Source organism: Streptopelia decaocto (genome assembly GCF_964273445.1).
Source record: "Streptopelia decaocto genome assembly, chromosome: 4".
Lineage (NCBI taxonomy): Eukaryota > Metazoa > Chordata > Aves > Columbiformes > Columbidae > Streptopelia > Streptopelia decaocto.
Window position 1 is genome coordinate 1,005,230 of NC_138658.1, and position 60,693 is coordinate 1,065,922.

The window sequence follows — 60,693 nt, forward strand, 5'->3', positions numbered from 1 at the left end:
TGGGTCCGAACGAAAGGGTTGAGAAGGGGCTTTCCAGGGGGTGGGAGGGCTCCTCACCTCTCCATGAGACATTCGTATTGCAGCCATGTGGTTCCTTCTCGGTGGAGAGCTGGATTTCCCCTCCGTGCCATGTGCTACACGCTGCTAGAGAACAGTCGCTCTTGGCATGGCTTTTTTAATATAATTACTCTTATGGTGGCTTGTGGGTGAAACGTGGGGAAAATGTGTTTGCTGCGGGAGAAGAGACGGGGAGACACATGGCAGAAAGAGGATAAGATGTTGAAACATTAAGTGGATGTTAATGAAAAAACGGCTCTGGGTGTAAGCCCAAGTCTGGTGGTCAAGTTTGGGTCTGTTCCTGGTATGTTGGGGTACAAAGAGCCTTGTGTTGTGCTGCACTGGGGTTGGGACCCCAGCCAGAACATCATCCCCCAGTAGCTGGGTGCGATGTGGTGCGGGAAAGCCTGTGTGCCACTGCCAGCCTGGCCAGCATGGTCAATGGGGCTGGCACGCAGTGACCGAGATGTCGCAGGCATGGGACGTTCCCACTCATGAGGGTTCTGGGCATGTCCTTCTCCATCGAACACGTCACTTAATCAATAGCAGCCCTTTAGAGCAGATCTTGGTGTGGGCAGCTGTGCATCGCAAGGTCTGATGCCCTGGTGGCATCTCTGCACCTCTTCACCTCGTCGGGTGGTCATTCAGCTGGTCATCCCGCTTTGCTGGCCCCGTCCCAGAGGTGAATGCACCAGGTCACGGTCCGTGTGTGCAAACCCCACCTAGACAAGTGGGTCCTGTGGCAATGGGGATTTCCAAACCCTTCAACTCACTTCTGTCACCCTGGGGTTACTTATTTAGGCCGGACCTCATCAGAGAGACCTTGCTTTGAGCGGGGATCAGACCTGGTGCGTGACTGGTGAACTTTTCAAGTAGGGTGGATTAACAGGATTAACATCACTCGGTCAGGCTGGAAATGTCAAGCTACTGCGGGCACAATATTTGTAAATACCACTGTGGACAGGTGGGAAACAGCGGAGACACAAGTCGTGTGCGCTGTGGCAATCAAACGCAGATAGGCTGGGAAGGGGCGACATTTGTTGGGACATGAGTCAGTAACACGCGTGTGATGCAGAGATGAGCCGCTAGACATTGGGGAGGCTGTGTTTCTGTGGGTGGGGAAGCTTGTGTCAAGCTACAAAGCAAGAGATGCTACTTTTCTAAAGCTGCGCTACCGTGTTCTGACTTAACCAAGACAAAATAGGACAAGCCCATGTTTAGCTCTGCCAGAAATAATAGTCATGCGATTTTCTGCAAGCCAAATAGCGTGCAGGCAGCTTAATTACATACTCAACTAAACTGGAAACCGCTAATATTTGGGGAAGAAAAACCCCAAAATACCACTTTAAACCTCTAGCTGTGTTTATTGGGATGTCAGACTCTGAGGAGGAGAGGGCACCTTGCTGTAAAGCTCCTTGGGAGTTTGGTGGTCGTGTTTGCCTAACTAAGTTACCCGAATTGGGAGTAATTCAGCTCAGGCAGTTAGAACGTGCCTTCAGGAGGCTGCCCCCTCGGCACGGAGGGCAGATGTGCTCGCACATTGGTATCTTTGTTGTATTTCTGGACTTCGCGGCATTTTTGGCACCTTTTTTCTCCTTGGGTACAAGCATTCAAGCTCATGTGAGCCCTTCCATACCTCAGCACTCCTCTGGGTCCGATTCCTTTTCCAGTGGCCCAGCTTGCGGTGCAATGCTGACCCCCGAGCTGCCGCCCCACGCTCCATCCCGGCCTCTCGCCGCCCCGCGGTGCTGCAGGACGAGCGAGGGATGCCATCCCACCGCTCAGATTTACACCTTCTCTTCCACACCATTGCCTAAGTCTCATTAAGCGCTGGAGCATCCTGACCGGCGTTGCAACATCCTCTTTCTGTTGTGGGGATGCAACGAGAGCATCAAGGCCATGTTGATGGGCACATCTTGCTTATAACGCCCCGGCTTGCAATTTATTGCCTCGTTCCCTGTCGCAGCCTGACTTCGTTTTAACTCATGGTGGACTTGCTCCTGTGCCGGGGCAGGTTTAGCCCTCGCCATGGCGTGAATTTCCTATGCAAATGGCTAACGGTGATGCTCGCCCGGCGGCACCTGCAGCGTCTAGACCGGTTCCTTCGCTTGCACCCACATGCAAATTTGTGGAGAAGGAGCTGGGACCCGCAGCCGAGTTGCCGACACCGCCGCTTTCTGGTAAAGCCCTTGGGTTTCGTTCCTGCTTTAACGGATTCCTTTTGTTTTCGGTTTGCCACCGAAACTTTGAGGAATAACGCTGCTTCTCTGCTTCACGTTAGGTAAATTCCAGATTAACTCTTATTTGAAGAAAACTGAGAGCTCCAGGCAAAGAAGCGTGGGGTGCCGGGGTATTTCTCCCCGTGCTTTTCTAGCAGCGAGTGCAAATGAGCGCAGCAGCCCGGGGATTTTTATCCTGCCCTTGCTTGGGGCCATTTGCATGTCCGGGGTGGACGGGGTGTCCCAGAAACTGTCCCCGCTCCGGGCGACGTGCTCTGACCTGCTGCTGAACGTGCACGACGCGTTCCCCTCGGCAGAACGCGCCCGCTCACTGCACGACTATTGAATTTGTATTTCTTACGGGTTTCCCTTCATTTCTCTTACCCTGATTGAGCTTTTCGTCTTGCTCCAAGCCTTTCTCCTTCTTCCTTACCCGTTCTCCTACATACCTCCCTCTTACCATCTGTATCCCCATTTTTAGCCCTCAAGCAGACCAAAAGCCTTGCTTTTAAAGACGCCCATAGCAGGTTTTTCACGTGGTGCAGGTATGCAGAGCACAGGTGTGATCGCACCTCTCTGCCCCCCACAAAAATGAGCAAAACAAGGACATCTCGTCCTCATGCCACGCCACCAGCAAGTCCCTGAGCCTTGTCTCAAAGACGGCGATGGATGGCGAGCTTGATAGGTGGTTTGAACGACCTAATTTTGGACCGGTTTCGTTAGGCTTTGGCTATTTCTGGTGCTCTCATGCCGAAATGTCACTTGTATACCTGGTGCCTGCCGCAGCAAGCGCTGTCTGGTTTGCACCTGAGTGCAAATAAGGCTCCACCAAGCTGTGTCTGAGCTGATAACCACCAGCTCACGGCCTTGGAGACCCACACGTCCCAGTCGGTTGTTCCCTTCCCCTCGGCTGTACCCTTGTGTCGGTGTCACTTTATGCAAGTTTGGGCTAGTGTTTGCTTCAGTTTGTTGTGCTTTAGGCACCCAATCAAACCAGATTTCAAACTGAAATAGGCACCAGTTGAAGAGGCATCTTTGAGACATGCAAGGGCTGCAGGAGCTGTGGACAGGGTTCATGGATGACCTTGCACTTGTTCGTTTCTTGGGGTATCCAGCTTACTGTGGTTCTTGAAAACCCACCAGAAGGTGCTTCCGTCACCCCTGGGAGCCAAGGGGGTGCAAATTCACGTGGGCGGCCACTGCAGCGGCTCCTGCCGTGGTGGCCAAGCGCATGGGGAAGCTGGGTTTATCTCCCAAAACCATGATGTGAAAGCCTGTGGATGATGGTGATGTGAATGGTCTGAGTCTTCTGCAATATCTGTAGTATTTTTTTTTGAGGGGCGCATTGAGAATCATGTGAAAAGGTGTTAGCTGAAGCCCTTAAGATTTCCACGGGGCGCAGCGCAGCAGGGTAAGTAGGGTTTACTGTGTCACTTGGAGAAGCTCAAGTCCAAAACAGGAGGCCTGGAGGAAAGGAAGGCCAGCTGTATACATGAAATATTCTCATTAAAATGCAACCGGGAGAAGGGACGTCAGGAGAAACAAGGGCTAAAGAAGGCTTTTTTCATATGTCTGTAAATGAACACAGGCTTTTGGGAACGTGTTGGAGAGCTGTTGGAGGCACAAGGGGCTGGAGGACATGGAAGGAGCTCTGGCCTGGAAATCGGGTGCCATATGAAATGGCTGAGATGCGCTTTTGTATGATCCGAGGGAGTCAATGCAGTACTGGGGTCCTGGGCGCCTCTGCCTGCGTTCTCACCCCAGCTGAGCTGGCTGGGCTGGGACAGGTGTGGCTGCAGCTCCCTCAGGTGTCCGCAGGAGGCACCTTCATCCTTGGTGCTGGACCGCAAACCGCAGCGCCGTGACGGTTCGCTGCACTTGGGCTTTCTTTGAGGGGTAATTGTCTTTTTTTATTTTTCTTTTCTTTTGGTAAAAAACAGTTTTGATGTCTCCCGCCAGGAGCGCAGGGTGAGCGTGGGGGGAGGAAAGCTGTGCTCAAAGTTGGCGTTCTCGTGAAATAAACCGAGCAGTTTGGGCACGGCTGAGAGGCTCCGTGTTCAGCATCGCTTTGCTTGCCACGGGCGCCTCCGACGTTCAGGCTGGACATGAGGAAGAAATTGTTGCCCTGAGGGTGGTGAGAGCCTGGCCCAGGTACCCAGAGAGGGGGTGGCTGAACCATCCCTGAGACATCCCAGGCCAGGCTGGACGGGCTCTGAGCACCCTGAGCTGGTGACGATGTCCCTGTCATGGCAGGGGGGGCACTGGGGAGCTGGGAACGTCCCTCCAACACGAACCATCCTGTGTTTCTATGATGTAGCCTCTTGTCCATCCTCATGCGTTGGCTTGCAGAGCAGGTGGGTGCTCACCGATGGGCAGGAGAGCCGGCGTCTCCATGGCATTTACATCAGGACTGGGCTTCTGCCCACCTCAGTGAACTCGTTGTTACAGACCAAGGGCTCCATGTGTCTGGAGATGCTGTGACGGGTTGTCCATCCTCATCTTTCAGAGGGGGCTCAGATGTGTAAAACCTCCAGTTTCCCTCTGCTGAAAAGCACGAGCTCTCTTCTCCGTTCCACACACGGCTTGCCTACCTCCCTTCCCCTTTCCCATCACCTGTTTTTCAGTGTCTTCAAGGGAATCTTGAACGTTGCTGAGCTAGCCTGAGGCTTTCTGTGGCTCCATGACACTAAATTACATGTTTTAAGCGTTTCAAGGGCCACAGGAGCGCAGCAATGATACACAGCACAGCACTTATATCCTGCAGCAGTTGTGGCCTTTGGGAGGTATTTGCACCACATTTGTGTGGAGCTATGATTTAGATGCCATAGGAAGAATGTCTGGAGGATCCAGTGAGTATTTTAAAAAAAAGCCAATAAAAAAATAACAGAAGCTAAAAATGACTCAAATCAAACTGTTGCCTGCGAAGGTCCAAGTGCTGCAGAAAACACAGAAGCTGTTAGGACAGTAGTTTTGGTTGTTGCTGGCGCAGATAAGCCCACAGATCAATGCGAGGGCCACTTTTCTGAATTACTGGCATCCGGAAAGCGGTCGGTTTAAATGTAGTCACAGTCTAGATCCTCTCCAACCTTCCCCCTTTTCAGAATTACCACTCGGCACAAATATGAGCTGCTGCAATGACCACGAGCTTTTCCCTCCCGAGAAAGCACCCCGGTGTTTATCAATGTACACGTTAGTCAGACCCCCAAACCACCGTGACTGCTATTGAGACAGTTTCTGAACCCTGGGATTACAGTATCTCTGAGTTCTCCTTTCTCGCTGTGTCCACATCTCTTTCGCATTTCCTACCCGAAGCAGAAACTCATAGCGGCTCGAGGGCCAGCGCGGTGTTTTGGGGGAAACCCAAGAGCATCACTTGGGAGATGAAGCCGGGGCTGGGCTTGCTGTGAAAATCTGTGTCTCGGTGTGACTCGAGAGGGCACGTCTGAAGGGGAACGGCCGCTGTGCTCCGTTCATCGGCTGCTGTGGACCCGCCGCCCGCAGCAGCGGAGCCCAGCCCGTTCTGGGCAGTCTGTCCAGAGCCAGCCCTGGGCCAGGCAGGGACCCGGTCAGCACGGGCTGCCCAAGGGATGCGCTCACCACACAGTCACAGAATGGCGTGGGGTGGAAGGGTTCTTCAGAGCTCCTCTAGTCCAGTGTTTTACCCTTACAATCAAGTGCTAAGTTTGAAGGGTCTGAATTTAATTTAATGAAATATAACAAGGGCAAGTGTAGAGTCTTGTATCTGGGCAGGAACAATATAAGTTGGGGAATGACCTATTAGAGAGCAGCATAGGGGAAAGGGACCTGGGGGTCCTGGGGACAGCAGGGTGACCATGAGCCAGCACTGGGCCCTTGTGGCCAGGAAGCCAATGGTACCTGGGGTGGGTTAGAAGGGGGTGGTCAGTAGGTCAGAGAGGTTCTCCTGCCCCTCTGCTCTGCCCTGGGGAGACCACACCTGGAATATTGTGTCCAGTTGTGGCCCCTCAGTTCCAGCAGGACAGGGAACTGCTGCAGAGAGTCCAGCGCAGCCACCAAGATGCTGCAGGGAGTGGAGCATCTCCCGTGTGAGGAAAGGCTGAGGGAGCTGGGGCTCTGGAGCTGGACAAGAGGACACTGAGGGGGGACTCATTCATGGGGATCAATATGGAAAGGGGGAGTGTCAGGAGGATGGAGCCAGGCTCTTCTGGTGACAACCAGTGACAGGACAAGGGGTAATGGGTGCAAACTGGAACACAGGAGGTTCCACTTAAATATGAGAAGAAACTTGTTTGGGGTGAGGGTGGCAGAGCCTGGCCCAGGCTGCCCAGGGGGGTTGTGGAGTCTCCTTCTGTGCAGACATTCCAACCCGCCTGGACACCTTCCTGTGTAACCTCAGCTGGGTGTTCCTGCTCCATGGGGGGATTGCACTGGATGAGCTTTCCAGGGCCCTCCAACCCCTGACATTCGATGATGCTGTGATTCTGTAATGGAAATGCAAAGCAGAGTTCTGTATTATTTTTCCGTGGTACAGTGATAGGCATTTTTGATGATGTAAGAGAGAGCAAAAATAGCGTGGGGGAATTATAGCACTAAGAAAGAAATATGTAAATATCTGAGTGTATTTAAAAAGCCCCTGCTTACCTGGGGTTTGTGCTCTGACTTGATTCTGGGCTCTTTTGGTGGTTGAGGGGTAAATGCTAAAGGAAGCCGAGGGTGATATTTGTGCAGAGCCAGCTAATCAGGAACAGGGTGTGTGGAATCCAGGTCTGCCCCTCACCCCAGTGCCTGGCTTTAATCAATAATGGTGTAAACTCGGCTTCTGATTCGGGCGCGGGTAGCATCCGAGAAATGTCATCACCGCTGTTCACGCTCCGCTGGCCAGACGTGACGGCTGAAGTTTGAACCTCGCTGCTCGCGTCGGAGCGTGACCCTCCCCAATAAATAGGGGTGTTTGCTCACCCGCTCCCCAGTCCGTCTCGGGGCCGAGCCTGCCGCCAGGATGCGAGTGCTGGTGGGGCTGGGGACAGGAGTCCCCGTGCTCCCGGGGCTGTTGCTGCTGCTGCTGCTGTCCCACGCAGCCCACGCAGGTGAGCTTCGGGCATCTGTGCAGAGGTGATGTGGATGGCAGGTCCCAGCCTGCGTCCCGTGGTCCTGGCCACGGGACGGCGTCACCTGCGTCCCGTGGTCCTGGCCACGGGACGGCATCGCCTGCGTCCCGTGGTCCTGGCCACGGGACGGCATCGCCTGCGTCCCGTGGTCCTGGCCGTGGGACGGCATCGCCTGCGTCCCGTGGTCCTGGCCATGGGACGGCGTCGCCTGCGTCCCGTGGTCCTGGCCATGGGATGGCATCGCCTGCACCCCACGCCCAAATGCAGCGGAGGAGCCAGGGACTGGATGCTTAGCTCGAGGTTTCTCTTGTAGCCGAGGAAAAGCCGCGATCTTCCTCCTTTGGTAGGAGCTGGTTCAGCTTTCAGGACCTGTGTAAGAGTAGGGTATCCAGGCACAGGTGCAGATAATGAGGTGTTGTCACCAAAAGTATGGAAAGGGACAATTTCTTTGGCTCGCTAAGGGAGATTTGGAGCTGCTGCATCTCTAAATGACGCCGTTTGTCTCTGTAAGTTGCCACATTCTCTCTTTCTCAGCCATCCTGGAGGTGAACGGAAACCTGAGCTGTAGGTGTGTCAAGACGACTTCGGACTACATCAGTCCGAAGAGATACGAAAGCATCGAGATAAGGCCCGTGGGGAGCACCTGCAGACGGCCGGAGATCATGTAGGTGGCCTGAGCGGCTCAGGGGCTGAAAGCTGCTGTCTGCTCCGGCTCCGGGGCTGCACCTGCTGCTGCCGCGCTTCTCTGCTCCCCTTCCGAAAAGCAAAGCTTTACAAAAACGCCAACAGGCTTGCTCGTGCCTTGGGGCTGGGAAACATCAGCTTGCCTCTGGGGGAGGAGATGCGCTAGAGTTCATGTGCTGGGGTCCCCAGGACCCAAACAACCCTTTTGAGCAGGGGAAAGAGCGATTTCCAATAGGGGAGCGTGCTGGGAGGGGTGTCTGCAGTTTGGAGGAATCAAGCTCTCAGACACCAAGGCAGGGTGAGCTGGAACCACTTTTTCCACTATTGATACCGAGAGCAAACAGCATGTTGGGTCAAGCCCTTATCTTGTGACTCCTGCCCGGACTAAGTTAAGCTGAAGTGTGAGACACTGATGCGTTTGTGTCTTCTGGTACAATATTTGCACAGCCCTATCAATCCTGCTGTTGATGCATTGCCCTTAATCCAGCCTTGTCACCAACAGCTCCTGTCCGTGTAAATCTACAGGGGAAAATTAGCTTTGCCCAGCAGCCCCTGGGCCCCCGGAGCCATGTTTGCTCTGCATGGGAACACGCTGCCGCTCGCTTTCTGCTGACCGTCCGCGGGTTGTCCCCATCGCAAGCAGCTCAGCGCGCTCCGTGGGCCACACCGGGAGCCAAGCCTGGTGGATCAGCCGAGCCTGGCGGATCAGCCGAGCCTGGCGATCAGCTAAGCCTGGCAGATCAGCCGAGCCTGGCGATCAGCTAAGCCTAGCGGATCAGCCGAGCCTGGCGATCAGCTAAGCCTAGCGGATCAGCCGAGCCTGGCGATCAGCTAAGCCTGGCAGATCAGCCGAGCCTGGCGATCAGCTAAGCCTAGCGGATCAGCCGAGCCTAGCGGATCAGCTCCGCCTGCCCGGGCTCTGCCTCCCGAGGGGAGCGCTCAGGGACTCTCCTCTGCCTTGCAGAATTAAGTTAAGGCCCTCGGGGAAGGTGTGTGTGAACCCCGACGCCCCTTGGGTGAAGAAGCTGCTGAAGCGCATCGCCAGCACGTAAGTGGAGCTGGGGACATCCCCGTGGACAGTGTCCCCTCACGTCTGTGGCCCTGGGGGTGCTCTCAGGGGGTGCTGGGGGATCACGGGACCCCCTCCCAAGATGAAGCGGGGTGAGAATTGCCGTGCAAAGTGGCGGTGGGGCGATGCTGCCCCTGCGGGCGGTGCTCCCCTCCGCTGGAGCACAGCGCTGCGCCTCCAAAAACGCTTTGGCAAAAATCATTGTGGTGGGAGCAGCATGTGGCCATCGCGAGTGCATTGGTGTGTTGATGCTCGGCTGAGAAAGCCACTTCGTTTGGGACAGCCGGCACAGCACAGGGGTGGTCGGGAGATGTCCCCACGGGTGACACTTGCGGCGGGGAAGCAGCCGTGACTTCCTTCAGCTGCACCGGAGCTTCCTCCCCCGGGGCCGCTTTCTGCCAGCATTCACACTTTTCTGCTCCTTCTGCTTTTCGCAGGAAGAAAAGATAAGTTTCCCGCGAAGGAAGTCGTGTCCAGGAGCCCCGCGCTGGGGGGGGCAGCCCGGCTGTCACACCTGCCCCGCGGCCCCCCGGAGCCCCGGCGGGTTCCTGGGGGTGTCCCCGGATCAGCGTGATCGTGAACGTTGATTTCCTCACCTCTAGATTTCACGGTGTTTTTCCGTGGGGGCTGCTGCCGTCCCTGCTGGAATGACATTGTGACTGGTTTTGGCATGAAACGCTCATCAACAGAGCGCGTGTCCGGGCTTTTCATTACACCGCGTGGCGTGGTCTGTCCTGAGAGCTCAAGTCAAATAAAACCTGGGTTTTTTGCTGTTGTATTTTACCTGGATTTCCTAGTTTCGAAGAAACTTGGCAGAGCTTTGATAAACCCCAGTGTTGCAGTTGAATTTACTGTCGTTTGCATTCGTCGCTCTTGTACTGTTGCGCTTTCACAGATACACCAGGGCATTAAAACGTGCGTTTGAATGTGTGTCAGGTGAGGTATTTCTACCATGGGTAGGAGGATGAGGGCAGTGCCGGTGTGCTGGGGGATGAAAACCCCTTTTAGATGGAGGAATGAGACAAGGGCCGGGAAAGGACCTTCTAAGGTCCCTTCCAATCCAAACCGTGCTGTGATTCTATGAACGGATGGGTGTCCCAGCCCTCACTTCCAGCAGACCCAGTGGCTGGCGGGGAGCAAAGCTCCTTCCCAACACAACCTCATTGTGGCCGCTTTGCTCTGTCTGTGCCCATTTTAGGGCCCGATATTTGTGAGCAAGCAGCCAAGTGATTGAGCCGGTGAACCCCACACCAAACACCGCCGTTTGCGATGGGTCTGCAGGCAGCTGAAAGGCTTTTCTAAAGCAGCGCCGGCTCATAAGGAAATAGAGAGGGTGGGTGCGAGGTCACTCTGCAGAGCTTTGGGGTGATTTGCCACAGGGGGAATGCGCCAAAAGCAAAGAGCGAGCAGAGCTGTGGCTGCGATGCGCCTTGCAAGGGGAATTCTGGAGTTAGGAGCAATGAGTAATATCTGGTCATGAAAAGAAAAAGAAGAAAAACAGCCCAAGAAAACCTGCAGGCAGGCAAAAAGGAGCGTGGGGGGAATTGACCATATCTTTGCAAGACCTGGCTTTGTAGGAAGGGGAAAACAGAGCCACTTTCAGGAAGCCGAGCCCGGAGCTGCTCTTTGTCGTCAGCGTTGCAAGCGCAGGCAGCAGCGTCAGCAGGGAACAGCGCGGGCAGAACCCACCGAGCCCCGGCCCTCCCGCCGCTCACTTCTCCTCCGTGCGGCTCAAATAGGGGCCGCGCGTGGGGCGGATGGGCCGGCATGGCGGCGCGGGCGGCCCTGCTGCTGGGGGTGCTGCTGGCCACGCACCCCCCCGGGGACGCAGGTGGGGGTCCCCGCGCCCAGGCTGGGGCTGCAGGGTGCTGGGGAAGGGAGGGGGAGCTATTTCAGAGCTGGCATCTTGGGGGGTTAAACGTCACCGAGGCTCTTTGGTCCCAGCAGGAGTTGCGGTGCCTGGGGAGGTTTTGGGGATGGTGGGGGGGTTTTGGGTGGTGCGTGAGCCGCGGCCGTGTGCCCCCCCTCCCAACAGCTCTCCTGGAAGCCAACGGCAACCTGAGCTGCCGCTGCGCCAAGGTGACCCGGAGCTTCATCCCCCCGCGCAGATACAGCAGCGTGGAGGTGCGGCCCGCGGGGAGCAGCTGCCGGCGCCCCGAGGTCCTGTAAGTGCCTGCTGGGGGGCGACAAACCCTCCGCCCCCCCACCCTCCCCACGTTATTAACTATTGCAGCTTTGTGCTCTTCGTGGGAAGAGCGGGGGGCTCGGGTGCTGGAGCCCCTGCGCTGGAGGAGCGGCTGTGTGGCTGTGCTCAAACCCCACATGTGTTTTCAGGATTAAGCTAAAAAGCCTCGAGAAGGTCTGCGTGGATCCTGACGCCCCCTGGGTGAGAAAACTCCTGCAGGACCTCCCGAACCTGTAAGCCCTGTTCCACCTGCAGCAAACGGGGGGGCGTGGGGCATCCCCTGGGGACCAGGCTTCACACGTTTCTCCTCCTTCTGCTTTTGGCAGGAGGAAGAGAGCGGCTCCGCGCTGAGGAAGCTGCTGCCCGCGGGACGGCCAGATGTGGCGGGCGCACAGCTGGGCTCCGCGCCCGCTGTCCCCTGCCCTGGCGCGGAGGGCAGCGTGCTGCTGCGCGGTGCCCTGCGCCCCTTTGCTCTTCATGTTTTGTGCACCTAAGCAGTTGTGAACGCTGCTCCCCCCGTCCCTTTCCTCCCACCATGCGCCCCGTGGTCCCTGTGCCACCAGCAAGGAGCCGGGTGTCCCCCAGGGCACAACCACAGCTCCAATAAAGGCCACGGCTCTCGGTCCCTGTCACTCATGTCCCTTCTTGTGCCGTGCTGGGGGTTTTGGGGATGCTCAGGGGACGCGGTCCCTTGGGGTGGGGAGCAGAGCAGGGGTCACCGGCATTTCTCCTCCAAAAACCGGGGGCGAGCAGGAAGTCACCTCTACTTTGGTTGCTCCTGGGTCTTGCCTGGGCGAGGCGGGGGCCAAGAGCCCCTCCTGTTTTCTCATTTGGCTTGGGAGGCACCTGTGCTGGTTTCTGCTTTCTTGTCCTTGGGGGTGGGGTGGGCCACGTGCGACGGGGGAAGCGCGGGGGGGAAGTGGAGGTGATGGCAGCTCCTGTCCCCCGGTTTCCCAGCCTGTGAAATCCCCGTGGGGTCGGCTATAAAGCGTCGGCGCGGCGCTGGCTCGGGGCGGGCGGTGAGGATGCGGCTGCCGGCGGCGCTGGCGCTGGCCCTGCTCCTCAGCAGCGCGGTGCCAGGGCGCGGTGAGTGACCTCGGGGGGTCCGTCTGTCCCCCCCCAAATCCCCAGGCAGAAGCACTGGGTGCTCTGGATGGGGCCAAGCGTGGGCTTCTCTAAGCATTCGGATTTTCCTCTCGCCTGTCTGTGAGCTGAGTTGATCTCCGGGGGGTGGATGAACTGAGCTGGGCTGTTCAGCTGGAGAAGAGAAGCTCCGGGGACAGCTTAGTGTGGCCTTTTTGTACTTAAAAGTGGGCGATAAGAAAGATGGGGACAGACTTTTGAACAGGGCCTGTTAAGATAGGACAAGGGGTGATGGTTTTAAACTAAAGGAGAGAGATTCGGGTTAGAAATGAAGGAATTGTTGCCCTGAGGGTGGTGAGAGCCTGGCCCAGGTACCCAGAGAGGTGGTGGATGAACCATCCCTGAGACATCCCAGGCCAGGCTGGACGGGGCTCTGAGCACCCTGAGCTGGTGACGATGGCCCTGTCATGGCAGGGGGGGCACTGGGGAGCTGGGAACGTCCCTCCAACCCAAACCCTCCTGTGCTTCTATGATTTCAAATGGGGTGGCGAAGCTGGATGGGGTTCCCTGGGAGCGGGGGGATCTGCCTGATGGGTTTAAGCTGCTTCGCTCCGAGCTGTGTGTGAAAGCGGGGCGCTCGGCGGGCGATGGGTGTGCGTTGTAAAGGGTCGGAGGCTGACGGAGCCGCGGTGCGGGCGCAGGGCTGTCCCTGGAGAGCCTGCTGACCAACATGAGGTGCAAGTGCGTCAAATCCACCGCGCGCGTCGTCAGCCTGGGGCTGATCCTCGCCATCGACGTGACGCCGCCGGGCATCCACTGCCGCAGGAAGGAGATCGTGTAAGTGGGGCAGCCGGCGAGCCGGCCCTCGCCATTGCTTGTTCGCGTTTCAGTGCTAACATACAGAGGTGTTTGTGTACCCCACATCTCCCAAACCTTGCGGTGGCTCTGGCCGGGCCCAGGCTCTTGTACAGGATCCCACTGCTTCTTTTAATAAGAATTATTATTATATATATAAAAATATAGGTATGTTATATTATTATAAGTATTATTTAATATGAATTATCCCCAATGGCTGAGGTTGAGGCACTAAAACCCCCTTGTGAGGGTGTCGGGGAGCACGAGGGGTTTCTGGGCGGCCGGAAGGGCCATGTGGTCGAGGTTACAGGGGGCTCAGGGGTCCCGTCTCTTCGCAGCCTGACCCTGAAGAGAAACAGGAAGGTGTGCGTGGCCCCCGAGGCCGCCTGGATCCAGCTGCTGCTGCACAAGCTGCTGCAGAGGTGAGCGGTGCCCTCAAAACAAGCGGCGTCACCCGGTCCCCTCAGCCCCACCACTTTATTTTATGTCTTTTCTCCTTCAAAACCTGCAGGAATGGCACCAAAAAGGGGGCGGCGGGGCGGGCGGCGGAGCGGTGCTGCCCCCATCCCGCCCCGGCTCTCCCCCCGTCCGCACACAGCAATCAATAACCGCCGCGGTGACTCGTTCCCAGCCTGACGGGATTGCTCCGTGCCGAGATACCGTGCTCGCTCTGCTCCCAGCCCTGGGTGTTTTTGGCGGGGGGCAGGAGCTTTCCCAAGCTCCCCCCTCCAAAAACAAGGCTTTCCCCTCGTGCGCCCGGCATTGCCCCCCGATTCGGGCACCTGTGCTGTCCCTGCGCCGTTAATAAAAGCGTGAACGTGCTTTCCCATCGCCTGCGGGAGCTCTGTCTGTGCGGATCTGCGGGAAAAACTTGGGGTTTTGGGGCGGGGGGAGATGGACCGACGTGGCACCGCTGGAACAGGGGAGGAAACGTCAGCTCGGGGTTCTGGGGACACCCCTTCCCGAGCTGCTCCACGGTTCACAAAGGGCGGAGCTGCTGATGGGAATCGTGTTCAGGTCCCCACCGATGCGACTTTGCTTTCTCGGTGAGTTTTTAATTGCCAAGTATAATTACAGGATGGAGGGCGGATTGCACCGGGGTCTGGGGCTTTCTCCAAAACACGACTTCTTTCTGAGAGAGACAAAAGGATCCTTTTGGGAAAGCAGAGGGGAGAGGGGTTCGTGCTGTTTGTGCTCACGGGGATGGAAACGGGGGCAGGAGGGGGAGCCCGGGCCCCGCTCCAGCCACTGCGTTATCATGGGGGGCATTGCTAACCTGGCACATGCGAACGTTTGAATTGCTCAGGAAGGAAACCGACAACATGATGATTCAACATGGAAAACAAAGCCGGAGTCGTATAACATCTCGCTTGTAAAGAAAGACACCGTGGGCTGGGTTTAGGTTTTTGGTGTTGTGTGATTTTTTTTCTTTGCAACAAATGCAAAAACAGACAAATGCAAACTCGATAAATGCTGAAACGGTAGGAACTGATAACAAAGAGGACGAGACCACGTACCGGGATCGCTCCAACCCTCACCGCTAAACCTGTGTGAGATAAAGACGCTGTGCGGCTGCCGGGACAGGGGAGGAAGACCGGAGTCACGTCACTTGGTGAGCTTTGCCATCAGTGCTCTCTAGATACCCCCAGATACCCCCACATTTATCAGCCTCCACGCTTCTTTTCAGACATACTCCAAGGAACCGCACTCCTGAAATCTGTCATCCCCAGATACAGCAAACTGTGCTCTCTTCATACCCTTTGTGGAGTCAACCCCCTTTTCCTAGCACAAAGGAATTCTTTGGAGGCATGAACACTGTCGTTTTCCTGGCTGTGGGTGCTGTTTTCTGCTGTGTTGCTGGGTTTAAATCCGGTCTTTTGGTAGCAAAGCCCAGCAGCCCCTCTGCGTTCTGCTCACGGCCTGGGAGCCCTGTGAGTGTTTCCCCAAAAACCAACAGAGAAACTCGGAATTTCAACAAGCCCTTCGGGCTCCCAGGACCAACCTCAGCCCCCAGAGAAACCAGCGATACGAACCTTCGAGGTCTCCAACCCTTCCCGGCGATTCGGACCCAGCATCCCGTGGGCTGGGTGCTGAGAGCCGGGCTCCAAAGCCCCAAATTGGGGATTATGCGGCAGCTGCAGACGCTCAGCACCGTTGTAAACCCGCCCTCGGGAGCTGGAGAGCGCGAGTGTGGTTTGGGAGTCCCGCAGCGGGACCCAGCGCCCAGAGCACGGAACGGTTCTGAACGCCACGACGGGTCACGGGCAAGCGCTTCGGAAAAGGTGCGGATTTAAAGATTCTTGCCTCTGTGGTCTATAGAACACAGAATGGTGAGGACTTGTGACTAACTAGACCTTTCTGAGTTCTTCTGCAGATGCAGGAAGCTTTGCCCATGCAATGGAACCTTTTCTCAACGGAGGAGCAAACGAGGCGGGTGTGAAGGGAGGTTGGTCTCGGCCGCGCTGTGCCGCACCCGCACATGCTTCGTACGTCCAAATAAGGAAACAAAAATATCAGCTAAATTGTACAAAATTATCTTTATATATATATTTACACACAGAAAAGCCCCAATTGAACAGCTTTACCATACTGAATTATCAAACGTTGCGCGCCGCCGGAGCAGCAAACGCCTGCAGCCTTTGCGCTTGGTTTGCTCGCCCTATTTTTCAGGCATCATTTAAAAACCCCAACGGCTTCTCATCCACCTCTGCTCACCATTAGGGATATTTCGCTTCACATTCCTCCGTCTCCCCTTGCAAACATCGTCCCGCTGGCCTTCATCTGGCCAAGAGAACAGCAGCGCTGCCGATGGCTGGGGCAGGGATCCCAACCCGCGCACGAGGAACCCAAAAACACGGGAGGACACCGGGAGCCACGCGAGAGGTGGGTGAGCGCGGCCCTGGTGTGGGAATCCGCCCAGACGCAAACACGGCTCTTTCCATTTCTTAAATCCAAAGGTTTTGTGCAGCGGCTGTTAAAATAACTTGTTTTTTTTCAGAAACGGGCGCAGTGTGACGGGCGCTCAGGAGCGTGTTTCGCAGCACAGAAAATGCAGCGAAACACCTTCCCGCAAAGAACGCTTCAACTGCACACACCAACGGCAGGCAGAACAAAGCGCTTCACGATATTCGCCAGGTTTGGTGGTGCTTTTTTATTCTCATCCCCATCCTCTCCCACCCCGATATTACAAAAGCTTGTAGTTGGGGTTTATTTTTATTAACAAACGGGCTCCTCTGCGGTTCAGATACAATTGTATGTCAACTTGAAATTCCGTTTTATACAAACATCTCAAAAATATACCGGGAGTGAAGTATGGAGGGGAGGTATTGCTCAGGTTGCAAAGGTACCGTGGGGGGAACAGGAGGAGCGGGCTGGTCGGGGCTGGTGGGAGCAGGTCAGGGCTGGTCAGGGCTGGTCATCGCTGGTCAGGGCTAGTAGGGCTGGTCATTGCTGGTCATTGCTGGTCGGGGCTGGTCGGGGCTGGTCGGGGCTGGTCAGGGCTGGTCATCACTGGTCATCGCTGGTCAGGGCTGGTCAGGGCTGGTCATTGCTGGTCATCGCTGGTCGGGGCTGGTCATGGCTCGGCGATTTGCCGCGGGCTGGGTGTCAGGGCTGAGGGACGTTGGACACAGACACCCACACCCACGGGAAAACCCGCCTTGGAAAAAGGGCTTTTTTTGTGCTGCTCAAAGCAATTGGCTTCCAGTGTCTCGGACACAGCAGCCGACGCCTCCGGCTTCAGGCACTTGTTTTAAACGGGAGTTTGCGTTTCGCTGAACTGGTTCCTGTGTCCTGTCCCGCAGCCCCGGCCCCCAGCGACACCCAGGGAGCACTTTCTACTCTAACTCCAATTCATGGGTTTTTGCCCCCTGTGGATAATTTCCTATGCATAAAACGACAAAGGAAATGCTTAATTAAATTTAATTGAAGAGTAGAGCAACAGCCTGGCTGAGCAGTTTTGCACGACAGAAGATGGCTCCTCAGTATTTAAAACTGATTTCATAATCTAAATTTGATTTTTTTTTTTTTAAGTATACGAATGAGACAGAAATATAGGCTATTGATCTCTTTAAAAATTTCATTCACATAATGGAAAGTTTTTTTCGTTTATTAAAAATATCACATTTTTGAGACTAGAAACAGTAAAGTGCATGAAAAGTTTAAAATATAAATTCAAGAAAAATCTTATAGCAGCAAAAAAGCAGAATAAAGAAAAACTGAAAAACACAGACACAACCTTTTCCTATCACTGTGGATCACTGTGCCGCCTTCTTTTCTAACATTAAGCAGCCACCCACTTTCAGAACATGGCGCGATGTGTAATGCCCCCCGAGGCACGAGGCTGGAACTGGCCACCTAGAGCGCCAAGAGACAAAGCATTTCCAGCGCATCCAAGAGCGTAGGCAGTTGGGAACGAACCAGCAGCTGCTCGATCCAACCCTGACCGACAACAGAGAAACGGGATTAAAAGACGTGCGGTGGCTGCTTGGCAACCAGGGCCTGGAGGAACAACCCGGGGAACGGAGCCAGCCGCCGCTCTCTGCCCCGGACAGACGCGCGGGACAGACAGACGGGGACGTCTCCTGGACCCTACGCTGCATCCCCATTTCCCACCTTTGCGACCGAACTTTGCAGAAGGGAACGCGGGATGGATCTGCACCCTCTGGATTCACGGGAACACTTGCAGCGGGCTCACAGCCGGTGAATTTCCTCCCGTTTTAAAGGCTGCTCCCGGGCTCCCTGCAGATCTCACCCAAAAAGCACCGAGTTCTTCCAAGCTCTGGCCAAAACAGCAGCACACGGCGCTACCGGGAAACGGCCCCGGACACACCTGCCACCGCAGAACTCAGACCTCGCCTTCTCCTGCAGATCTCAAGCCGTCTTTGGTTTTCGAACGTCATTTGGGCCACACTGCTCCCCATTCACGGGCAGGTATTAAGTGCTTCGCTAATGTGCAAAATTTATTTTGGATGCAGAGTTCGGCCTCCGTTTTTGGGTTCAAACAGTGTTTCTAATATTCCTCCTACAAAACAAGCATTTCTCTTTTTGTTTTGGTTTTTTTCCCTCTCCTAACAGGCTGGCTCGTTTTGCCACGCTCCGGAACAAAAGCATTACCTTTCAATACGGTAACAGACAAGTTTTTAATCTCATTTGTCCATTCAGAAGTGCAGCTTCCTACCGAAAAAAAAAAAAACCAAAGAGCTTGCCAGATAAAAAAACAATTAAATTAAAAACCTGGAAAAGGAATAATATTTTGGTTCCAGCCCTAGTGCCAAATGATACCGATCTGCACCAAAATGTGCAAAAATCTCCTATCAAACACAGAAGGAAAGGAGCCTGAAGAAGCAGCTGCAGGTTGGCCATACTTCACTCCGCTAGATCTGATTTACAATGTACAGGTCCATCCGCACAGGTCCGTGCCCTCCCCGGGGCCGGGGGCTCCACTACCTCCTGCCGGGCAAGTGGACGCCGTTGACAAGAGGCAGGAGCGGAGGGTGCAGTTCGAGCTGTGTTAACAGTGAGAAGTGGTCGGAGGGGATGTGGGGGTGCGGACACCCCGTGATGTTGTTGTCAACCAGCCACTGAGGGTCCAAAGGCCCCAGGACACCGAGCACGTTCATGTGGGTGTTGGAATAGAAAATGTAGTCAATCACACCCTGGGGAGAAAGAGAAACAAGGAGCGTCAGAACAAACCTGGGCTTCTGGCCGTCCCAGCTCGACCAGCCGCGGGCTGAGGGTCGCGGGAAGAGGCACCAGCGCCGGAATTAAGGTAAGAATACGCGCGCGGTGTTTCGTGTTCCGAGCGCCGCGTCCATTCGCGTTAAGTCCCCGGCCAGAGCCAGGTCAGAAGCTTAAAAAACCGCCAGGAAATCAAAGGATTTTTTGTGCGGTAGCAAAACCATCCAGCGAGCGTAGGAAGTAGTGACGAAGCGCTTACAGGAACAGAGGTGAGAAAATTCAGACAGCGTCCTGGGGAGACCAGGTCAGCGTCTGCCACGTCAGAAAGAACCGCTGCTTACTTTGAAATCAAAAGTGTAATTGGTGTAAGGCATCAGGTTGTTTTCGTAGGCGCTCTTGAGCTGGAAGCCATGTGTAATTCTCCCTTCGGAAGCCCCGTTCTTCCCGTTGCCGCTGAAGTTCATCAGACACTCGTTGTAACGCAGCTCCTTGAAGTCCTTGTGGTTGTCGGCTACTATGCCGTTGCTTAAGTACTCCACTACACCTGTTTGCAAAGGAAAGGGTCAGGGGGTTGCTTTAAAACACAACAATTGGGGGATTTTGGTCCTTGGAGCTAAAAACCAAACTACCAATAAGACACCCCAGGAAACTGCACAAGAGTTTCCTGTCTCCGGGGAATTCCACCCAGCGGCTGCCCTGTCCGCGCCCCAGCCGCCAATGCTTTTCAGCCAGTGAGCACAGGCTCTCCAGTGGCTTTGACACCATTTTTTGAGGATTACAGTAAAATCACAGCACACAAACTGTAGCACGTATGTGCTAGAGCGGCAACTTCCCTACAGCGTTCCATACTGCAATATCAGGTAGGTGTAATTACTAAAGCGGGCCCACCTCCTCAGCAAGTTTTCATGTTACATCACAAACTCATGTCTTTTCTACTTATTATCGCAGCTCAAGGCATGGGTATTTATTGAACGACTTATTTAAGATCTATTTGTGGGGTTTTTTACATCTTTGTAGGTGCAAACAAAAAAGCAGCAGCTCCACCGGCGGACTCGCATTCTCTTCAGTCAGATATAGAAAGATTAAGAAGCAAGCTTTCACCCATATTGACGCGGGGAAGCGCAAACTGCCTCGTCCGGAAGAAAAGAGGACTCAGCCCTCCTAACAAGGTAAGTTAAAAACGAAGCCGCCGTCGGTCTTACCTGAATCGGGCAATGAGTTGAGATCGGCACACAGCACCAGAGGGATGGAATGAGGATCCGCGGTCGGGCTCCCAGGCCGGCTGGAGGCTTTCTCAAGGATGTTTTTCAGTTCCGAGACAAACATCATGGTCTGAACGAGTTTCACGTCTGAGTATTCGGGGTCCCAGTGCATGTGGGCATTGGCCACAAGGAGCAGCTGTTTGTCCACATGAAGCAGTTTCATACCTGGATTAAAAAATACGTTTTTATCAGTGAAAGGCTGGCTGTCTGAATACAGCAGGTTCCCCCTTAGTAACACCTGGGATGTAGCTACTGCTGCTGGAAAGCAGTACCGCTGATTTTACTATTTATCTGAGAAACAGTGCTGGGAAAGATGGGGCACAAAGTCACAGGCTGCTTCCTCCAGTCCCGGAATTCCGAGGTGCTGCCCCTGTGAAGGGTGCCCTGGAAACGAGCCACCCAAAAACCAGGCGGGCACACAGAGCAGGGTGGCAATTCGAAGCATCTTGAAATTGTCTACTGCAGCTGATCACGCGCAATGAAAACGTGACAGTCAGTCAATCAGGCGGCATCAGAAGATCCCTGATAACCTCATACTTCCACAGCAGCACGTTAGCGCTGTCATGTAACTGCTGGGGGAGGATGGAAGGATTCAATTGAGAGGGAAAGAAGAGAGTTGAAAATAGAGGTTGAACATCACTGACAACTACTGGTAAGAGCACGTGCGTGCAGACACACTGACCTTGGAATAGCTTCATTTCTCAAGTCGAATTTAACAGAAGAAGCACGGACAAAAGCTTGAGAGGAGAAAGCTGAATATTGTGCATCTGGCCACGAGTGCAACCACACCAGAAAATCACGTCACCTGTGTCCTGTCTGGGCTGTTATTTCTCCAATTAGCACAGCGAACAGCGTGTGCCCATCTGCAAGTACCTGGCGACCATCACCCATGGCAATAACGTTCCAGAGAGCCGCATTAGCTAAGGAATAATCGGAATAATCAGCGAGAGCAGCGCAGCCTTACTCACTTGCACCAAACAATTCTTTGTGCACCTCCAGCACCACGGCGACGCCGATGTTGTCCTTGGTCATCACGCGGTTCAGCATGGCCTCTGAGCCTTCCGAGTTGGCCATGGCCACCTGGTTGAACTCCACCGTGTGCTTCTGCACCAGCGAGAACCTGTGTCGACACAGAGAGCGGCGCGTCAGCCCGCACCAGGCACGCCTGAGAGGACGCGGCTGGTCCTGCGCCCCAGCCTCCGCGCCCCAGCACGGAGCCTGAAGGAGAACGTGAGGCACATTTGGCTTGGTTTGTAAAGCAAAACCAGTTCTGAGAACTATTCCCCGGTCAGGGTACAGCTCTTGGTCTGGCAAGTGAGATACTCTCCTGGGAGACAAGATACCTGGGGTTTAGGAAATGTTGATTTGTTTCAGCATAGTGCTCTGAGAGAAACATCGAGAGCAACGCTCAGAGGCTATCGCACCTCCTCAGGAGCATTCCGGGCAAAGAATCAGGATGGGATGGTAATTCAAGGCTTGCCTTTTACTTTGGGCAAATGCATTATTAAAAATCAGCTTCTCTCAAACCACCAGCTACCACCACTAGTTTTGTGAAACGGGTTTTTCATTCCTTTCCAGCTTTGGAATGCCCAAAAAAAAGCCTTGCTTCAGGACAAACTGGAGGCTACCCACTGAAAGGGTCTTTTTGTTTCTGTGTTCTTAGAAAATCATTCAAAAGTATTATTAGTTTTCTGGTTTTTACCTGTGAGAGCCACATTGTAATAACTAGTTCCTACATACCCTTGTTGGTATTAAATAACTGGCTTTTTTCAAACCTTAAGGTTAAGCCCAGCTTACCGATCTTTAATCTTAGAGCGGCAAGGCAAAGGTTTGCGGAGAAGGTGAGTTAGTTATTAGATCAGCCAAAAAAAAGGCACACAGAAAGCATGTAAGTTTTTAGTAATATCTGTCCCGAAGCTTCCATGTTTCTGCCAAGGTATCTTTGTTCCCAGACTGCAGGCAATGGACGGGCTGTGCTGCAGCCGGAGCAGCACGAGGGAAGGAGGATCCTCCTCTGGAGCGACCGCTATCTCGCGTTCCGCAGCAGAGCGCTTTGGTCAGCACACACCTCAGAGAAGGCGGCTGTCGGGCCTAAATCAAGCGGGTTTTAAGGTATTTTTAAAAAGCTGCTTCTGCCCCTTACTTTTCGGTTTTGAAGAATATTGCACAGCCGTCCACATGCTTCCTCTCCTGCTCAGACATGATTTTGGCACGTGACTTTGGAGAAAAGAACCCGTCGTATCCTCGTTCTTTCAAGGCTGGCAGAAAAAGGGTGAAGTATTGCTCTGTTTCCACTTCCTGCAATCGAACACAAACACTTTGGGCGAACAAAGTCAAGCGAACCCTTCCCACCGCTGCAGGGCACCCTGTGCCTGCCTTGGCTTGCGGGCAGCAAACCAAAAACTGCTTTTTGCACAAATCAGGTTGCTTTTGGAAACAGATCTGCATTCCTCAATATCCCCGAGTCCTCCCCAGAATGGCAAGTGTATTTTGAGCAGATTACACCTGGTATTCGTGACATCTGAATGCAGATGCCATCCCAGGTTAAAACTTCCGAGAGGTCGATCGATACCCAGCAGTAATTAATGTTTAACCTGGAGAGCTCTTTATTACCAGGGGCTCTGGCTGTTCTGTACCGATGCATTTTCTTTGTAGTGACATTTGGTGTCCGAGAGGTTGATCTCTGGAGGTTTTCAGACCAAGGTAACTGTTCTGTTCTTGTGTGAGATTCTTACATACCCAAAACCGATCAGTTTAAACGCAGAAGTGTTCAACTGTTCCAAACATCAGCAAGAAATTGCTAATGACAGAGCAGGATGCACATACGGGCGATAATCAATGTTTAACTTGGACCGTGCGAGTCCCCTTGTTTTCCAATGACAGTGTTTTTGAGCCCAACTCCTGAAGCAAGCAGGAATGGTCTAGAACAGTGGTACTTGGGGACATGGCATTTTGCGCTGGCTCCTTCTGCAGCGGACCCCGCGCAGCCAGAGGGAGAACACTTAGGATGCTTACCTGAGGGAGAAAGCCCCCAGATCTTCCAGTGCCAATTACCTACTAATTTAGCTAATTTTATCTCCGTTACTTTGTCTCATTTCAGAAACCGCAAGCCAAGACGTGAACAAGGAGCTGTGCGCACAGCTTGTATTGGTAAACCCCAAAATTTCTCATCAAGCAGGTAAATACAGTGTTTTCAAGGGAGCATTTCATTCCAGAGGTGGAAGTTAATATTTTCTAATGGAAAAGACAGTTATTTTCCGTTTACCTGGAGACTAATGATATCCGCGTCACAGTTGACGATTTCTTCCATGATTCCCTTCTTCCTGTACTCCCAGTTGAGCGCCCAGGACGGGCAGTAGCCGTAGAGCTGCCGGGTGGCGTATTTATCACACAGGACGTTGTAGCACATCACTGTGAACGAAGCTGGGAGGAAAGGAGCAAAGGGCAAGGTAAGCGCTGAGTGTAACAAATGCTGATCTATTCAAGCCAAGATATTGAATCTTACATGGTGTGTTCTGGAGAAAGAAGGGAGGTTTTACCACGAGGCTGCCCCACAGCTGTATTGTTTATACCCATAGCCAAAGAAGGTTTCTGCTGTTGTTTCAATTTCGCAATAAAACCCAAATGGCTTAGTACAGTTTGGACCGTGAAACAGCCCACAGCCACTGGCTCAACGCAATGCTCTCCAAGAACCGCCGAGTTCTGCTTCTGCTCAGCCAGTGCAATTGAAAGGTAAAACCAAAGTCCGTAAAGCTCCAGTGAGATACTGATTTGTAAGGGACTTGGAGAAATGCAGAACTCAGTGTTGTGGTGGCTCACCGGCCATCAGGCACTTCCCATGTCTTCCTATTTTTTTTCTACTTTGTTGTTCTTTAATGTATTTAAAAAGTGACAGATGATCTCAACCGCAACGTTATTCTTGCTGGTTATTAATCTGATCTCTGCAGTAACAATATTAGCAGTTTTTGATCCAAGCTCAGGGATGCCTTCTGAGGGCCAGTTCTGGATGTGCAGGGGAAGAGCTCTTGCACTTCACCAAAAGCAACAAGAGAGGGCACTGAACTGCCCCTGGGTACGAGGCACTTGTACGCACTTAGTTTACAGCTCTTATTCCTGATTTTAATTTTCTTTTAAAACAAGCTCTTTTGCTTGAGCATCAGTGGCTGGAACAGTTACGACAAAGCCTAGCGTGAAAAAGAGATGACCAGCATCCTATCACCTAAGTTATAAAAACATATATTTACAGCATAGCTGTTTGTTGATTGTTTTATTACAAATGAACGCACATTGCTGTTTTCAATCTGATCCAGGACAGGCAAAAGATTTCTCTGAAAATAACGCCAAAGGAAAGTTTTTCATACTGTGAATACAGGAACAAGAACCACAGGTTTACCTGAGGGCAGAATTTGGTCTCGTTCTTTTAAAGTAATCCATGGCCTCGGAGGCAGCTGCTCTGGATGAACTAAAAAACAATTAAAGCAGGAATTAATTCAGGGTTTATCATCGTAAGTTACAGTTTCTAAGTCAAACCGATAACAGGATAATAACATTTTCTTCTGAGTTTTGCAACCCCAACTCCTCAAGTCTTCTTATGCTCCCGGGGAAGCAAAAATCATTTAAATGCCATAGCCAGTAGCTATAGTAAGAGCAAATCTGTCAGTTGTATGAATCATGATTATTTTTGTCTCTTGGTTTCAAATCTAGAGGAACCACTGAAATACTCATGCACTTCGAATATAACGCTGAGGAAGAAGAGGTAACTCTGGTGGTGGTTGGGACACCCTGTAGTGCCCTTCGAGAGCCTGGCGCTGCGTCCGCCCTTCTGCGACGTCTGGACATCAAGCTGCCGAACAGCGAGCTCAGCCATGGAACCACGGCGCAGGATTTAACCCAGGTACCGCATATTCTCATTCACTTGGGTGTTTCTAGATCTCAATTTGACATTCTGCTTGCGTTCGCGTTCTGATTTCTAGTGGAAAGTATCAAAATGGGTCCAGCAAGGAAAGCTTGGCACTTTGCTGGTAATCGCAGGGTTTCAAACGGATCAGTGGGAACAACTGGTTGTAAGATGGGAAAAGCTCAGATAATATACGTCAACCTCTCCCACTGCGTGCAAGAGCGTGTTTTGTGCGTACGGCTGGAACCGCCTGACAAAAATGCGAAGGCGGTTAGAAAATACCCTCCCCTCCGCGGTTCAGAGTCTTGTTTCAGCAGCAAATACAGCCAGAACCGCCTGCTCTGAACCGCTGGTGTCAGTGAGGGGTGTGGGGCTGTCACCTGCGAGATTGTCAAGCATGTAGTTCAGTAGCTTTCGAGTTCCGTCCGGGTCCTGGTAGAGGCTGAGAATATCTTGTGATAAAGGATTGCCTGCCAAGAGCAGAAAACAACAACCGGGGTGAGCAGCTGCCTTTCTTCAGGCTTCCCAACAGCAGCACATCTCCCCGAACGAGAACACACAAGCTGACCCAAAAGATATTCAGGTTGCTCAACCTGGAACTGTGGAATAGCACAGTAACAGATGCTACGAAAGAGCCAGCACATGGAGCCTTTCATCTTTGACTCACCTCAGTTAGTAAATATAACGGGTTAAAGCGTTTCTTTACCTATCCACGGATTGGAAATAGGTTCATGAAGAAGTTACATGGCTTTTTATAAGGAAATGTTGAGGTAACGCCCAAAGGTTTTGAGCCCAACGCCCTCAGTAACCCGAGTACTCCTGGGAATAGTGAACTGTGAAAACTCACCTTTCAGACCGAGGGTTTGGAGCTGGAAGAGCCGTCCAAGTTCATAAGGCAAAACCCGTAAGAGATTGTTATTTAAAAGCAATTCCCTGCAGCAAAGGCAAAAACACTTTGGATGAGTGTCGCTCCAGAGGAAAACTCTTGAAGCACTATACGCTGCTCATCTTCAAAGATAGCACTTCCTACCCTGAATTTTCTGTATTATGGAAAGATATGCCAATCTTCCCATTTCAAAGCACGACTGAAATACTTTCCTTAGGAAAAAACAAACAAAAACCACAACCAAACAAAAAAAACCCCAAACCACAAAATTAAAAGTCGGGGGACTTTAAACAGCAGACCACCACCAAGGCTCAGAGACTTCGCTTATGGACTTGTATCTGCAGAGATCAGAAAAGAAGGGAAATAAACCCAGAACTAACTATTAGAACTGAACCTTCGCACCAGTCTTGACTTTTTCGCAATTCATTTAAAGACAAGAATGGAAAGCAAGACAGAAGTCTTGGTCCCAGTCCCAGAATGCAGATTTGTCCGAAGTTCAGCCGAATCATTTCTCCCACCTGAGAGATACCATGTTTCCTAGTTCTGCTGGTAAACTTCGGAGTTTGTTGGATGACAGATCCAGGTAAACCAGATGATGCAGCTTGGCAATATCAGGCGGAATGCGAGTGAGATTATTGTCATTGAGGTGCAGAGCGGTCAAGTGCGTCAGTGACCAAAGGGACGTGCTTAAGCTCCGCACCCTGCCTGGAAAAGAGAAGCAAAGAACCAACTCTTCAGTCAGGTTTGCACTCCCAAACCGTTAGATACAAACTGGGGGGGGTGTCCGAATACGGGATTTCCAGTGGGAAAACCCCATCGCTTCACTGGAATGCTCAGTGACTTCTGTAGAACGTCCTTTCATGGGTCTTCTCTACGAGCAGACTTTAAATAATTCTCTGGCCCTCCCAGTTAAAAGGACAGAGACAGGGAGGCAGATGTACTACCCAGAAACTCCCGTCCAGCCTGAGCTGGTGTTGGAAATCAACTTCAGTCCATCCTCCTCCCGCACCTTAGAAAACCCATTTTCACTGCAGGATCCCTCACCTGAAAGCACCTGCTGCGATTCTGGGGCACCGACCTCTGTGCCGAACCAAAACTCCAAACCAAATGGACTCACCCGAGATCTCTAACTCAGCCCAGTGCGACTTCTTCCCGTTGGCCACCTCTTCTGCGGACATGATGGTGTAAATTCTGCGCGGATCCGGAGGATCATATTTTTCCTTTGGCATCCCTGTTAGTCTGAAAGATCATCACAACCATCACCACCTGCCACTCCACAACACTCCTTCGTTTCCAGCCCGCCAGGTCGGTGCCTCCCCCAGGGACACTCTGCAAACACTCATGCCCTGCAGTTTATGCACGATAAACACATGAATAAACAAAATAATAACTGGAAGCGCATTTCCTCCCACAAAGGCGGGTTTCTGCAGCCACCCGCAGTGTCACCTTGTGCTGCCCCAGTGCAGACTTGCTGGATTTCCCTGTTTATCCCCCAGACCGAGGCGTAACCTGTGGCATCGTTATTTGCCGTGTGCGGAACCTGCAGCCAAGGTGACAGCGTTTCGCTCCTTCCTGGCTCACACAGGTTGCTCCTGTAGGGAGCCAAAGACTGAAGGGAAAGCTCTTCTCTTTGCTTTTACAGCAACATATCAAGTCCCACTTTTTGCACTCTGCTTAAATGAGATTAGAAATTGCACTGATCCAAAGCAGCTGGCCTGCAGGACGCATCTTTTCCCCCCGTACATACAACTCTACCACAACCGCTGCAATCACTGTGAAGCTCTCCAAACAATTCCGGCTCGTTTGGTTTGTAAAACGACAAGTGAGGAATTTGAGGAAACTAGTTCAGGGTTTGGGTTTGTTTCCAGCTAGGCCACCTAAACAAGGACCACACGTCCCCTGTACAAGCTTATGGTGCTGCAAAGGGTCTCCGTCACAGGTCTGGGGCTTCGTTCCCCGATGAGTGTCCAAGGAGATGCCGTTCGTGCGGAATTAAGTCTCTGGGTCGCAAGCGCAGGGCAGATACGAGCCCCACGTCTAATTATAGCCAGCTTCTATTTACAGGTGAAGTCACCCGGCCACAAAAGCTACAGGGTAAGAGGATTCTGCGCTGCTCAGCTGCAGCAATTCAGTTCAGGGCAATGAATGAGAAGAGATTTGTAGAAATGCGTGATTAGAACCAAAAACCTTCAATCCTCGTTTCAGAATCCAGAAACTGAGAACAGTACTTCCCGAAACAAGCAGAGGTACGGGCTGCGCTAAACCCGGCAGAACCTGGGGGTGCTGGCTGTTAACGACACGCACGTGCCGAGGCCGGGAGCAGCCCCGGCCCCACGAGCGGCCTCCTCGCAGAAAACGAGGTTCCATTACCTGGCAATAATTATTTCAGCCACAAGGTATACTGCGGATTCAAAGGGGGAAGCGTCAAGGCTGGGTGGTGAAAATCAAGCGGAATACCAACGAAGGATTAAGGGTTTGGAGCAGAAGGGAACTTTTTGGGTCCTTAAGTCTTTGCCATCAAACATCTGAACTGACCCAGGATGGGTCTTTGTTTTGCTTTTTAATGTGCCGTGTCCTAGAACAATCCACACTTGTACCACGTCTGGACCTAGGACATAGCAGACAGTCTTTGTTTTGCTTTTTAATGTGCCGTGTCCTAGAACAATCCATACTTGTACCACGTCTGGACTTAGGACATCGCAGGCGTTGCTGTCAGCAGCCGGGTGAGTGAAATCCTTACCGGCTCTTGGCATTTTTGTTTTCTGCAGCACGGTATCACAGCAATTCCAGACTCGGGCAGATGTAAATCCCCGTTTCTGCACGCTGCCGCTGCTCCCTGCCCTGCGTACAGCAAAATCTTTGGTCGCAGTCGCTTCCTACGGGCTCCTCGAGGCGCGTTTCCAGCTCCAACAGCAAGGCAGGAATCCTCTGTATCTCTGCTCGCCCATCACCGCAAGCAGGCGCAGCCCAGGAGCAGCTCGGCAGGCTCGGCCCAGCCAGGGATCCTCGCTGGCGACTCAATGTCCTGGAGCGGCCGCGGTCACCTCCGGCTGCTGCGCATCCCGGCTGGAAACCAGAGCGGGCCCGTCCATCCCCGTCATCGGGGCAGGACCTGGACCAGCACCCAGGGCCTGGTGACGAAGGTTTGGAAACCGCGGTGGTTTTGAGTCACCCCGCACTCATCCCCAGGCTGCCCAGAGGCCAGGAGATGAGCACTGAGCGGGCGACACCAGCAAAAAGCTTCGGGATTGCAGTTTCCTCCTTGGCAGGGCGCTCGAATCAAATGATGGTGAAATATCGCTGGTTATGGGAAGCGCTCTGCCAATTTGAAGCCATTTGCGGCAATCAGAGGCCCTCCGATGAAACGAGGCCTGCACTGCGAGTCAAGCGGCACGCACATTTTTCAGCTATTAGTCACTTTAATATTATTTTGAAACAGTAGTGAGTCAAACGAGCATCAGTGTCATTTCCACAGTTACAGAAAAGGGAAAACAAACCTAAATCAACTATTTTTTTTATTTTCCTGCGTAACAGCAACATTGAGCAAGAGTTGAAAGCCACCACATGTATGTTTTTGAAGCTAAACCGCATTCTGCTCGGGTTCCCAACTCCTATCGTTCCCGTCTGCTCCTCCGCTTGTCCTGGAACCGAACCAACACCCCCAAATCCCAGCCTATCTTTGCTCTGTCTCCAGGGAGCTCCACCGGGTTCCCTGAGCCCGTTAACCCCAAAATCAGACGCCGTTGGTGATGTTACAAGAACAGCGCAGGAGGACACGGCCGGGGAGCCGAGGGAGCGCTGGTTCCAGTCGGTTTGAGCTGCTGTGGAGTCACACCCACAAGTTTAAGCCAGGCTTTGCCTAAAATCCCCCTAACAGAGGTGTGACATGAGCAGAATAAGCGCACTCAGTTTCTTTGCTTTTCAAGTGGGACTGAAAAAGAATTCTTGCCCTCTTGTCTTCCAAAGCCTTCCCTTGGAAAACTTTTACAGCTATTAAGATTTGCTCTCTGCTACAAATCCAGCCAGGTAAACTTAAACCAGCACGACCCTGATATCGTGTAAATCAAAGAAAATCTGAATCTGAGAAGAGCAGGGCGTTAGTGAGAACAAATATTTAAGCTCTGAACAAACTTTTAAATCTGGGAGCTCCTAACAATAATGTCTCATGTATGTGTTAACTCTGGCCCTGTAAATCCACCCTGGAAAGCCAGAATATTTGGCTGAGCCGGGTGGCTCAGCTGGAACCCTCAGCTGGGCCCAGGTGACCCTGAGCAGCTCAGGCTCAGCTGGGTATAAAAGGGGCTGCGGGAGGTTATTTGGTTTCTAAGGGTTTAAATGGTGGGTCTCTGGCTGGTTTTTTGCAGTTTTTTTATGCGTTGTTGTTTTTTCTGGCTTTTGTGTACAGGATGCACGGGTTCTCAGTTAAAGCCAAAAAAGGACTAATGTACCAGTACCGAACATGTGAGGGGCATCGAAGAAGAAAGTTTTGATCCTCAGGACTGCCCCGCAGGCTTTACTCTGCGTTCTCGGAGCAGCAAACACTCCTAAACCAGGTAATGACAGAGACAGCACTGGTTTTCTGTACTGAACTAGGACGTTGTTCGGTGTTACAGGTGTGCAGAACGTGGGACAGGAGGATATAGCCAGCAGCATGAACTATCAGCGTTTTAATTAAACTGCCCTCACTGCTACATGATAAATATGAGATGTGGAAAATAATTCTACAAAGCCAGCTTTACAGGTAACTTCCCTAGCCTGTCCTCGCAGCCATCACCAGGCAGATGTCCCCGAAGGAGCTGAGCGGAGCCTGATGCTGGAGCTGAGCAGAGCCTGACGCCGCAGCCAGCAGAGCCTGATGCTGGAGCTGAGCGGAGCCTGATGCTGGAGCTGAGCAGAGCCTGACGCCGCAGCCAGCAGAGCCTGATGCTGGAGCTGAGCGGAGCCTGATGCTGGAGCTGAGCAGAGCCTGACGCCGCAGCCAGCGGAGCCGCTGCTGCCCGCACGAGGGGACACAGCAAAGGAAGCACAAGCGCAAAGGCTCAACAAGCGGCACCTCTGGAGCGATGCTGGGCTGCTGGAAAGCTGTGAGCTCCAGGGTGCGACTGCTCAGAGGCACGTCTGTGCTGAGAAGAAGGAGACAGACGTACAGCACCGCCCCTGCCTGGCAATTTTATGTTTTCATGGTCAATGGCAATGCAGAGCCATCCAGCGGGTTTGGAAGGAGCTCACGCAGGCAGCAGGCATCTCAACAAGTGACTGCGGCTTGGGGGGACAGCACTGCTGCTTATGAAGGCTGGGTGACAATGCGGGGAGCATTGCGGTCCTTACCAGATGGGCGGCAGCTCTGCGAGGACACGGACGCGGGACTCCGGCCGGGCACCCTGTCCAAACCCTCCAGCCAGCGACCCAGAGCGTGCGGGAAAGGGCCTGTCAGCAAGCAGCGCGGCAACAACGCCATGGAGTCTGTCCAAACCGCGCTCTGCTTTTGATGCCATGTGGGACGCAGACTAGGCCGCTGAAGTTCCACAGAAAACCCTCGCTTTGCTCATGGTGCGAGGGGTGCGGCGGTTCCTAAGGACCCGCTAGACGCTGACGTACCGAGGGACTGAAAGCACAGTTGCTGTTGGGTGGAATGCACGGCTTTCTGCGTTCTCAGAGCAGAACGGCCTCTGGCCAGCACAGCCCGAGGGAACCAGCTCGCGCGGAGCCGCGCAGCTCCCGTAAGGTTAGAGAACCCCGGATCCACAAGGGGCTGCGGCGCCACCCAGCACGTCCCGCGGGGCTCCTCGCCTGTCTGGACCTGCAGCACAGGCCTGGGCACCGGGAAATTCCAGTTACAGGGTGAGGGGGCAATAGTGAAACACAAGAGGCAGCCGAGAACCTGCAGCTGATGGTGGGATCCAGGGGACTCCACGTTATCACGTCAACAAAGACCGTAACAGCCCGGAGGAGCACGGAAAAGCTGGAAAAGCCACGGAAGCAAACCCTGGAGGAAATAATAATAAAAAAAGGCAGCAAAAGCCAAGGGGAGGAGTGGGAAGGGAGGGAATGAGCTGTATAGTAATAATTTTAGAGCCAACTGGCACTCACTTGATGGAAATGCTAATTGCCCTACTGACATACACCCACGAGTTATTTCCCTCTGTTCCCTCGTCTCCTCTAAATTAAGCATAGAGTCTTTTCTTAAATCACAGGTAACATCCAGGTTTCCACCCTTCCTTTTCCTCTATATCATGCCCCCATTTAAAAGAACAGCTCAAGTGTTTACGGCGTGGAAATACCACATAGCATTACAGGGTAGTTGTGTCTGGGGTGTGGTTTATTGTTTTGGTTTTTTTTAATTTCTGTACTTAACATTTCAGTCCTTGCTTGAAAAGAAGGGTTTCTGCACTGTTCGAATGGGTCTGGCACCTCCCCTTGGGTACGTGACCCCTCTGGAGTGTGCACCAAGTCAGAGTCATTCCTGCCGCTGTCTGCAGATGCGTTTTATACTTATTGCTTTCAAAGGAGCTCTTGGGGGCTGCTTTATGTGCAAACACAGGGAAGGGATCTCCTCAAAAGCAAAGCTCTGCTTAAGAGAAATGCAGACGAGGGATCTATTATAGAGCACAAAGAGTTTCACCAGCCAGCCTGTAAACAAATCTAATGGGAAGCGTGCAGAGGGACGTTTGCACTGGTACCTTTATTGACACCAGCAGTTCACAGCAATGACCCATTTGCGATGCTGCCCCACGGCCTGGAGCGCGCCGGTGTGTTAATGAGATACAGGCTTAAAGGATTAAGAACGGGGATCGCCAGGAGCCTGCGGAAGGAGCGGGTGTCAGCACAAAACCCTCTCCTGGGCGCAGCTTAAGGCAGGAGGTGTTCCCAGGACCGGTCTGATGGCGGCAGGAACCAAAACGGCCCAACACCAAGAAGGAGCGCGCCCGGAGCACCCGGTGCGCCAGCGGCAACCCGGCCCCGCGGCAAGGGAAGGGAAGGGAAGGGGCTGCTCCCAGCCAGCAGCCTCGGCTCGCACCTCAGTTCATTCATTCACCCTGCTCAGGTCGCCCAAGCCAACACCTCGGTTCATTCAGCTCCTCAGAATCAATACCTGGAGCCAACTCAGCCATCGACCTGTTTTCTTTGAGCAGAACTACACCGGAATTATTAATTCACGCGCAGCGCTGCAGCGATCTTCTCCAGGAACATTCCTTCCCTTCTTTAAAATACAATTGGAATCCTCAATAACCTTTCATCCTTCAAAGAAAAGCTTGTGCCAGAAGAAAAGAACAAATGAGATTATTTCCGTGGCTATGGAGTTATCTTACCCGTTAAGTGGTAGGCTGCCAACACCTTAAGAAAATAAGCAAAGCCCAGCAGTGCTGGGGCTATTTGTGCTGTAAGACAGAAAAATAATGGCCTGGTTATCGCTCACAATCTGCTCTTTGCAGCAATAATTAACAACAGGGAAATTTGCCACCATAAAATCGACTCGAAACAGCTTTAAAGTGACAAGGCCTGCCCTGTTCAGCTACAGGTACATCTGGATGAGTCAAAGCTCAAGATTCCCAAAGAAAGGAGAGGAAACAGTACACACCACTAGTGGAAAGTGTTTTGCTGCAATCGCTGGCACAATACATGAGCTTTTCTACATTACAGCCCAGTTTCAACAGGCCCCAGGATGATGCGCTAGTGCTCAAATCCAGGCTTGTCTGCTCAGAAGAGGAGAAAGAAAGAAAAGGGATCTCTCTAAAATAAAGCAGTTTATAAGAACAAACCTCTTTCTTCATTGGGTATGTTTAAATGTACTTTAGTTCCTTAAGCAAAGATGTAAAAAAGCTTGCCAGGTTGCCAGAGCAGAGCATATTATTTGGGTACCAAGAGTTAGTTCAGCTTCTTCTGTATTCGATTGTCCATATCTTTGCTGTGCACGTTTACACCACGCTTAACTTCCCAAATCAGATTTAGTTTTAACATCAATATTGATGACTGATTCTCTTCTAACTGTGTTTCACCAGGGTAGAAAATGAGCCACTGCACCGACACTATCCCAATTAAACCTCCGTGGGGACCAGGACATTCCTGTCTAACAAAAGAAGGAGATGTGGGTATGGGGAGGTTAATTGCGCAGGAGCATCCCTGACATCTGACCGCAGTGTTCAGGAATGCTGCAGCATTGTTGACAGCTTGAGCTTTGAAAACACGTAATTTTCTAAGCAGCAAATACTTTGGGTTATACTCATCCCTGCATGCACGGCCGGGGCTGGTTTTGTCTCACCTGCTGCAGCCGTGAGTTCAGAATCGAATGGTTCCAGCCTTACATGCATGGGGACCTTCGTCACTATAGCAGCAGAGAAACCTCTTGCAGTTCATCACGGGACTATTCGCTGTGCGGTCTGCAAGTCAAGCCACACACCAAAAAATACCAAAGAATGAAACGGATATCCTAAGGTCCCAGGCTGACTCAAACTTTGCTACGTAAATGTGCAAAAGGCTGTAAAACCTTGTAACCCCAGACATTTCAGAGATCTGAGTGCTGAAGAAAAAGTCCCGTTCACATGTCTCAAATACTTCATATACGTGCTTCTCTCATCGACTCAAAAGATGCCTGATTTGTCTGATGGGGTCCACTCCACAACCTTTTGCTTTACAGGAGAAAGAAGAGGATCGTGGGTACAAAACTGTGCCTGGAGATTGAGCTGCTCCCAGTGGCAAAACAAATTTGGCTGAAGGAGAAAGGTGAGTGAAGGGCCATCTGACAAGGTGAGCTCAGCTCCTCCGGCGCTTCGACCGCGTTCTGCTACGGGAGAAGTCCGGCCCCGCTTTCCTTTTGCTTTCTGAACTTTCCAAAACAAGAAGGGCTCAGAGGAAAGGCGTTCACAAGTGGAAACTTCTGCTGGGTGGGTAATTCATCCTGTGCGAGCACTCCCCCACTTCCAGGGCTGCTTGTAAATTCATCTTACAGGGTAAATATACAGTGGATTTTAAGGTACAGAGGAAGCAGTAACCAGTTCTTTGGTGCTGCTTTCAGCACTGCCCCCGTTGGCCTTGTCCTGCCAGGAGCCGCAAGTCTAAGAAAACGCCAAGGAGAGGGTTTTGTTTCACCTGGAGAGCACAGTTTTTGGGAACTATTCTGCTTCTGTGTCCCTTGTAAACAGGTTTGCAGCCCCGTCCCTGCAGCAGCAGCCGTGCCGCGGGTGCCGGGCGGCACATACCAAACGTGCTCCGACACGAAGCGAGGGAACCAAACCCTCCCGAAAAGCCGGGAGCCTGGCAGCTCTGCTGCGCTGGCACCCGCTCCCACCGGCGCCTCGCCGGGGCTGAACGGTGACAACTCTTACGCTCTCCTTGACGTCAGCTCTTCCCCAGTGCTCTCGATGAGAAGAGCAAAGGATATTCTCCACGTGTCAAGGCTGACTCGAGACAAAATGTATTTATCTGAGGGAGATACACCCGCCTTGTGCCATCAAGACACCGATTATTAACTTCACACAACTATAACACAAGGTACGCGGGGCAATCAAGGCTGGAGTTGTAGTTTGTGTTCCCCTTCCCAACGCAGCCCCCGGGGCTCACACGCGGGTGCAGAATTCGGGAGTGCTGCCTCTAGTAACTTCGCAGCCATAAAAATTCCTGCTGCTCCTGGGTGAGGGCTCAATAGGTTTTTCTTTATGCTTCATTTAGGGCGACAAATAATCTTGATTGACATCAGCCGGGCCGATAAGCGCTCTGAAGGATTAGTCGGTTCCTATCTGTAAACAGTCAAAGATTTACCAACCCTCAAGCTGCAAAGGCAGGGGAACAAAAACACCCAAAACTAACACTAAAAACCCCTCTGAAGATCCATCACCACATGGACTGAAAAAATATAGGGCCCCCCCAAGGGTTGTTATCTTTAGCCCTCGATAACAGGTACTGATCGCTGCTGTCAGCAAGGCGGACGCTTTGGTGGGACCAATCGAACCGTGCAGGAGTCCCGTGGAGCTGCTGCTGTTGGCACCCCCAGGTCCCTGTTCTGACCAGCACATCCCCTGCTCCGGCCTGTTCCCACTGCTCCGCTCCAGCTGCAAGAGTTGCACTCTCACCAGCCTCTGCAGTTTTGACAAAAAAAGAAGCATTTAATTTCTCTCCTGCTAGTGCAGACGGTCTGAGCACCTTTAACACAACTGCCTTGTAAATCTGTGAAATCTGCCCGTGGAGAGCGTATACACCGTGTTAACTTCATAAAAATATGCTTCTACAGCACAGGCTCTGCAGAGGCGAGTCCTACAGCCCTTTTAATTTCATTTTGTATATCCCTCTCAGGTAAAACACACAGTTCCTTCCCAGGCAAGCAGAATGCGATGGACGATAAACCATCTCGGCATAAACAGCGGCGATGATGCGCGATGGTAAACCGCTGTTAATCATTTACAGCAGGAAACGGCGCAGCAAGGGCGGCACGCAGCGCCGCATGTGCCGCGGGTCCCCGTGCGGTTACGGGCTCCGGCTCGGCCCCGTGAGCACGGCAGCGGAACGGGGCCCTGCTCCTCGGGTCCCCGCTCCTCGGGTCCCCGTGCGGTTACGGGCTCCGGCTCGGCCCCGTGTGTACCTGCAGCTGTTTGTACCTGCTGCTGCTTAATCCTGGAGCGTTTTTGTCAGCACCGGTTTGACGTCTCCCCTTGAAAGAGAGAAAACTTGTTTCCTGTAGGACACCATATAATGCAGTTCTACCTTCTATAAGGTAACTCTGCCTGCCTTTAATCATATTTTCAATGACCACCTCTCGAACCTTAGAAGGAAAGTTTTATGGTAGTGTTTTGATACTGTTAAATCACTTGTTGATCCTGTGGGGAGATGCACAAGCCACTGCAAAGGTTTTTCTTCTAAGCAGGACTCCAGAGCAACTTTCCTGGAAGGGCTTCCCTCTAATCCTCTGCTTTTTTTCTCCAGAATAATTTCAGTTTGAGGTTTTTTGTTTTCAACACTGACCTAAGAGAGTTGTCTCCCAAATAACAGAAAGCAAGAATGTACCAAATGAAGGCGGTCAGCGTGTTGGCTGCGCGCTCCCCTCGGGCCTCGCTGTCCGAGATGGACCCCAAGGCCTTCGGAAAGGGCCACAAACAGACGCAGTAAGTCCCGGACACGCTGAGCGGCTTTGCCGTCTCCTGCCGGACACCCCAGGGTTTGCTGTGACCCCTCCGAGTTGCCTGGTCTCTGTTTGCTCCAGGAGGGGGTGTCTCGTGGTGGGAGGCGCTCGGCGACGTTTGCTGATGCGGACCAGAGGTGCACGAGCCTCTGAAGATGGGCAATGAGAGCAAGAGAGCGCCAGAAACGTTGTCACCAGCTAAAGACGCCCATGAAGAAACGTCCTAAGACAGTCCTGGCTTTTGTCTTCATGGGTAAGAGGTAGAAGCTGTGCAGGTAGATCCCCAAAACCTGGCTTGCTCCCTAGCCGTGCAAACGTAGCCAAACGCACACGGTCAGTGTGTTTTAGGGCCGTTTATACCTTTACAGCTCTAACATATATGCTCGAGACAGGAGAAATGCTTTGTTAAACGGAAGAAAGCGAGTAACGAGCAGCCAAGCCTCGATGACGGGCTGTTATTAATGTTATTTAATGACAGGCTGTCATTAAAGGAACCACAGAATTTGGGGGAAAAAAGAAGAAAACAGCACAAGAGGCTTAGCATGTAATGCTTTTAAGTAGTAAATCCACAGCAAATCCTCTTGAATCTAAATATGCCTAAGACATATTTTAACTTCTTTAAAGTTTTCTCGAGAGCCACCCTGTGCTCCCAAACAACGGAACAGCACCATTACAAGCGCTGTCTCTGTATTCTGCAAATCAGGTTACAGCTCACGGGCCCTCTGGCATCCCAAAAGCTCTTTCCAGTAAATAATAAGCAAGCCATTTATTCGTATTTATCTCCCCTTTCAAACTCAAGCAACCCAAAAGTGTCCAGCAGATTCGAGCTGATCTAGGCAGTCTCATTTCTCGCAGTCAAAGCAAGTTTCCTCTAAAATTATGTGCACTACTGATGCGTGATTTTAGCACTTAACACCAGAATGCCCTCAGAACGATTTTAATAAGAAAAACACAGCGGCTGCTGCGATGTACTTAAATGTAAGTGTTTCTTTGCAGTGTTTTAGATATAAATTAAATACTCACCCTAGTGTGGAATTTAATTAACTTTTCTCCAGTGGTGCCTTTTTATTGTATTACCAGAGTTCGTGCACACCTTGGGATCACTTTCTGCCTTACTTCTTGTAAGACTGGGGTGAATGCTAAATATTCCTGTGCTTGGCCACATGAAAACGAGAAACCACCGCAGTCTGAGTGGAGGAAGAAAAATACTCCAGCTTATCACACGAAAGGGAAGTTTTATAAACGCCTTTGGACAGAAAGACGTAGTAGCCACAACATCACTTACTTCCACAATAGAATTCCCACTGCAAAAGCGACCGAGCTTGTAGGAGGAGAACCGCCCGCAGAAAATACACCCGACCTGCCGTCCCTTCCAAGCCGGGGAGATGAACGTCTGATCCCGCTACATCCCCGGCACCACCGCTGCCCGCATCGGGGCAAAACACGCTCGGAAACGCAAACAAGCCCTATCAGTGGAAGCGCACTTGTGCAGATAAGCGCAGCTCCGGCCGAGCTTCTGCTGGCACAGCTCTGCGGGTCACGGGTCACACGTTGTCCCCGCAGACACGGCTGTGCCAGCACAAGTTCGCCGTGCACACCCGGTGGGAAACTGCGTGGTGGCTACAATGAAATCTGCCAAGTTTGGCGTTTTTCGTTACGGCTGCCAAACGTAACGTTTTCTTACGGTCTGATGGCGGGTGGGTTTGACTGCGCTGCTCACACGGTGGGATATCGGCTTCTGAGGGCGGGAGAAACCTGGACTCAGCCAGGAATGCAGCAGCGCCTACTTTATCTTTCCATTAAATACACAAAGTAACTTAGAAATGGCTCCTGGAGGAAGAAAAGACAAACCGGAACAAACTAAATTCTGCTGTACCGCCCTCACTTTTAACGGTGAGAAGAGAACAAAACTGAAAGTGTTCAACGGGATTTGTTTAGCAGACAGCAAAGCACTGCAAAATCCCCACCATTCGGTTGAACCGAGCAGGCAAACTGTTAACGGGGCTTTCGTCATCTTCAATCATCTTTGAAGGCAGCGGGCAAGGAGATTTTTACGCCTGAGTTGACGCTCAAACGTTAAGTTCTGTTCGGATGGATTGACACGATACCGCGGGCTGTGGTTACGGTGCTGCCTGTTGGTATTTACAGCAAGATGTCACAAGCGCTCGCTGCCGACCTGCACAAATAAAGCCCTACCCAAACCCTGCCACCCTCCGGGGGGAGCACAAAGCTCCAGGCAGGCGCCTGCGAACCCGCTCGCCTTCGTTCAATAATGATAAAGGGGTGTGAAGCGCGGGGCTGTGCAGCCCGGCACGCAGCACACGCAAAGCCCCGAGCCCACCTGCCTTTATTTGGGGGGGGGCATTGGCAGCACGTGGCCGTGCCCAAAGCGGGCTGCGCTTCAGTCCTACACCTCTCACCGCCGCTTCCTATTTTGACGGGGAGAAGGCAAAAATAAAATCACGTTTTTAAAGGCTACGCTCCGCTTTAGTCCGTGCTTTTTGCGCCTCCAAACTGGGACGCGGCTTCTAGGAAATCCCCGGGGTTTGTCATGGGGAAGGGTTTGTTGTTAGAAATAATGTTTGGGGTTTATTTTAATTAAAAAAATAAAACCACATACCAAGGCAAAACATCTTGAAGGAATGTTGGAGGATAAGAATAGACGCTTTATCCTCGCTTTTGTTATCAGCCGTGTCTACACACACAAGTACAACCCGAGTGAGTTCAGTTCGGGGTGTTGTGCCATCCACACTGGGTTTGGGCTGCGGGGAGGCCAGGCAGTGAGCGCACAGGGGGGGCTGGCACAGGTACACACTCAATTTTAGCAAAACCCGCCACTTAAACCAGGCCACCCAAAGCTCTTATCAGCAGGGCAGCTCCCGGGCAGCTCTAACTCCCAAAAGCAAACACGCGCCCCAAGCCAAAGTTCCAAAAAACGGCCAGATAAAGGCCACTTGCCTCGAGATTTCAGAAGGTCAGATCAAACTCGGCGTGGCCGCCAAAGTGCAGACACCGACCGAGCCCCTGGGGAGCACGCAAGTTTTAACAGCGAGCCCCGAAACTCTCAGAACACTCAGCGCTTAGGCGCGTTGTTTCCTGGGCGGGCAGCGAGCCCAAGGCCGGTGTGCACCGCAGTGACACCCCCCGTGTCCCCGCCGGGGCTGCTGCGGCCCCGCCGTGAGCCGCGACACCGCGGCACCGCACCCCCCGCACCCCGGCAGGGCCGTGCGGCGGGCGGAGCTGCGGCCGCGGTCACCCCGGGTTGGCGGGGAGCCCCGCACCCCGAAAGCCGCTGGGGGCGCGGGGGCGACTACCGGCCCAACCGGCCGCGATCCCCGGGGATCGGAGAGGCCCGAGCTGCCGCGGCTCCGCGCGGCCCGGCTGCTGGCCGCGGTGCTGCGGGGCCCGACATGGCGGCGGGGCCGCGTCCGCCCCCCCTCCCGCACGGCAGGCCCGGCGGCCGCGCCGCTCACCTGCATCCGTCGCGGCGGGGCGGCGGGGGGCCCGGGGCGGCGGCGCGGCGGCGGGGCGGCGGGCAGCAACGGCATGCAGGCGGGCGGCCCCCGGGACGGGGCCGCGGGCCGGGAGCGGCGGGAGCGGCGGGAGGAGCGAGGGAGGAGGCGGGAGCGGGAGGAGGGAGGCGGCGGAGGCGCGGGGAGGACCGGAGGGGCGGGCAGGGCGGGGCGGGGCAGCGCTCAGCCCGGGGCTGCGCTCAGTGCCACCGCTCAGCCGTGTCACCGACCCCCAGTGTCACCGACCCCCAGTGTCACCGACCCCCAGTGTCACCGCTCAGCCGTGTCACCGCTCAGCCCGGGGCTGCGCTCAGTGTCACCGACCCCCAGTGTCACCGCTCACACTCGTGTCACCGCTCACACTCGTGTCACCGATTCCCCAGTGTCACCGCTCACACTTGTGTCACCGCTCACCCCCTGTCACCGCTCACACTCGTGTCGCCGATTCCCCAGTGTCACCGCTCACACTCGTGCCACCGCTCACACTCGTGTCGCCACTCACCCTCTGTCACCGCTCACACTCGTGCCACCGATTCCCCAGTGTCACCGCTCACACCAGTATCACCGCTCACAGTGTCACCACTCACAGTGTCACCGACCCCCAGTGTCACCGCTCACACTCGTGTCACCGCTCACCCCCCGTCACCGCTCACACCCGTGTCACGGATTGCCCAGTGTCACCGCTCACAGTGTCACCGACCCCCAGTGTCACCGCTCACACTCGTGTCGCTGCTCACCCCCTGTCACCGCTCACACTCGTGTCACCAATCCACCAGTGTCACCGCTCACAGTGTCACGGCTCACAGTGTCACCACGCACACTCGTGTCACCAATTCCCCAGTGTCACCGCTCACAGTGTCACGGCTCACAGTGTCACCACGCACACTCGTGTCACCAATTCCCCAGTGTCACCGCTCACAGTGTCACCGCTCACACTCGTGTCCCCGCTCCCCCCGTGCCGCCGCTGTCACCACCCGCCCCGGGCGCGGAGCGACCCCCAGCGGCCCCGGGGGGCAGCGCAGGTCCCTGAAGTGCCCGGAGATGGGAAGACGCCCCGTTTTGACTTCATGATTTTGTCGTGGGCGGCCAGGAGCCCCCGTGGGGGCGACGGGGCGGCTGTCAGGAGCCTGTGGCGTCCCGGGGGACATGGCCTGGGTTGGGGGGAGAATCCTGGGACTTCTTACCCCCCAATTTTGGGGTCGATGCGGAGAGCAGGGGCTGCTTGTCCCCGGGGCTGTGGGGTCGGTGCGGGTTTGAGGGCGCTGGTGTCTCCTCTTCACATTCATCTTCCACGGGAAGCAACCCCTTTTCTGCCAAACCTTCCGTTGATAGCAGTAACTAACATTTTAAGGGTTAACTAACCACACTATCACCACCCAAACTTCAGTCCTCTGACCCGGGTGAGGTGGGGGATGATCTGGGCAAGCAGAGCAAGGAAACTTCAAGCATTAAGTCCGATTTCTTTTGTTAGCCACACCGAAGCATTTTCAGTGTCTGTTTCCACGTTGGGTTGGTTCACGCTCAGTGTTATAGTTAGCTGTATTTTGCTTTTGTAAACTCTACCCAAGATTCTTGCCCTATCTTGAAATTTCACAGATGGTATACAAGGTTTTATCTCTTAGCTTGAGAGTAGGGAACTAAAATTAGTTCTATTAGTTCTCAGTAAGTCCTCATCTTATCTTGAACGGAAAGGATGTGCATCCAAGGAACCTTGAGGATGTGCATCCAAGAAACCTGAGTGTTTTATATGATTTTATAATGAGTATAGGAATAGTGCGCATGTGCAGTGACAAAAGGTGAAAAGTTCACAAGTGAAGAAGACTCCTTACTTCATCCTGAAGACCCCCTGAACGACCACCAGAGGACACTGCGCATGCTTAGAGTAGTTCCAAGGGGTTGCAACTGATATTGTGAAATAATGATGTAATCTGATGAATGTGCAACACATACGTTGTAACCCTAATGAATATGTATGCAACCAAATTGTATACATGCAGTGGAGTTCGAATCAGTGGTCGAAGCCAGCTTTGGGTAGGAACTCCTGGTTTCCCAGCGCTGAAATAAAAGCACCGCATATAACTACGTCCGTGGTTATGTGTCTTGTTTGCTAACAGGGTCGGTGCGGGTTTGAGGGCGCTGGTGTCTCCTCTTCACATTCATCTTCCACGGGAAGCAACCCCTTTTCTGCCAAACCTTCTGTTGATAGCAGTAACTAACATTTTAAGGGTTAACTAACCACACTATCACCACCCAAACTTCAGTCCTCTGACCCGGGTGAGGTGGGGGATGATCTGGGCAAGCAGAGCAAGGAAACTTCAAGCATTAAGTCTGATTTCTTTCGTTAGCCACACCGAAGCATTTTCAGTGTCTGTTTCCACGTTGGGTTTGTAACAAGCAGTTCCGAGAAATGTTTGTTCATTAAAGCTCCAGAGATGTTTGTTTGAGTTCTGATAGGTGTTTGTATGCTTACTTGCTTTGTCCTGCTTGATGTATTTACCTAACAAGGAGATGTTTGTTTGAGTTCTTACTTGCTTTGTCCTGCTTGATGTATTTACCTAATAAGTAACCAAAGTAAGGCGACTGAAACTGGCTACACAGCAGTCAACGCCTACATGATACGAGCCTTCAACATGAGTGACAAGTTACATCTGGAAGCTATGAACCAGAGATGGGCTTTAAAAACCCAGAGAACTGAATTAGCGGTGTGCGTGTGCCGTGAGAGAGACTGAGGTCTCTAGGCCGCACCCAGCGCTGTCTTTGCTTATTGCTGGATTCTAAATAAATTCTTGTTATTTACAAGATCGAGTCAAAATTTATTACGGGGTTGGTTCACACTCAGAGACGCCAGAAGGAGCCGGTGGGACAGAGCAGGGGTTGGGGAGGAAATGCGCTCAGAGCACGTTACCCTGAGCCCGCATTTCCCTCCCAGGGCCACGCAGCGTGAGGGACGCAGGTCACCGCGGCCACGGGTGTGAGCCGAGCACAGACACGCAGAGTGGTGTGTGACAGCCGCTGGCGCTGCGGGACACAGCGGCGCCCAGGGCCCCCAACTCGGGGTCTAAACTCACACCTTTCCCCTCAGCGCCCAGACAGCGGAAAGTTTGAATCACCGCCCGCCGCAGCACTGAGATGATTATCTCACAATGAAGCAGGGGCGCTGCTGCTCGGGCGTTTTGCGAGTATTTCTGAATAAACCGACAGACACTTGGGGCCGAGCTCAGCGTTTGGGGGCAGGAAGGACCCGACGGAATTCAGACAATATTTGTGGATGCGGATTTATCAGGGAGGGAAGGAGAACTGTGGAAGTCAAAATGTAATAAACAGGTCCCCTTTACTATGTATATAGTAAGAAACTAGTTTGTGGTATGTATCAGAGCAGCTCACAGCTGGTTATACAAAGTCCTTATAGATGGATCTTCCTCCATGAGGATTACAGACCAGATGTGTCTTTTTATAAACCATTTGCAAAGGGACAGGAAAGACTTCAGCCAAAAGAAATACTTTATTGAATTTTATGGGACTGGCAGCGTAGACCCTTGAGAGTGGAACGGCCAATGTTTATCCGCTGTAGGTTTTGGTTTTTTCCGCATGTGGTGGTGCGGGTGCTGAGCCGCCATGTTGTGTGGCTGTGAGGGGGCCCAGCCCGCCCGTCGCCTTCTGGGGCGGGGGGGTGTGTGTGTCACTTGTTCACACGGCTGCGGGGACAGCCCGGTCCAGAACGGGGCCCAAGGTTTGAACCGATATTCCCCTCAGCAGACACCGGACCCGGGCCGGAACGGCGGGTCGCGGAACGGCGGGCACAGGGAGCAGTGCGCGGGGGGGGACGGCGAGGCGGGAGGCACCGCGCGGCACTTCCGGTCGCCGCCGGAAGTGCCAGGCCCCGCCCACCGCCGGAAATTGCCCCGCCCACCGCCAGAAAAGTGCCCCGCCCCGCCCACCGCCGGAAGTGCCCGGCCCCGCCCGCCCCCGGAACCTTTCTTGGCGGTCGCGGGGGACGCTTTCCGCGCTGCCAAAATGGCGGCGCCCGGCGGCCGCTGCCTGTGGAGAGGTCGGGGCTGGCTGGGCCGCGCTTTTCGCGGGGCGGGGGTGCCGGCCGGCGCCGCTCCGGCCCCGGGCAGCGCTTTCTCCCTCGGCCGCGGGGCCGCTGTGGCGGGCGGGCGGTGCTGGTGGGGGGTGAGCGGGTCTGGGCCGCTTGTCTGAGGCGGTTCTTGTTTTCCCCTCTCTCGCAGCGCTGGCCGCGGTTCGTGGCCGGGTCCTCCCCGGGCTCGCCCAGCGCCTCGGCCCGGCCTTGGGGAGCGCCGAGCCGCCCGCCCGGGCCTTCGCTGCGGCTGCCAAGTGAGTGCGGAGCCTTCCCTGGCCGTGGGGGTTCGGGGTGTCGGGGGGCGGGCTGTGGGTGCCTGGGGGTCTGTGCTGGCGGCCCCCCGCCGGGCTGGCTCTGGGGGCCCCTGTCCCCCCCCAGGGCGCTGTGCACAGAGAGCAGTCGAGCCCAGAGTTAGTACACGGACACGAGATATTGTTTATTAAGGACCTGTGCAAATCTGGGTGCTGGAATAAAGCCAGAGTGCCAGAAGGAAAACAGCTGTTACATACAAAATCTTATCGGCACTCAGGGCAGCCCTAGAGAGACACCCGGTTATGCATTTCCATATTGGTTGCATAATCATTTTAGCATATAAGGAGCAACGGACACTTTACCCAACAGTCTCGAGGTACCTGTGAAAACAAGACTCAAATAGTTGTGTGGGCTTTGAAAAGTCTAAAGCTACAAGGTCAGTAGTTTCTGTAGCTTCAAATTAAGCGTCTTGCAGATCATTCTTACCTCTGCTGCCTTGGCTGACCTGAAACCGAATGGATTTACGTATCTTTAGGTTAGCAATTGCAGACAGCATTCATTCTTTTACTCCTACCCAGGCAGGAACCTCCTGAAGAAACGGTCTGGAGAGGGAAGGGCTGAGCTGGACTTGCAGCGAGTGTTTTTCGGTACTCCTGCAATAATTAATGGAACAGTTAGGGGGAAAGACTTAGTTTGGAGGTCGTGGCAGGATTACAGCTCAAGGAGAACTGTCAGCATGGCAGCTGCTGAGCTTTGGTTTCCAAAAACTTCTCATTTCGTTTGTTGTCCTCTTCAGTCAGTCCGATGCTGCGGCACACATGGGAGAAGTGCAGATGGACTCTGTACAGAGCAGTGGAGGAAGCTGGACAAGTGTGCTGAAGTGCTGCAGAGTCTCTTACCATAGTTGATAGAGGAATAGACTGTCTAGTCATTATTATTATTTATTTTTTTAATATGAGAGCCATTGAAAAAAGGTAGGAGAATGAGTTTGGGAGCTACTGTTTGTTAACTGCATGCAAAAGGATACAGGAAAGGGAGAAGAAACCTTTTTTGCAAGGTGGGCCTGCTCTGATCCATGTTAGAAGGAGGAACATGCAGCTGATGTGTCTCCTGATCCACAGGAAGGTGTGTGGGATGTGCTGCATTTACAGGTGGTTGGGGCACAGTGCCCGAGACCTGTAAATAAAAGAGGAAAGTGGGAGGGCAGGAACCAAACAAAAAACCCCAAACCACATCACCCAAAAAGCTAAAGTATTGTCTTAAAGTGCTTTTACTGTGATGCAGTAGTTATTAATTTAGTTATTTAGGTTATTAATTTAGTTCTATACTGCACAAATGTAACTATGTTGTTTGAGGAGCTTAATCATCTTCAGAGCTTTTAATTTCTGTCTTGGCCATCTGAGACAAATAACTGGGAGGAATTTGGGGATGCTCTTAATCTTTCTATGTAGAACATTCCTTGTTAGCTTATCAGGAGTTAATAACTGACACCTGGCAGTATCCACTTTTTCCTCTTGTAACACGTCCCAAACCCCTCGGTTGATGACCTAAAGGTATTATTTTGTTTCTCAGAACTGCAAAAAAAAGTCCAAGACAGACCAAGCAGGAAGAGAGCAAAAAGAAGGCGGTGGCGAGGAGGCGGCCGCTGCTGAGCAAGCCGGTGGACGATGTGTACTTGACGTGGCTTTACGAGCGCCCGTCCTATGAGGTGGAAGAAGCTGTGGCTATGCTCAAGAAATTCCAGGAGCTCGACTTCACCTACCCCAAACAATACGTATATATTAATGTAACCCTGGATATGGCGCTGCAGAAGAAGGTAAGTTGGAAAGCGATACAAAGTTTGGTGCATTTTTGCTGTGGGAAGGCTGGTTTAGCTGCAGCGTGGGTGCAGCCGTTGCCCTTCTCAGCTGCCTCCTGCAGCTCCTCTCACTGTCAGGATAACCTGTGCTTGTGCAGGTGGTTTGTGCCTTCAGACCTGTGTAGTTACTGACCTCTTACTGCTGGAGGGTTTGGAAAACAGGCTGTTCTGTCACTAAAATGGATGAATGGACAGAGCTGATCAAATTAAGCTTTATGGCTGATTGGGCTTGCTTCTGAAAAATGTTACCAACGCCACCTGTGTGTTTTGTTCTGGGATGGTTGTTACAGGAGAAGTGTAAAGACAAGCTGCTTCCTGTCTCTGCCCAGGTTTTTTTTATTATTATTAATGTTCCGTGGAAGTGTGCTCTCCTTCGTTAGCCTGGGATGGTTTTGATTTAGATGTGTCTAGCCCAGTGTAATCTTCTCCTGCTTCCCCCATAAGTGGAAAACAGGCCACTTGAAAGCTGGCTTCTTTGTGTGTGTAACCAATATCCCTTGGGTACACCAGGAGTCCCTTAGAGCTAGAAAGTAAGTTTGTTGTGAAAGGAACGCGGAGCACTGGCTCCTGCTTTCCAAGGCCATAAGCTGTTCCTGAGGCTGGTGGGACAAGTTCCTTGCTGCTGTTTTGTGTTGGCCAAGGCATCAGAAATGTAATTGGGATAATCTGCAGCTGCAGCACCTCGGTGTGTGTTACTGGGTACACCTGAGCGTGGCACTGATCCTGCACTGGAGTCACTGATCCCAGCCCCTTGCTCTTGAGAAAACTGCACTGTAAATAATTAATTTCACAAGTTTTGATTTGAATATATGCCAGACATAATGCTTAAGTTTTGACCACTTTGTTATGCTTTTGTGTTAAGACCTGTGCTTGGAAATGGTGGGCAAGGTGGCTACTTAGGGGGTGACTCTGCTCAGTTGTGTAACTTGCACTGAAGTTACGATTTCTTTCTTGTTTTAGTATTTTTCTTTATTTACTTTTTAGAAAAAAGTGGAACAATTTTCCAGCACTGTTCTTCTTCCCTATCGCTTTACGGATGAAATGAATAAGGTCTTGGTTTTCACAGAGGTGGGTAAGCCTGACTGACTCTATTGTGTGTTCTTCCAATGGCAGTAGTTCCCATGCAAGGACTGCTCCTTTTCTTGAGCAGACTCTGGAAATGCTTTACAGAACTCTTAGGTCTGTCTAGGAATCACCTTCAGCAGTATCTTAATTTATTAACGAGCATTTTACAGGATTTCTGTCATATTGGTGACCTTATGTATATACAGATTATTCTAGCAATGTAGTTGGGGAGTATACATCTGCACAGATGTCACTAAGGAAGAGATTATCCAAGTTTGTAGAGTAAAAACCTTGTTATCCACAGTAGCTTGTGTTGGAACAGGGTGCCCTTGGCAGGCACTGCAAAGTAGTTTCTCCTCAAAAGACTCCACTGGTGCATCTCACTGGGACCTGGAGTGATGTGGAGTTGCTGTTCTATTTTAAATCCCCAGCATTAGGTAATCTTTGCCTTCAGCTATTATTTCCTTCTTAGCCTCTAAGTATTCTGTTTTAAACCTGGTTGTCCAAGATAAATCTCCTATCTGGTGCTGTCGCTTGGTAATACAAGTATTAATAGTTTTCCTTTCTCTTAACAGAATGAGCAAGAAGCTGAAATAGCTCGGGAGAATGGAGCTGCTGTTGTGGGAGGAGTCGAATTAATCAAATGGGTATTTTTTTGTTAAATAATTATGTAAATATTGTAAGTGAAACACTTAGCGGGGGGGAGCAAGGAATCTCATGTCCAGCCAACTCTCATGTGAAGTCAGTAGGCAGAATGAAGAGTGAGGGACTGGGTTACGTGCTCTGGCATGTTTGTAAGTTTACCTGTATACTGAGGTAGTTTTTGTGTATTTCTAAGTGTATTTAATTTTTCAATTGCAGATTTTGGAAGATGAAATCCAGGTGGACTCCTATGTAGCTGTTCCTGCAATAATGCCCAAACTAATACCATTAAGGAACAAACTAAAACGAAAATACCCAAGCACAAAAAGAAGTAAGAAGCTATTCTTTCTTGTGAATCTCAGTATTGGAACAAGATTTTTAACTCATGAGGTGGCGTTGAAGCTTTTGATGAGAATGTATAATTACATTGAGTAATTTGCCTGCATGTGACTGAGTCCCCTGTCTTAGTTAAGAGTGGTTTTAGGAAGCTAGACCTGTGCTGTTCTACAACAGGCAGAAGGGGGGTTAGAATCTATTTTGTCAGCTGATAGAACCTATTCTTGTTAGTCCTGCTGAACCATAATACTGTGGAGATAGCCAGGAAAATAGAAACAACTGGGAAAACATGTACTCACAGAGACAGTTGCATTGTCCGCCTGCTGTGCGGTTGTTTGGATCCCAGGTGCTGCTGCCACTGCTCCTCCTGCCTGTTGGGTGCTTCTCAACGAGAGCCGGTTATGCTTTTCCTCAGTACCGCTGCTCCCTTAGCTGCGGGGTCTCTCCTCTTTCATAATGCTCAAGATATTTCCTCTTCAGGTCAGGTTCTCACAGCAGAAAACCATCACCTTCTAAAGACTTTGGTGCTCCCTTGCTGGCTTTATTTTACCAATGCGTTGGGGTCTGTTTCAAGTCTGGAAAACAAAGAAGGCAAGCTGTTACGGAAGGGGAGCGAGCGCCTGTGGCAGCGTGGGCAGCACTGCGCCCGGAGCCGCGGCTCTTACCGAGGCAGCTGGGGCAGGGAATTGTTGTTCCAAGTTGCAGGCAGTGTTTTTAGCCTTCTAAACATTTGAAGCCAACCTATTAAGCTGTCCAAAGCACGGCAAAAAGAACACTCCAGGTGTTTTGTTGAAACAAATGAAAGCTGTATTATGCAATTGTGAACTTACTTGGTTGGTAGCTTATCCAGGGTCGAGTTGTCTTGGAGCTGTGGAAAGGTGCTGGGAGAGGAGATTTGCGATGCCTCAGTGGGGATGTCGGTCTGTGAGTGAGCCCGTGCAGCTGAGATCAGAACCAGCTGGGAAGGGCTGGATTGGGCCAGCCTGGCGCAGGTGCTGTCTGTGATTGGGCTGTTATGTATTAATAGTTGTAGACTATTTGTTTTCATGTTGGGCTTGGGGCTTGTTCTAAATCTGACTCTAGTGGGTTTTGTTCTTTCAAGCTCATTTAATTATACTGAGTGGTTAAGCTTTGTTATATATGTTCTCCACAGGTTCTTTATGTTAAGCAAAGCCTTTGTTATGTTTTCCCTTGTATCAGCTGTTCATGTTGGTTGATGACAAAGGAGGAAAGATGGAGAATGTTTTATAAATACGAGGACACCATTGCCTTGCCCATGAAACTACTCTTTCTTTTTTTTAAATTGGAATTTAACTATCTTAACTGCAACATTGAGTTCTCTGGTACTAATATCACACATAGCCATGCTAATAAGTGTTACCCACACAACTTTTTCTTTTAACCATAGATTCCATGGGCCATGATATTCCCAAAATGCTGCAGTTCTTCAGAGAAGGTCTTGAGTACATGGTACAAGATGAGCGTCTAATCAAGACAAGAATAGCAAGAGTAAGTTGTGTAATATATGGACTTGTTACGTTTTCTGTACTGAGCAGAGCTAAAGTACAATTTAAAACAAGAGGAAAACCATTATTTTTGTCTGTGTGTTCCCCAGATTTCTGACCACGTTGTTTGAACTGATGTGTGAGGTAGCTGGAACTTGTCCTCTTCTCGGTTGTGACAAGTTCTGCTGATGTGTGTGGCGTTCACGTGCAGTCACAGAGGATGCTCTGCTCAAACTCAGACCAAGCCAGAGCTGATGCCCAGAATGGCATCTCTGCTGCTGCACTGGCCGGGAATCGTAGTACTGAACACAACACGATGGAAAAGGTGCTATTCCTGGTAATCCCTTGGAGATGGGATCTCAGCGTAGCTTTCCCTTACTCCTGCCTTCCCCAGCACTCTTCTGGGAGTAAAATAAAGCTCATTTGGTATTGGGTTGTAAGTAAATAGACTGTGGGTTTCTAAGTAAATATTCCGTGGGTCAATACGCACGGGGGATCAAGAAGTGTTTGCTTTAACCGAACTATTAAAGGCTTGATGTTGAAAACTTTCCTTCTGCACTGGAGCAAAAAGCCACAAGTGTTTCCATTACACCTGCAATAGTATAAAATTGATCTGTGCTTTGCTGTTATTTGCTGGGTTATATGAGAGTATTTCCTCTCTTTTTTAGACCCTTAATGTGTTTTTTCTTAGGAAAAAACAAACAAACAAAAACACCACCCCAACCCAAATAACTTCCCTGAACCTTTTTACAGCACCTTGTGCTGCTCTAGAGAAATGCATCCTGAGCTTTCAAGAGTGAGATAGGTGATGCTTCATTTGCGTGCTCTGATTGTAGTCTATAGTGTCATTTTCAAAGGTTCTTGGTGGTTAGGTTGTATTTCTACGAAGTGGACTGGAAACTGGTTTCCAGTTGCCCCCTGCAGGAATTGTGGTTCCTCAGGAAGGCTCAGGACTTACAGATTTTGATCTGAGCAGAGCAGCTTGTGCAGCTGTGAAGATCTAGTGCAGGGGACTCCTGTCAGGATGGGTTGAATTAAACTGCGTATCTAATGGCTGGCCAACAGCCATTGTGCACACACAAGGAGTTGGTAAGGAATACCTGTTTGGAAGCTGGAATATTTATTTCCATGTGGAAACTGTTTTGAAATACTGGAGGCCTTTGAGCATTCCCTGTCTCCAGTATGGAGCTGTCAGCATATCAAGGAAATGATGGTATTTGGTCTCTTGGGTTGTGTCATGTCTGTCTGAATGCAAGTCACTCTGTCCTATTTTCCTGTCTTATCAAATAGAGAATATTAACTAATATCTTCATATTTTGAGCTGGGTCTTGTCTTGTACTTCTAAGTCCTTGCAAGAAGTTGTAACTTAGTGTTTAGAGCAACTTGCAGGTGTTGTATTTTCTGAATGCTGCTGGAGTTGGTTACAGGTGGTGAATGTGAAGTAGCTCCCCAACACCTGAATTTAGCCTAAGGTTTGGAAGTGAATGCTATTCAAACCCTCATTTGTAGTATAGCTTCTAATTAGTAATTATCAAGGAATTGCTTTGTTTAAATAGTTTTGAGTCTTTCTTTACTTTGAATTCTGTACAACACGGTGAGTCTGTCAGCAAAATGCATTGTGTGGCTTTAACAAACGGTTTTTTCCATCTGTTAGTTTGTGAATGGTTCTACATTGCAGTCAGCATGACAATGATAAAGATGAATGTATAGAGGAGGAACTGCCTTTGGATTCCAAAAGAGCGTAAAGAGATTAATGGACCCGATCTGGGAAAGAAGGGGAAGAAGCTTTATCATTTATTCCAATGAATCATTACACTGATGCCTTCAATCTCAGATGCTTGGTTTGGATGCTGGTTCGTGTTCTTTAACAGCAACTTCTTGAAGCCTCTTTCTTTAAATACCTCATTTTGATCGGACTCTTGCCCAAGCACTTGTACATATAGTGGTTATTTAAGACTTTTTATGTCCATAAGGCTACGTTGTTTTTTTTTGTACAGATCCATGGAAATTTAATGTCATGAGTAGAAATAAGGGAAATAACAATGGTTATATAACTGTGTATAAAATTCTGTATTCTCAGGGCCATTTGGATAAGGATGTTAATGGATTCGCAACTCCATAACAAGGAACACAGAGAAACAAAATCTGTCCAAATACAGAATGCGTGTGTGCTTTCAGCTTTATTAATCCAGGCTTTAAGGATCACTATGGCTAACTCTGCATTATTGTGTTTCAGCTGGATATGTCTGTTGAGCAAATAGTTGCCAACCTAAAAACACTTCTCCAGGATATCTGCACGTTCAAGCCAGCGAGTTACGGTAAGTTGCTGTTCTTCTAATGTGGAACGTGAAGTTACAGCTGATAAAACCAAGAAATCTGTGTGAGGAAAGAAGCGACATGTACAAAACCACGTTTGCCAGCCTGACGCTTCAATGGATTAGAGCCATACAAGGATATGTTTGATACACAGGGGTCTCCAGGGTCTGCGTGGGTTCGTTTTACCCCAGTGACGTGGAGCTCAGTGTGAAGAATCCAAACTAGAATTCACCTACTATTACTCTAGTTAAAGGCTGTGATTTCCCATCTGGTCTGAAGTTAGCTGCCTGTCAGGTGTGCCGCCTTTCTCTGGTACCGAGATACTTGTCAACTTCCTGCTGCTCCAGTGGAAAAGCTGTTTATCTTTTTAGTATTTGATTCCTTAGCAAAAAAATCAGGTTACAAAGGAGTGAGGTGGTGAATTCTACGTGTTGTTCCTGTTGTTCTGAGCAAGGAATGTGAACAACTAATACTCCCTCTACTCTTTGTCACAGCAAAGTAGACTTGAAACGAGTGTCATCTGCTTAGCTGGAGTGAAAATGGTGATTAATGAACATATTTTTATGGAAGAATAGCCTTGCTTAAGCTAAGAAAACAACTTTTTATTGCTCTTGGCTTAGTGTCTGCAAAAAGAATCATCTTGCATCTCTTCTAGTGACTCTGTTAATAGTAACTACTGTACAGACAGAACAGAACACAAAAAGCAATGTATACATACCTTTGGAAGCATTTCAGCTCTAATGGAAAGTATAAGGGGTTGGTTGGCATAAGTAGAAGTAGAACATGGTGGTGTTTTGTCTTTAACGAGTTGATATGTGAACTGAACCAGCCTAGTGAAGTCAGGGTGAACTCTTCTGGTCTTAAGAGCATTTTGATTTATTTTGTGATGTCAAGCTTGTTTGTCCTGGTGGATTTTCTACTGCCTTGATGAAAAATATTTGCCATTTATATGAAGCAAAATTGATCACTAAAATCTCTTTACAACAACAGTGCAGTCTGTCTGTGCTTGCTAATTATCAATCGCTTTGCCCAGCTAGTTATAGATCCCATAGTTCCTTTCAGAGTTTCCATACGTAGCAGATGACTGCAAGAGGCTGTGTGGATGCCCCAAAACAGCATTCATTTGCGAGCTGCTCGATCAAATGAAAGGCTAAAAATACCACCAGGCCTGCGTTCTCAGAGTGTAATGTGAGTCAATTGAATCTTCCACAGAGAAAGCACAGAATCACATCATCTGATTATTTCTGTCGTTTCTTTTGTCAAAAAGTTCCCTCAGCGTTTGGTGGCAGGACCCCGAAACACAAATGCTTTATCTTGTGAGTCTTTGGGTGATAAACTTTTGAGCCGTATCTTGCCGATCAAGACCACATCCCAAAGCGAGTTGCGTTTTCAGCTTAATCTGCCAGGGTGACTCTTGAACTGTCGCTACCGAAGGGGTTTATCTACGTGTATAGTTCTGCTTCCCATCACGCGACTGACACTATATGTGTTCCTGCCAAGATAAATTAGCTTGGAGACGTGAAAAGTGGTCGGGTGACCAAGTTGGTGGTGTCCTTTGTTTTTCAGGTCCTTTTGTGCAGAAGCTGGTTATCAGATCGTCGACCAGCGAAGGCCTGCTGCTGAAACTCGACGGGCTGCTGCCCCAGGAGGAGAGAGCAGAACAAGAGAAAAATAACGCACAAGATGATGAAGAAAAACAGAGCCAAGAATCTGCTAGTACCTGATGTCTTTCCATGTGCATCTGATGGTCGAGCTTGGAAAGCAAATGGTGTCATGCAAATCATACTTCATGAAAAGAAAAAATAAATTAATTTTTGATTTTTCAGTTTTTAAATTCTGTGTAGCGGGAAATGGTATCACAGGTAGGAGCCTGTTGCCGAAACAGAAGACATTTAAAATTCCTTGTGTTGGTAGCTGGTGGTGGTGGTTTGTGGGGTTTTGTGTTTGGGTGTTTTTTTTTCCTTTGCACATAATGGTTCTTTTATTAAAGTATTTCTGTAACTTCTGGAGTATTGCCATCCAGTTTCCATAGTTGTAGCCGGACGGCCAGCACAAGTCGTGCCCATAACACCGGGCATCTTACTTGGTGGAAATGGTGGGATGTTCAGTGCTCTATGTTTCCCTGACCTGGTCTCCCCCAGAGGAACGAACGCGGTTACACCTGCTGTGTACTCACCAATGGAGGGAACGAGATCTTTCCCCATTCCTCTTTGTGCCGAGTGAGCGTGGTGTTCGTGTTGGGAGGAACCGCTGCGTGACTCTTGTGACATCTCACTGTGTTTTCATTTAATCCGCGTGTGTAGGTGCTGGAGGGCTCTACCCAGGATTGCTGCTCTGCTGCTGAGTCTCTGCACACAGGTTAGTCTTGGTGACAAATGGTAACACATGAGGTTTTTCTAAGGAAAAATGGGATGTATTCTGTGGGGTGACTAATCATTCACCCATGTTTCAAATGCTGCTGTTTTACCTTTGTGCAACTGATCCTGTGCCCCTCTGGGAACCCAGTCAGCGGTTTGTACTATTCTGGAAACAATTATGCTTTGACTGTTTTGGGATTGAACCTGAGTGAAGCTACAGATTTTAAGTATCACTTTCATAGAGGTGGTTCTTCCTGGGCTTGTGAACATGGCTTGGTCGTGCCGGAGATGCGCAGGCTCTGGAGAGCTGGCCGGGGATTTCCTTTGGCCATCGACTGGTCAACGTGGGCTCTCTGATGTGGGGGGCATGCAGACCACTTGGCTTGGGCTGAAAGTCTTGGCGATAAAGGCTCTTTAATAGAAATAGAGGTCTTTTTTAGCAACAGCAGTTTGTAAGTGGTAGATTGCAAATAAATGAGTTGAAGTGTTGCTGGGCATTGAGCTTGAACACATCGGAAGGCTCCCCTTGGCCACGGTTGTTTTTTGCACAGTTGGCTCTCAGCTCCTGGGGCTGGTTGGTGTGGGTCAGACCAATCAAACCAAAACAACCACCTTTTTTTGCACCAGCCGGTACAGAATGTTCTTACAATGTGATTTTACCAAATCTGTCTGACTTAATTCGGTCTGGTGGCAATTGCTGAGATTTTTGCCTGCCTTGTTTTCCTCCAGCACAGTTCAGAACTGTAAACCAGACGGCAGCATCAATAACATGCTGCTTTTAATTGGCTGCTTAAAAATAGGTGGTTTTCACTTGAATTTCTTTCCCAGTCTTTTCCCATCAGTTTTCCAGCAGGTGCCATTCTCGATCCCCTCTGTAGAGATGCAGGGCAGGACTTTCTCAGTGGGTTGTGGGTTTTTTTGCACTTTGTGGCTAAACATGTGTTGGTAAAACTGTACCCTGAAATGCAAGAAGGTTCCAAAAAGGCTTAGCTATTTATGAAAGGGGGTGAGCTTATCCAAATCTGGAAGGGCGATGTGTTTACTTTAAATCAGTCCTATTATTGGAGGTGAGGCTCATTTTTCAGAGAGGCGGCCTATATGTCTGGTTAGCCATTCTTGTACCTCCATGTGCCACATGTGGCTGCTGTCAGTCACGGTGCAGCACAGATCACTGTCCGGCCACCCCGCTGCCGTGGAAACGACGTGGGCTGGTTTGCTCAGCCTTGCTTGAACTGGGCTCAGTGTCTCGCAGAAAGAAGAAAATGAAATCCATGTTGGTTTTGAAGTGAAGAGTTGATGTGAGTGGCAGAAATACTGTGTGAAATGTGCCCAGTGTTGTTAAGTACCCTTAACTTTAAATTGGGTAAAAATCTTCCAACACTAGGCATTGAGGTTCCTGACACGATGAGGCAGAGCTGCGGAAGCTGGTAGCTCTTGTCAATGTGTCTTCAGAACGGGTAATTTTTATTGTTTCTCTTGCTCTGTTCTGCAGAAGTTGAAGTTGTAGGGTAAAGTTTCTTCAGATTTCTAATACTGATGTCTGTGAACTTCTAGTCTGGAGCACCTGGCAAGTTTCAGAGTATGGGTGAGGGCAGGTGATCAAGAGAAACAATAGTTTGGAAGTGTTTCAAATTGGTGAGGTTTGGCGGTTGTGGTTTGGATTTGGTTTTGTTTTTCCCCTTCAGCCGTAAGTAACGGGCCGCACTGCTCACTGGTGGGTGCGCGCAGGCCAGGCTGGTCTGGGCCAGCAGCGAGTGGGGGAGCCGCTTAAGCAGTGTGTGCAGCACAAGGCTTGATTGTTCATTCCAAGTCTTACCTAAAGTGGGCTTTTTTTAATGAAAACAATTCATCATGTTCCATAAGCTCTTCTACCTGTAACATGTCTGGCCCCGTTAGCTCAAAGGCGCGTCCCTGGGGCCGTGGGGTCTGGAGGTCAGTTTGTGCTGAGGGGAAGGATCAGGCCGTGCGGAGCGTGCGCCCTGTTGAGGACGTGTCTGCCACCTGCCGTGCACCAAATGGATCCTGAATGGGTGGTTAACGCTTGCAATTTTAGCAAAAGGTAGGATAATGTTTTACAGGAAGGTCGTTTAACCCTGTGAATAACATTTTGTGCATGTATGTAAGAAAAGAAGGGTTTTGTTACTCCTGAATTACATGTATGAGTACTATGATAAGATACTATCATGTTATGTGCTGTTTGTGACCAGAAGAAACAATGTGAAGTTAAGATACCTGCTGGTATAGAAAAGCAAGGCTTATGATATCACTTGCATATGTTTCTAGACTATTTTTTTCTTGGCTTATTTCAAAGATTTTCATACCCATTGTGAAAAGGCAGACCTGTCCTTTTCTATGTGGGTGGCTTTTTGTTGTGTTAATGATGCTTAAGGATAAACATACAAGTGAACTTGAACCCTTAGCTCCCCAACTGCTGAGTGTACTGTCCAAGAATAAGTGCGGAATACTCAATATTCTGTGGAAGTGTTTACTGGGAACGCTTGAACATCACGGCAATGCTGGAAATGTGAAACTCCAGAAGCTGGGTGAGCACAGAAGGTAGCTGATGAACTTAACGAGTGTTCAGCTGCGTTTGTTCAGGTGTAATCCTACAGTTTGGAATACATGTTACATTGCTACTATTTGATATTGTAATAAGGGCCCTGGCCTGTGTGATTCTGAAACAGTGTTATACAAACTGTTGAATACATTGTCATTTTATTATTAATTTATTTTAATCCTGAAATGCTTGATGGACACAGAGGAGGGATGAAGAGGGGTAAGACGTGATAATTCCCCTTTCATAAGCTCAGTCACAAAACACGCGGAGTGGGAGTTGTTGCACGTGCGGTTCTTGTGCCAATATACCTCAAAGCCAGTTTGATTGTTAGAATGAGGGTAACTAAAGTGGCATTGCTGGCTTCTAGAAATTCGTAACTAGTGTGCTCTTTGCAAAGTAGCGGCTCCTGACGAGTTAGAGCAGTATATAAATAGGTTATTTTTACTGAATGCTAAGGTCTTTCAAGTCCTGTATAATAACAAGCATCCTTTTTACAGGTGTTTCTATTAACGAGTCCTTAGTGCTCCTCTGGTAGGTAGACAGAGCAGACACCTATCAAAAGGAAAACGTCAGTAACCCAGGACCTGGTTACCCAAAACCCTGGTGAAGCCAGGAAGGATGTTACAACACGTTGACCAGTCCATGCTCTATTGGGTGATGGTGCCTGCAGGGAGTGGAAACGTGTTTCGTGTAAGTTACTCCTCGGTGAAAGGCATTCGAGGCAAACTCTGCAGGTCTTGGCTCTGGGAGCACGAGCAGTGGGTCCTGCAGAGCGGCTGACGTGTTCCCAAGCGGGACCTCCTGGTGACCTCCTGGTGAGCAGCCGGCCCTTGCCCAGCGTGGGCCCGGGAACATGGCCGGGAGGGTGACCTTCCAAAAGTTCCTCTTTTGTTTACTACATTAGGAGAAACAGCATCTTAAAAAACAAAAAAGAGTGGTGGCAAAGAGCACTGGCTGGTATAATTACATAATTACATTAATATTCTGCAGTACCATTGGTACTGTCAGCATCCAAACTTTGGGTGAAGCTAATACAGGAGCCTAAACTCTATCCGTTTGGTAAAACTTTGACTTAAAACAGGGTGGGGAACTGTTAAGCTCGACTAAACATGCTGTTAGGGATAAACATGGCTATTTTACAGGTAGTGGTGGTTGTCAGCGCCTCGGTTTGCAGGTGCCTGGAGCCTGTAGCGCAGCTACATGATGGGGAGTTGTCGGAATGAGTTTCTGATGTTGCAGGTTGCAGGGCCAGCGTTCGGGGTGCGTGCGGGAGGCTGTAACGCTGTGGGCGAGCGCGGTGTCATTCAGGCACAGGGCTGCTTTGGGAGGAGAGGGGTGTGTTAACCTGGGTCCCTGTTGTTAAAGAATGGGGTTTTCATGCCGTGAGGACAAGCAGCATGGGCAGCACAGCTGTGCGGAGGGGGCTCGTTTGCAGCAACGTCTTTGTGTGTGTTATTAATGTAGGGAAATGTGAGGGGTTGTTATCTCAACCTTAAACAAGCAAACCCCTGTAAATTGTAAATGCTTTCAGTAGAAAGGGCAGGGTTTAAGAATTTATTATTTTCTCCTGTAAACTTTAGATTTTGCCAGCAGGAGGAGCCCTGAGATAAGTGTCAGCTGCATGGCCTCTGAGTCTTTAGGAGCCGTGATCAGAGTGGAAATAAGAGAGCAGTAAGGCAAGACCTTTTTCTTCAAGATGTCCCTTGTGGGAAGCTAATTCAGTCTCATTTCCCAGCATTAGTAAAATTGGTGATGAGAAGACAAATGAGGAGATGACCTGTGCAGAGGCTGGCTACAATTCAAAGCCTTTAGGAAAGATGGGATGCTATCAAGTGACCTCACGTGATGCTCTGTGGAAAAACAAATCTTATTTTGGGCACCTAAATCTTCCTTGGGGTGCTTGGAGCTGTTGCAAGTCCAACCTTTGTGCGGGCGCTCAGGTGGGGAGCGGGCACTGCACACACAGCAGCTCTCCAGCAGGTTGTGTGTCGGTGAGGAAGCCGCGGGAGCTTGAGTTCTTCATTATTCCAGAGAAATATTTACATTTTTATTTAAAATTTTTTAGTCCTTACAGGAATCCAGTATCAATGTACAATGGCTTGAAAGAGATGCATTTTTTAATGGCCAATTCTCAATATGTTTTAAGAATGTTCATTAACAAAATCAGTTGTGCTGTATGTGCTGCAGGGAGATGGTCTTATTGCTTGTCTGTGTGCAGAAACACTGGGCAAAGTTTAGATGTCCTTTATTTCAGTGGTGACTTGTGGTCACGGGTGTTATGTGAGGGGGTGTAATGTCTTGTAGACGTGGAGCTTCCAGACCTTGCAGTGCAGTCTCCTAAAGCGTGTCAGAGCGGCCTTCACGTGGCGTTTCCGTTCAACAGCCTTGTCCAAGTGTTGTCAGGGCTGCCCGGCGAGGTGGAGAACTTGGAACTAAAATCAGGGGCTGGTGTTGTATCCTGGAGTACTGAGCTGCAGATACGGATGTGTTCTGAAGTCACACTGTTTCTGAGCGTGGTGACCAAGTGTGAGGAAGGTCAGAGGAATCGTCTCGCAAGAGTGACTTGAAGGCAGGCTGTCAAATACACAGCGGTCCTCATAGGTGAAGCAATTCTGCTTGTGTCTGCCTGAAATAAAATAGCCATTAGTCCAAGGTGGCTCAGGCGCATCAGGCTTCATGCTGAGAGAGAGAGAATTGAATCTCCTAGCGATATCACAACATTTGATCAAAGGAAGTGGCCAGGTAAAACCTATGACGTGCTCAATCTCATGCTTGGATAAGAAAAGAATCCTTTATTTTTAACATGCAAGCAATAAATCCTTCCTGCTTCCAGGTAATGCAAAACTATCTGCGAGCAACCATGGAGGTGTTAAAATCAAGCCAAGCTTCTTGGCTGTGACAGTGTCTTGACATGTTGGAACAAGCGCTCAGTCCTCTCACAAAACGCTTGTGCCGCTTTATACGGCATTTGTTGATCTTTCGTATCAGAACTGAATTACTGAGCGCACAGTCGCAGCCTCTGGCAAGTTATTTTTCTGTGCCAAGCAAAACATCCACTGGTAGAGATTTTCATTTGGCTTTGACAGGCTTTGCTGCTTGGAATTCAGCAAAGCGCTGCTATCAAAGGCGAATTGTCCTG

General features: G+C 51.0%; 5 protein-coding genes across 7 annotated transcripts; 4 read left to right on the forward strand and 1 right to left on the reverse strand.

The window, feature by feature from the left end:
- Positions 1-7,254: 7,254 nt before the first annotated feature.
- Positions 7,255-9,099, forward strand: LOC309439065 (interleukin-8-like; the record flags this gene model as incomplete). Its single annotated transcript, XM_082051188.1, has 3 exons — positions 7,255-7,342; positions 7,898-8,027; positions 9,012-9,099. The coding sequence occupies 3 exons, from the start codon at positions 7,255-7,257 to the stop codon at positions 9,097-9,099; spliced, it is 306 nt and encodes a 101-aa protein (XP_081907314.1).
- A 1,658-nt stretch (positions 9,100-10,757) lies between these two features.
- On the forward strand, positions 10,758-11,921 carry LOC309439055 (C-X-C motif chemokine 13-like). The gene is made up of 4 exons (XM_082051180.1): positions 10,758-10,947; positions 11,152-11,281; positions 11,451-11,534; positions 11,628-11,921. The coding sequence occupies exons 1-4, from the start codon at positions 10,884-10,886 to the stop codon at positions 11,650-11,652; spliced, it is 303 nt and encodes a 100-aa protein (XP_081907306.1). The 5' UTR covers positions 10,758-10,883; the 3' UTR covers positions 11,653-11,921.
- A 403-nt stretch (positions 11,922-12,324) lies between these two features.
- Positions 12,325-14,048, forward strand: LOC309439093 (C-X-C motif chemokine 13-like). Its single transcript, XM_082051221.1, has 4 exons — positions 12,325-12,387; positions 13,086-13,221; positions 13,578-13,661; positions 13,751-14,048. The coding sequence occupies exons 1-4, from the start codon at positions 12,327-12,329 to the stop codon at positions 13,845-13,847; spliced, it is 378 nt and encodes a 125-aa protein (XP_081907347.1). The 5' UTR covers positions 12,325-12,326; the 3' UTR covers positions 13,848-14,048.
- Positions 14,049-17,329: 3,281 nt separating this feature from the next.
- Positions 17,330-40,652, reverse strand: CNOT6L (CCR4-NOT transcription complex subunit 6 like). Of its 3 annotated transcripts, none has more exons than XM_082051314.1 (12): positions 40,547-40,652; positions 27,081-27,202; positions 26,482-26,668; positions 25,925-26,010; positions 25,458-25,547; positions 24,574-24,642; positions 23,446-23,603; positions 22,324-22,478; positions 21,149-21,300; positions 20,121-20,345; positions 19,260-19,462; positions 17,330-18,896 (listed from the first exon to the last, which is right to left on the reverse strand). In XM_082051314.1, the coding sequence occupies exons 2-12, from the start codon at positions 27,190-27,192 to the stop codon at positions 18,684-18,686; spliced, it is 1,650 nt and encodes a 549-aa protein (XP_081907440.1). In that variant the 5' UTR covers positions 27,193-27,202; positions 40,547-40,652; the 3' UTR covers positions 17,330-18,683. The 3 variants fall into 3 exon arrangements, with proteins under 3 accessions (XP_081907440.1, XP_081907441.1, XP_081907442.1); XM_082051315.1 differs by lacking the exon at positions 40,547-40,652 and adding an exon at positions 38,359-38,482; XM_082051316.1 differs by lacking the exon at positions 40,547-40,652 and adding an exon at positions 38,097-38,274.
- Positions 40,653-44,516: 3,864 nt separating this feature from the next.
- MRPL1 (mitochondrial ribosomal protein L1) lies at positions 44,517-54,474 on the forward strand. Its single transcript, XM_082050351.1, has 9 exons — positions 44,517-44,633; positions 44,815-44,920; positions 46,491-46,734; positions 47,761-47,844; positions 48,417-48,488; positions 48,703-48,814; positions 50,228-50,328; positions 52,561-52,642; positions 54,207-54,474. Exons 1-9 carry the CDS (start codon positions 44,600-44,602, stop codon positions 54,362-54,364), a joined length of 993 nt encoding a protein of 330 aa, XP_081906477.1. The 5' UTR covers positions 44,517-44,599; the 3' UTR covers positions 54,365-54,474.
- The last annotated feature ends 6,219 nt before the right edge of the window (positions 54,475-60,693 follow it).

Excerpts from the sequence above, each read along its gene's own strand:
- LOC309439055 (XM_082051180.1), top strand. The coding sequence starts at position 10,884 with ATGGCGGCGCGGGCGGCCCTGCTGCTGGGGGTGCTGCTGGCCACGCAC. Across the intron at positions 11,282-11,450 it reads TGCCGGCGCCCCGAGGTCCT|GATTAAGCTAAAAAGCCTCG; the intron begins GTAAGTGCCTGC and ends ATGTGTTTTCAG. Across the intron at positions 11,535-11,627 it reads CTGCAGGACCTCCCGAACCT|GAGGAAGAGAGCGGCTCCGC; the intron begins GTAAGCCCTGTT and ends TGCTTTTGGCAG.
- LOC309439093 (XM_082051221.1), top strand. The coding sequence starts at position 12,327 with ATGCGGCTGCCGGCGGCGCTGGCGCTGGCCCTGCTCCTCAGCAGCGCG. Across the intron at positions 12,388-13,085 it reads CAGCGCGGTGCCAGGGCGCG|GGCTGTCCCTGGAGAGCCTG; the intron begins GTGAGTGACCTC and ends GTGCGGGCGCAG. Across the intron at positions 13,662-13,750 it reads CTGCACAAGCTGCTGCAGAG|GAATGGCACCAAAAAGGGGG; the intron begins GTGAGCGGTGCC and ends CAAAACCTGCAG.
- CNOT6L (XM_082051314.1), bottom strand. The coding sequence starts at position 27,192 with ATGCCAAAGGAAAAATATGATCCTCCGGATCCGCGCAGAATTTACACC. Across the intron at positions 25,548-25,924 it reads CCAAACCCTCGGTCTGAAAG|GCAATCCTTTATCACAAGAT; the intron begins GTGAGTTTTCAC and ends TGCTCTTGGCAG. Across the intron at positions 24,643-25,457 it reads CATGCTTGACAATCTCGCAG|TTCATCCAGAGCAGCTGCCT; the intron begins GTGACAGCCCCA and ends ATTGTTTTTTAG.
- MRPL1 (XM_082050351.1), top strand. The coding sequence starts at position 44,600 with ATGGCGGCGCCCGGCGGCCGCTGCCTGTGGAGAG. Across the intron at positions 44,634-44,814 it reads CGGCCGCTGCCTGTGGAGAG|CGCTGGCCGCGGTTCGTGGC; the intron begins GTCGGGGCTGGC and ends CCTCTCTCGCAG. Across the intron at positions 48,489-48,702 it reads GAGTCGAATTAATCAAATGG|ATTTTGGAAGATGAAATCCA; the intron begins GTATTTTTTTGT and ends TTTCAATTGCAG.